The 67016-nt window shown below is 47.3% G+C and overlaps 2 protein-coding genes across 2 annotated transcripts; one reads left to right on the top strand and one right to left on the bottom strand.

Moving 5' to 3' along the window:
* Positions 1-7150: 7150 nt before the first annotated feature.
* Positions 7151-31684, top strand: EIF4EBP2 (eukaryotic translation initiation factor 4E binding protein 2). The gene is made up of 3 exons (XM_043476711.1): positions 7151-7578; positions 23983-24168; positions 25148-31684. Exons 1-3 carry the CDS (start codon positions 7434-7436, stop codon positions 25177-25179), a joined length of 363 nt encoding a protein of 120 aa, XP_043332646.1. The 5' UTR covers positions 7151-7433; the 3' UTR covers positions 25180-31684.
* A 2525-nt stretch (positions 31685-34209) lies between these two features.
* Positions 34210-41974, bottom strand: NODAL (nodal growth differentiation factor). Its single transcript, XM_043476219.1, has 3 exons — positions 41681-41974; positions 36704-37395; positions 34210-35086 (listed from the first exon to the last, which is right to left on the bottom strand). Exons 1-3 carry the CDS (start codon positions 41874-41876, stop codon positions 34934-34936), a joined length of 1041 nt encoding a protein of 346 aa, XP_043332154.1. The 5' UTR covers positions 41877-41974; the 3' UTR covers positions 34210-34933.
* Between the last annotated feature and the right edge of the window lie 25042 nt (positions 41975-67016).

The raw sequence follows: 67016 nt of genomic DNA, 5'->3' as shown, positions 1-67016 counted from the left end.
GGATGAGTAGGTGTAAACTAGGTGAATATTAGAGAATATATTGGTTTTCTGTGCTGCATATAGAAAATAGTAATGCATTTACCCAGCTTTTTCTTTTTAAACAACAAACATAACTTAAAAGAAGACCTTTGAGGGAGTTCCTCAAAGGTCCAGTGGTTAGGACTCAGTGCTCTCACTGCTGAGGGCCCAGGTTCAATCTCTGGTTGGGAAATTAAGATCCTGCAAGCTGTGCAGTATCCCTCCCCCCCAAAAAAGAATACTTTTTCTATCTCACAGTTTCTTTGGGGGTGAGGCAGGGCTGTGTTCTGACATGGAGACCTGACTAGAGAAGGGTCAGAGGCTCTAGCAAGATGGAATCTTACATAATATAATCACAAAAGTGACATTCTGTCACCTTTGCCATATTCTATTGGTTACAGGCAAGTCACAGGTCCCACCCACACTCAAAGGTGTGAACACCAGGAGTTAGGGATCATGGGGTGGGGTCGTGGGGGTCACCTTAAAGTCTGTTCATCACAGAGAATGACCCGGCATGGGGAATAGCATTTGCAAAGGCCCTGTGATGAGAGGAAATACAGTCCATTTGAGGAACAGGAGCACAGGAAGGGAGGAGAAAGACAGGAGATGATGCCAGACCATGGAGGGCCTTATTCAGGATCCTAAGAGGTATGGGAAGCCACAGGGTGGTGGTACAGATTGCTGTGAGAAATATCAATAAGCTCAGATATGCAGATGACACCACCCTTATGGCAGAAAGTGAAGAGGAGCTAAAGAGCCTCTTGAAGAAAGTGAAATAGGAGAGTGAAAAAGTTGGCTTAAAACTCAACATTCAAAAAACAAAGATCATGGCATCCGGCCCTTCAGTTCATGGCATATAGATGGGGAAACAATAGAAAGAGTGACAGACTATTTTCTTGGGCTCCAAAATCACTGAAGATGGTGACTGCAGCCATGAAATTAAAAGACACCTGCTCCTTAGAAGAAAAACTATGACCAAACTAGACAGTATACTAAAAAGCAGAGACATTACTTTGCCAACAAAGGTCTGTCCACTCAAAGCTATGATTTTTCCAATAGTCATGTATGGATGTGAGAGTTGGACCACAGAGAAAGCTGAGTGCTGAAGAATTGATGCTTTTGAACTGTGGTGTTGGAGAAGACTCTTGAGAGTCCCTTGGACTGCAAGGAGATCAAACCAGTCAATCCCAAAGGAAATCAGTCTTGAATATTCATTGGAAGGACTGATGCTGAAGCTAAAGCTGCAATACTTTGGCCACCTGATGTGAAGAACTGACTCATTTGAAAAGACCTTGATGCTGGGAAAGATTGAAGGCAGGAGGAGAAAGGGAACAACAGAGGATGAGATGGTTGGATGGCATCACTGACTTGATGCATATAAGTTTGAGCAAGCTTCAGAAGTTGGTGATGGAGAGGGAAGCCTGGCATGCTGCAGTCCATGCGGTCACAAAGTCGGACATGACTGAGCAACTGCACTGAACTGAACTGACAATAAAATACACATGCCAATCATTGCTACTTAGGGTTTCTGACCTAACTCAGTGTGGAAAGACGAATGGCCCCATTTAAATCCAGCCAGAAGACCTGGATACAAGGACTTGAATGACTCCCATGGAAGCTGCATGAGGTCTGCCCTGTTCATCCCAAACCCAGAGTTGATGGAAACATGGAAGCCAGGCAACTTGTCCAGAGCCTATAGGGAGAATCAGATCACCTAACTGAGTTAAGTCATCCACTCTGAATCCGAGAGCACCACCCAATGATTGCTAAATGATTTCCGTTGGAAACCCTAGCCTCCACCCAAGAGAGGGCAGAAGTGCCTCTTGACTCAACTTAGTGAGCACCCACTCTTAGCTCCCAGGCTCCGAACACTGTGTGCCTTGCCTTTGGGCTGTGGCTGGCACAGGGCGTGGCACACCATTCATTCTGGATGACAGTGCATTTCCATTTTACAAGTGCTCTCTCTGGTTGGAGTTCAAGTCATCCAATCCAGAACACACCACTGGATGTGATGTGGCTTTAAGTGAACTGTCCGCTTTCACCCTGCAGGCCAGAGCTGATAGAGGAAGGATTGTATTCATTGAAGAATCTTCTACCAAACTTTGAGATGGAGAGCAAATGATGAATACAGGTGCTGAATTGTAGTAAACAGGCAGATAATAAACCAGCTTCAACAGAGAACTTTATGATACCTAATAACTTTGAACAAACCCTACCTCATGACATCTACAACTGCAGACTTTTGTTGGCATCACCTGACAAAGCCTGTGAAGGAGGCAATACCCAGACTGAAACATGGACCCTGACAGTCAGACACTCTGCCTTCTAGCCTCCAGGCCCCCATCATCTTCTTGGACCGGGATTGTGCCTAATCATCATTCCCATCTGCCAAACTGGGCTGGGTTTTTGGGCCTGATATTTAATCCTCAGAAGAACACTCTGTAAATGAGGGACCCCTCCTATTTTTCAGATGAGGGAACACGTTGAGACTCATGGTCACATGGCAAGCAGGTGGGAGACCCAGCACTTGAACCAATGTACATGCGAGGTCACAGTGGAGGGTTCCAAACCACAATGAGCTGCTGCTGCTGCTAAATCGCTTCAGTCTTGTCCGATTCTGTGTGACCCCATAGATGGCAGCCCACCAGGCTCCGCTGTCTCTGGGATTTTCCAGGCAAGAACACTGGAGTGGGTTGCCATTTCCTTCTCCAATGCATGAAAGTGAAAAGTGAAAGTGAAGTTGCTCAGTTGTGTCCGACTCTTAGCGACCCCATGGACTGCAGCCTACCAGGCTTCTTCATCCATGGGATTTTCCAGGCAAGAGTACTGGAGTGGGTTGCCATTGCCTTCTCCGAACCACAGTGAGAGGCTAGAGAATTTTCAGAGACACAGGTGACGTCAGGCAAGTTAGCCTTTCTGAATGTGCCTGTGTGGGTTCAGTCCCTAAGTCGTGTCTGACTCTTTGTGACCCCATGGACTATAGCCCGCCGGGCTCATCTGTCCATTGGACTTCCCAGGCAAGAATACTGGAGTGGGTTGCCATGTCCTCCTCTGGGGGTTCTTCCCAACCCTGGGATCCAACCTGCAACTTTTGTCTCCTACATTGGCAGGTGGATTCTGAGGCTGCTTCCTTACCTGTAAAACAGGCATAATAATATCCACCTTGTACGGAAGTTTGCAGTATTAGAGATAAGATCTCTAGAAGGCCTAAAACAGCATGTGACTCAGCCTCACTGTCTATAAAAGTTATCTATGATTATTATCACCATCTGAACACATTCAGTATTTTATGTGTCAGGAGCTCAAGAATGGCTACTGCTTATTCCTCCATGAGTTCAGCAAATATGACAATAAAGAACGGGTTCCCAGGGGGCATCTTACCCTCTTTATGATGCAGGAGGCCTGTGGGCACAATAAGAAGCACATAGAATGGCCAACCAGAAGCTCAGGAAGTCATAACCTCTTTGAGTCCCAGTTTCTTTATCTGTGAAATATAAGAATAATATCAATAATAATAATGAAAAGAATAATAAGGACGCTGCCTCCATCACAGGGCTGTGGCTCAGCTTAAGTGAGATAATGGTCTTAAAGTGCTTGTTAAAGTGGAAAAGTGTTATCTAAAGATAAGGGGCTATTATCCGTATGATGATACAGATCGAGTGTGGGTGGCCTCAATACAGAGGGCGGGGGAAAGAGCCTCTCTCTGCCCCGGAGAAAGATGAAACCAGAGAGAAAGGTGATAGCAGGTAGGTACGGGGGAGTTAAAAGGAATGAATTTGGGGAAGGCCTGCTAGCTAAACACTGGAATAATAGGCTACAGAAGGAGAACCCCTAATCTGGGGACACCCAGGTCACTTCTGTTATTTGAAACCCAAGTTATATTAGTTAACATTAAAATTTCCAAGAAAGGGCTCTCCAGATGTGGTATATATTGGACATTCTATCCTGGCAGTACATCAGGTATGGATCCATAGGTCACAATTGCATCAGCAGCTTTCAAATCACCACCTATCTAGATAACCTCATTCAGAGATAAGATTCTGCCCCCAATTCCGAAATGTTTTTTTTCCCCTCACCACCAGACAATTCTCCAAGACCAACTGGGTGCCCTATACCCTTGGTTTTGTTTCATTTGTTTAGCTGCACCCCGCAGCATGTGGGATCTTAGTTCCCACAGTGATCATACCCATGCCCCTAGCATTGGGAGCATGGAGTCTTAACCACTAGACCACCAAGCAAGTCCCTATTTTTTTACACTTGTTTTTTGTTTTGGTAGGCACCCTATAATTCAACTTAATTCTAACACTACCTGGAGATAGCATCAGATGCCACAGATTAAGGGTTCAGTCCTATAAGACTGTTCCCTGCCCCCCAGCTTGAGATGCCAATCTAAAGTCCAGGTTATCACCTGTGTTTCTGACCAACCGACTATAGATGCAGTTCCAATTACCCACTCCTTGGGTTTGATTAATTTGCTAGAGTGGCTCACAGAACTCAGAAACTTGCTATTTACTAGGCCACTGGTTTATTATAAAAGGATGTAACTCAGAACAGCCAGGTGCATAACTAGTGATAAGCTGCGGTAAAACACAGGGAACCCAGCCTGGCCATCTTGGTGACCTAACGGAGTGGACTGAGGCGGGAGGGAGGCTGAACGGGGAGGGGGTGTATATAATCAGGACTGATTTGCATTGATGTACAGCAGAGACCACCACAACATTGTAAAGCAAGTATCCTCCAATAAAGAAAAAAAAAACACTACTGAAAAGAGAATAGCCAGATGGAAGAGATGTATAGGGCAAAGTACGAGGAAAGTGGGGCTTCTATGTTCTTTCTGGGCACACCAGAACTCCCCCGTACCTACACACATCCACATGTTCATCAACCTGGAAGCTCTTTGAGCCTCTCTTTGTCCATCATTTTTAGGTCCTTATGGAAGCTTCATCACACAGGCATAATTGATTAGCTCACTGGCCATTGGTGATTGAACTCACTCTCCAGCCCCTTTTCCCTCCCCAGAGGTCAGAGGGGTGACAATGAAAGTTCTAGCTCTCCAAATCACCTGGCTGGTTTCACTGGTGACCAGTTCTCCTTCTTGGGTGACCTAAGGGTGTTTCAAAACTCACCTTGACATCACAAAAGACACCTAGATCACTCTTATCCCTCAGGAAATTTTAATGGTCTTAGGAGCTCTGTGCTAGGAACAGGGACTGAGGACAAATACATATTTCCTAATATAAACCAAAATATTCTTAATATAAGAGATAATACACAGCCTGCACATTTGAGGCCGCCACCCAAGACCCTCTTGATTCCCCATGGTAGGTTCTGGGAAAGGGAACAACGGATATTTTTCCTTTAAATTCTCATCTGATAAACTGTGGTATATCCATAAATGGAATACTACTCAGCCATAAAGAGTAGATTACTGATATAGCAACACATTGTGCTATGTGAAGAAGCCAAGTGTAAAACAATATACACAGTGTGATTTCATTTCTATAAAGTTTTAGAACAGGCAAAGCTAACCTGCAATGATAGCAGATCAGTGATTATCTCAGGTTGAGGCTCGGGGTGTGATGACTGCAAAGGGTGTGAGGAAATGCTGCAGATTTTCAGTGGGGTGGTGTTTACAAGGATGTAAAATAAACATTTGTCAAAATTCGTGGACACATAAAAGAGGTACACATAACCCAGCTGATAAACACAACTTCTCAGCTGAATAGGTCCCTCCACAGCCGAACTGCCCACAGCTATGTCTAATGTTTCCTTCTCAGTCTCCACAAAGACTTCCTAAGGTCAATTCAATACCGCAGACCACAGGCTGATTCTGAGCTAGGCCCCAAACTATGACGGGAGAACGGGCCCAGCCCGTGCTGTTGAAGTGTTCAGCCTTGAAGGGAGCCAGAGGCGTAAGCAGATAACACTCATGCACATGGTCGGTACAAGTGACGTCAGTGTGAACAGGGCACTGCGGGAGCTCCCAGGGGAAGAACCACCTCTGACAGCGCAAGGAAAGTCAAGGCAGGCCAACCCACACGCATGTGTGCTAAGCTGCTTCCGTCATGTGGGACTCTTTGCAACCCCATGGACTGTAGCCCGCCAGGCTCCCCTGTCCATGGGATTCTCCAGGCAAGAATACTGGAGCGGGTTGCCATGCCCTCCTCCGGGGGATCTTCCCGACTCCGGGATCAAACCCATGTGTCTTATGTCTCCTGCATTGGCAGGCAGGTTCTCTACTACCAAGCCACCTGGAAAGCCCAGTGCCACCCACACCAAGTATTAAATAGGAGTCTGGGTTAGGTAAGGGAGGGAAGGTGGGGAGGAGAGCCCTGTTGCTCCAAGCAGAATGTTCACTCCACTGAGCGGGGGGCCTCTGTCTTGTTTACTGCTATACCTTCTCCCCTAGAAAGTTCCTGACACACACATTAGGTGCTTGTTAAAGATTTGTTGAATTCATGTATAATGTAAGCAAAGACAGGAGAATTCCCTGGTGGTCCACTGGTTAGGACTGGGTGCTTTCACTGCCTGGGTCCAAGTTCAGTCCCTGGTCGGGGAGCTAAGATCCCACTAGAGGTGCACCTGGACGAAACAAAAACAAAAACAAAGACAGGATCTGCAAACCATGGCCCACAGGACAAATCCACCTGGTCACCTGTTTTTGTCAATAAAGTCTTGTTGGATCCACGCGTATTTATTTACATGTTGTCGAAGGCTGCTTTCTCGCTAAATTTTTTATCGAAAAAATTTGCTACCCTCTGAGCACGGTGGCACCATAAACCATTCTGATCGTCTTTTAATACATGCACGCATTCCTTTTATTTAATAATGAACAATTAAAAGTAAAATAACATTTTGCCTCGATATAGGAAACAGAAGTCAACTCAATTAGTGTTGACTGACAATAATAATAACAATAATAATAATAATAAAAAACCCACACAAGTTTTCCAAGCACACCTACGTTCAGTTCACAAACACTTCGCGTAGGTTCAGTCCGGTTCGCGTCCCGCCCTCAGGGCATAAACCCCGCCCCGCCAGCAACCTAGCCACCCAGGACCCGCCCTCGTGACGTCACGTCCGGCCGACCAGCTACCCCGACCTCCCTCTGGCTCCCGCCTTCGCCCGCTTCCGGTCGTCGTCGTCGTCGCCGCTGCTGCCGCTGCTCCTGCTGCTGAGGCTGCTGGCGGAGGCCGGAGGATCGGGCGGCGGCGGCGGCGGCGGCTGAGAGGGCGGCGGCGGGAGCGGAGCGGGACGAGGGAGCAAGAGGAAGCGAGCGAGGAGCGAGCGGAGCGCGCCTAGTCCCGCCCGCCCTTCAGCCCGCCTGAGCAGCTGGAGCAGCTCGGGCCCTCAGCCGCCGCCGCCGCCCGCCTGCCCGCCCGCCGGACAAAGCCCGAGAGTCCGCGCCCAGAGCCATGTCCTCGTCCGCCGGCAGCGGCCACCAGCCCAGCCAGAGCCGCGCCATCCCCACCCGCACCGTGCCCATCAGCGACGCCGCGCAGCTACCTCATGACTATTGCACCACGCCCGGGGGGACGCTCTTCTCCACCACACCGGGAGGTGAGCGTCGGCGCCCGCGCCGCCCTCACCCGAGCCCGCGACCGGCACCCGAGCGCGCCCGCGCTAACCTCCGCGGTGTCCCCGCAGTTTCCCGCCGCGGTCCTTTAACTCAGGGCGTATGCACTCTGGGCCGCTCGGGCCACCCCGGCTCCACCAAAGCCCCTTTCCTGGGGCTTCCCCCGAAACCCCCTTGAAACGGCTTTCGAGGACATTAACTTCGCGTTCTCTCTCTCCCGCAACTCTATTCAGCGCGTGCCCGCTCTGGGAACGTGACTGGCTCTCCTCTCGTGGAAAAAAAAAGCCCCTGTTCCCGCTTCGTGGCAGGTTTACGCACTCGACCCAGTTTTCTCCTTCCCCCGCCCTCGGACTCCAGGGCAAATTCGCCTACACTTGGCTTTGCACTCGCTCCGCATTCCCTCTGCCTCTTACATATAGTGTCTTTGTGCACATTGAAGCCTGATTTTGGAGCTGTCTCCCGGCCTTTTTAGAAAGGAAGCTGGGGAGAGTAGTTTGCTCCTGGGACCCTGCGATGACTTGTTTTGCTGCTTCTAGAACTCCAGGAGGGGGGAGGCTGGAATGCGGAGTTTGGAAGCCTCGCCCAGTGTTATCCTGCTTTGACAGCATTGTTTACTTTGCTGGACGAGGCCCCACGGGTGGGGGGAGTCCCCAGGCTGGAGGAGGAGTGATAAAATCATGCTCAAGTAATAGCCCAGGGAAAGGAGCGCTGGCAGCCTTGAGGGTAGAGTTTTGGCGGCGACGCCTGTGGAGGTAGGTGGAAGACGGTACCCTCCCCGGCGGGACTGCCTCATCCGGGGGAAGGGGCCGTGCAGAGCGGGGTCCCTGGGCACTACTTTTCAGAGTGCGACCAAGACTGTTTACAAGGAAGAACACTGGGGTAGAGGTGAAGATCGTGGCATTAATTGGTCACGGGAAAAGGGAGCTCAAAGGTTGTCTGTCCCCTGACTGGGCTTTTATCCAGTGGGAGAAGACTGGAGAGCGATCTTGAGGGACCTCATGAAGGGAATGGTGCTTCATTTTTAATTTGGTTACTTAGCTTTTTGATGGTGGCCTCTGGCTAGAGGGTTGGGACTTTGCTGGCAGCCCTTGCCGTCTGCGGGATTGCTAGCTTGGTTCCTGTGGGCTGGGCTCACCAGTTGTGCTCCAACCAGTCCCTTGCCGTTAGGCCTCGGCCATTTTTTAATAGTTGCACAATATCAAGACGGTAGAGTAAGAAGATCTTGCCAACAAGGAATAAAAATCTCGGAGAGAGCTCTTCAGAGGAATCCACCCAGGCGACTCTATGGGTGGCGTGGCTGCCTTGGAATACTTTTAAATGATCCAGGCAGGAGACGTTCTTTGAAATATGTGGAGAACTGGGCTTAAGGAAGTTGTAACTGTGGAACAGTGGAGTTTCTGGTGAGGTGGCTTACCTCATTGGAGATAACCTCCCTCCTGACCTCATCTGGTCAAGGCCAGCCTCTGAGCATGCTGAACTCTTCTTGCCTTTTAATCGTGAAAGATTTGGCAAACCAGGATCTGTTCTCCATAGGTTGTCTTGAACTTGAACTGACAACTTTTAAGAAATGGATGTTGTTTTCCAAGGTGATGGAAAGAAATTTATAACTTCTTCCAGAATTCCTTGTGAATTCTGTAATGCCTGTGCTTCCAGCAGTTTAGAACCAATGTCATAGTAGCAGATAATTATTTATTTGAGGAAGGAACTAAACTTTCAGCTGTATATTAATCATTATTCCTTTGAGGGAAAAACTGCAGGGTCACCTTTAGACATATTTCAAATACCCAAGCTTATATGCTTTTAAAGTAAGGGCATAGTCTTTAAGTGTGCCTTAAAGATACAAGCCTATCTGGTAGTCTGAATTAGTTCCTACAGTGTTGGGAAAGATTCTGCCGGAAATACTAAATCATTTATCCTTCCTCCCTACATACATAGTCCTCAGCTACTTTCTCAAATGTCACTTACCCTGTCTCCAGATGGTTTCTGCTTTTTAATTGCAGATTTAAATACATCTTAGCTCATCTATTTTACAGAGCTGTTATTTATTAGTAGAGCACATTGTCATAAATTTTTAACACAAAGACTTAGCTAATATGTTTATAAGATGTAGCACTGTTGCAGTTGGATTTAAACACCATTTTATAGCAGTTACCTCAGTGCCACCGAGATATGCAGTACTTACTGATTTAATCCCCCACCTTGGAAAATTTCCAATTTTCTGATGATTTGTTCATTTCTTTTGTTACATTTCCCTCTCTTCTATGTAATTTTCTTTCCCTGAATCATGATTGTTATTTGGTCACCTTTAGGCACCTGAATTGATGTGGTTAGGTATCTTCAGTGAGTTTTGTGGGTCCAGGGCAGTGCTTTGCACAAAAGGGGACCACAGACAAAGGTAGGAAAGGCAGTCTTTACTCTCAGTGGTCTTAAAATCTTGCTGGGTAGAAAAGCTTTTTAGTTCTAAAATAAAAAACTTGTAAAGAGTCAAGTGCTAAGTTACATATTTCAGACTTGAAAACATTTAGAAAAGTGGTAGTAGGCTTGTATGAGTAATCTCTATTTAGTAGGAAGGAAGGGTATTAGAGTTTCCTGTCTCAAGTTTCTAGAGTGTCATACACAGGTCAGAGCATTCCAGATAACCGTTGATGTGCTGAATGCCCTATATGATCAGACTGGGCAGAGACATTGACAACATAATGAACTTGCCATCTCCCCACAGAGGATACAACTTACCCTTGAAAAGATTTCTCAAAATTGCCTTCTGTGGTTGGAAAATGAGAGTTGGGAAATGAAATGAAAACTTTCTGTAACCTCTTATATTTCTCATATTATTAGAAGTGTACCTTTTTCTCATTATTAAGGAAGAACAAAATTTTTGACCAAATTCAGAACAAAACACCCTTGGGTTTTTATTTTGTTTTATCTGCCTCTGGGGGAATGGGCATGACATTTGGCTCATCCTTTGAGAAGCTGCTTCTAGCCTCAGTGAAAGGTAAAGTTATTACAGTCTGCTTCACTTTTGTAACAATGGTTAGCTGGAAGGGACCTAATGCTTTGCTTCTATAACTGAGAGAAATTAAGTAACTTCTTAGTGTCATACAGCTAATTAATGTCAGTTGGTAATCTCAAACTTAGTGTCCTTATTCCTATTTCAGGTTTTTCCTCTGCTGTCTTAAGATGCATATTTTCCTAGGAAAGGACGTTTGCAAACATTTAAGAAGACTCTTCTACCTCTGGAATGCCAGATAATATGATGCCTTTTGCTACCTTATTATTTATTTATTTATTTTTTAATGAGTTTTGAACTGTCTCCTTGTTGAGAGGGTTGTGCTCTGGGGAATGAACAAAGAGACCTCTTTGAGCCTTTCTTTTTGCCTTACTTTTCCTGCGTAACGTCCTCCTCAGCTGTGGAAAAGTATGCTGTTACCGTAACAAGAGCGCCAGAGGAGAACTGTTAGTATGAAATCTTGTTCATACCCTTGTGCATCCTTTCTGCCAGCTGAAGAGTTGCTGTAATTGGTTGGTTCCCTGAAGGCCATTGGAAGGGTTTGGGGATAAAGGAGAAGACAGGAAGAAGGGAAAAGAATCCACTTAGTGTGAGCCATAATAAAGTAAGAATATTTGGGGAGAGTCCTGAGTGTTAATCTAGTTTTGTTGGGAGAAGTGAATAGAGCCCTGTAGATGTGGGGAAGAAAGGCCAATTTCTCACTGTTATAATATTTCTAATACAGTGACCTGAGTTTATTCTAGCCAAAAATTTCTGAACCAGCAAATGTACTTGTTTGGTTCTCTAGTTTCAGTTATTAACTGAAGGACTTCATGATTACATGTAAGAAGTGCACGAAAAACACGTTGAAAGTTCACTTTGCCTTGTGTTTAAGGAAGATGGCATTTACTTACCTCAGAGTAACAAAAATTAACATGTGTTGTCATTCCAAAGGAGATTTGGCTTTAGTCTCATATTCGTCAGCCACCAAAGTATGTACCAGAAGATGTAGCTCAGTTTTGCGGTGGGTGCACTTTTGTGTTGGGTCCATGTTTGCCGGTGAGAGACTGCCCGGGAAGGCAGCAGCCCTCGGCCGCGGGGCATGCGGCAGTGTATTGTGTGGCACGGAGCGCCTCTGCCTGCTCCAGGTTAGACGCAACCTGATGAGGGAAGCCGGAGCTCGTCCAGGCGGGTAGTGCGCAACTCCCTTCTACTCTCCCAAGGCCTACGGGTGAAACGTGCGTCTGTAAACTGGCACTACTAGGGTTCCGCAAGGATTTTTTGAGGACTGGTGTCTTAAAAATTATTTTATGGGAGGGGTCTTGCATGGTTTGGAGACAACTGTAGGCTTGACTACATGTGTGTGTAAAAAGTTACAGATCATGTCCTTTGAATTTTTTGATATTCTATCTTGAGTAAAATTTAGGCTTCTTGGATTTGTATGGACAAAAAATATTTTGGTATGTAGACATGTCATAACCAATAACTAAGGAATGTCAGATTTTCTATTTTTATATGGAATCAGCCAAAATAGTTTTGGGAACGCAAATAGCTACAGTAGTGAATATCGGAGATTCTTCACTGCCAGTCAGCAGTAAAGGCTGTGATGTGATGAAAAAAAAAAAGATTTGCTGATCAGACAAGGTAAAGTTAACGTGGGAAAACTAGTTCACCTGGTTGGAAGGAAGAGAGCCCCAAGCAGAATAATAGTTGTTGGTAAAGGATAGAACTTTTTCTTGACTCCCAAGTCTTTAGATGAAAGTTACTGTTTCAAAGATATTTGCTGCTCTATTTACAATAGAACAAAAGTCAGTTGAAACTTTCCATCATTTAGCTTATTGAATAAGTAAGACCTAGGCTACCATTTTCAAATTTGTTTATCACAGACTTTGTTTTGTGAAGACCCCTTAAAATCTGTGTTTTAACAACCCAGCAGCTATCTATCTGATATATGACTTTTTTTTTTTAATTGAAGGATAATTGCTTTACAGAATTTTGTTGTTTTCTGTCAAACCTCAACATGAATCAGCCATAGGTATACACGTATCCCCTCCCTTTTGAAGCTCCCTCCCATCTCCTGCCCCATCCCACCCCTCTAGGTTGATACAGAGCCCCTGTTTGAGTTTCCTGAGCCATACAGCAAATTCCCGTTGGCTATCTATTTTACATATGGTAATGTCAGTTTCCATGTTACTCTTTCCATACATCTCACCCTCTCCTCCCCTCTCCCCATGTCCATAAGTCTATTCTCTATGTCTGTTTCTCCATTGCTGCCCTGAAAATAAATTATTCAGTACCATTTTTCTAGATTCCATGTATGTGCGTTAGAATACGATATTTATCTTTCTCTTTCTGACTCACGTCACTCTGTATAATAGGTTCTAGGTTCATCCACCTCATCAGAAGTGACTCAGATGCGTTCCTTTTTATGGCTGAGTAATATTCCATTGTGTATATGTACCACAACTTTATCCATTCATCTGTCGATGGACATCTAGGTTGCTTCCATATTCTGGCTATTGTAAATAGTGCTGCAATGAACAATGGGATACATGTGTCTTTTTCAACTTTGGTTTCCTCAGGGTGTATGCCTAGGAGTGGGGTTGCTGGGTCATATGTTGGTTTTATTCCTAGTTTTTTAAGGAATCTCCATACTGTCTTCCATAGTGGCTGTATCAATTTACATTCCCACCAACAGTGCAAGAGTGTTCCCTTTTCTCCACACCCTCTCCAGCATTTGTTGTTTGTAGACTTTTTGTCGATGGCCATTCTGACCCGTGTGAGGTGATATCTCATTGTGGTTTTGATTTGCATTTCTCTAATAATGGGTGATGTTGAGCATCTTTTCATGTGTTTGTGCCATCTGTATGTCTTCTTTGGAGAAATGTCTATTTAGGTCTTTTCCCCCCTTTCTGATTGGGTTGTTTGTTTTTCTGGCATTGAATTGTATGAGCTGCTTGAATATTTTGGAAATTAATCCTTTGTCAGTTGTTTCATTTGCTTTTATTTTCTCCCATCCTGAGGGTTGTCTTTTCACCTTGCTTATAGTTTCCTTTGCTGTGCAAAAGCTTTTAATCAGGTCCCACTTGTTTACTTTTGTTTTTATTTCTGTTACCCTGTTACCCTGGAGGTGGGTCATAGAGAATCTTGCTTTGATTTATGTGATATAGGACTAGTTTTTAAAGGCCCTTTTCACCTGGTTCTCAGGCCACAGTTTGAAGCCAAAAGCTCAGAAATTTGTGAGTATTTGTTTCTAAATAAATTGTCTTTTAGATCTTGAGGACAAATGCCCTGATGAACTAAAGCTGTTCATGCCATTGAGTTGTTTTAAAAAGTAAAACGCTTAGTAAACAAGAATCAGTAGCTGGAAAATACAATTTTTATAGATTCCTTGGTATTGTCTATATACAAGACCACAAGACCACATATGCATAAAGATAGTTTTACTTCTTCCTTATTGATCTAGGTACCTTTTTTGTTTGTTTTCTTGCCTAATGGCCCTGGCTGGAACTGGAACCTTTAGTACAGTGTTGAACAAACATGGCAAGAGAATGAGAACAGATACCGTTGGCCTGTGCTCAGTATTTGGGGAAAACCTCCAGTCTTTTATCATTAGGTAAAATGGTAGCTGTGGTTTTTCATAGATGCTCTTTATCAGATTCAGGAAGTTTCCTATTATTCCTAGTCTGTTGATTATTTTTATTATGAAAGGGTGTTGGATTTTATCAAAGGCAGTTTTTTCTTTTGTATCTTTTGGAATGATCCTATGATTTTTGTTTTTTATGCTGTTCTTATGATGTATCGTGTTAATTATTTTCGGATGTTGAACCAGCCTCTCATTCCTGGAGTAAGTACCCTTGATTGTGGTATATAATCCTTTTTATATGTTGCTGAATTCTGTTTGCTAATACTTGGTTGAGGATTTTTGCATCTATATTCCTAAGAGATACTTGTCTATTCTTCCTGTGGTATCTTTGGTTTTAGTATCAGTGTAATACCTCATTCAGTTTTAATTTTTTTAAGAAATGGTCTGATGTTTATAGCAGGTGAGGATTGGTGAAGATAGACCATTGATTACTGTCTAGGTTCTAAGGCCAGGCTCCTATCCATGGGATTTTCCAGGCAAGAAGACTGTACTGGGTTGCCATTTCCTACTCCACGGGATTGTCCTGACCCGGGGATCAAACCCATGTCTCCTGCATGGCAGGCAGATGCCTTTCCACTGCGCCACCTGCAGAGTCCATTCTAAGAGGTACCTATCAAAAGTTTGCCAGACCTGTGATTCATTTTTAAGATGTTGTAATTCATTCTTTGGGCCTCAGAGAGGTGCTCATCTCATCATCAGAGAATGTTTATGTTAGAGTCGGGCTGCTTTTACGTTGAAATGAAACCACTCTCTGGTCTGATAAGTTCTTGAACCGTAATGAAGAGGCAGCACATAAATAAAGTGACCTAGAACAGTGATGTTCAGTAGGCTTTTGCCTCTGAAGTTTATTGATGAGTTCAAGTTCCTTCCTGTAAGTAGAAGATATTGGTAGATATGTATTATGCATTGTTTTTATTTTTATTTTTTAAGTGCCCAAGAGGAATCAACGGGGAGGAAAACAAGAAGTGGGAATGACGGTCAGGCTTGACTCTGAGTGCTTTCCCCGTGCCAGAGCAGTGAGCCTTCATTAATCATTAGCATTACAGAGGCTGAACCACAGCATGTGTGGAATCTAATCCAAAGAATTGATCCAGGATGCTGTCAACAATCTGGCGCATCCAACCAGCATTTTCCTGGAACCAGAACCAGGTAGTTCTTGTGAAGAAAATTTACTTCAAGACGAGTGTTCAAATCCAGACAGACATGGACATTTGACGTACTTAATTTTGATAGTCTTAAAATCAGTTGGCATTTATTTGAGATTAGTTTGTGGTTTGTATACTACTTTGTACCTGGTACTAACTAAAAAAGTCATTTGTTTCCAACCATTTTTTGGCCAGACTCAAGAAAGGCAGATTTGCTCAGACTGCCTTGCTTATTTGTGTTGGTCTCCTGACTCCTGGGGCACTCACTGTGTGATCTTTCTTTGGATGTTGTTTTCTCCATCTGTAAAATGACCAGCTTCCACCAGATGCTGTCTGAGGCCTCTTCTAACAGAACCTTGTGAATAGGAGCATAGTCATTATCAACTTCCCTTTCAGCCTGGGTGTGTGTTCTACTCTGGCAGAGTCCTGTGTGATTGGGTAGGGAGCCTTCCTTTGACATTAATGTCTTGGAAATCTTTGCTCCTGGTTATGAGAATTGGAGTTAATCAAAGGACAGTAGAATTGACTTTTCACAAACCTTGGATGTCTTCCGTTTGCCATAATTATTTAGCCATACTAAGTTATAATATCCTCTGGCTCTGGTTGTGCCTTTTGCTGATGTAAAAATTGTCCCTTTCTTGGTTTTATTAGCACTTTAGAGATTTGATGATTGTACACACTGAACGTGATTTGGCCACCGTCAGCCTCCCTGGAGGATACTGGGTCAAGCAACTTTTAGCCTCTCTGGGATATCTGGCATAGAGCTTTCAGGAGTCTGTCTGTTCCATCCAGAGCCTCCATGAAGAACAGATGTTTAAAACTGAAATGCATTTAAAATGTTCTCTAACATAGTGAAACACAGACCTTGTTAATCACCCCCCTACGCTGATAGAATAAAAAACAGAGAAAACCACTTTCTTTATAAGACCTTTCTGTATTTTTCACTTCTTATGTTCTCTTCTTACTATTGGGATGGAGCTGGGGGGAGAGGGAAAGAGGCAGACTACCTTTCTGAGTGTATTGGAAACACTTGTTGCTTGTTCGGAGAAGGAAATGGCAATCCACTTCAGTATTATTGTCTGGAGAATCCCATGGACAGGGAAGTCTGGCAGGCTACAGTCCATGAATGGGGTTGTGGGGAGTCTGACACGGCTGAGAAACTTAGCACATACACACTTACGCTGCTTGTTCATCTTGTGTCTGTTTCTGATCTTGGCAAGCATAATTTTGGATCTCATTTATTTGCCTCTTTTTTCTTGCCATTTGAAAATCACTAATTTCTAGAACGAAAAGTAGAAGCTTTTTCTCCTTACTCTGTTCTCCATCAGAAGGACTCAGTTTTACTCTCATGTTTTCCTAGTAATGTCAGCATTTAGAAAGTGCTAGGTCAGGGTACTAGATTTATCCAAATAACTGGTCACCAAGGAATGAAGAATGTGTGTAGATATCTAATGTTAACCTAGATCTAAAGATTCCTTTTTGTTTTGAAATCCAAACATGAAGACTAAGATATGCATATTTTTTTTGATATGCATATTTTTAAAACAAAATAGAAAAAGGAAAACTGAACAGAAACACCTAAAATGTAAAGTAAAATGACAATAGACTGCTGCTTTTAACAGTTTGTTTGTAGTGATTTTACTGGTTAGCTACTGTTGCTATAAATAATATATATTTATACCACAATTTCTTGATTTCTTAACATTAGTGTTGACTCCCTGTTATGAAAATGAGGGATACGGGACACTTTGATTACTTTCTGTACTTCTTATTTCCGCTCGCCTCTCTCCATTTACCAGTTTCTGTAAATTGTTTTATTGTTTTTGGTACTTCTGAGTAGTTACCTTTATGCATTTATTTTTAGTGTTTGTGTATTTATTTCTTGCTGTGCTGGGTCTCCATTACTGTGCAGGCTTTCCTCTAGTTGCAGCAAGTGGGGGCTACTCTCTAGCTGCAGTGCGTGGGCTTCTCCTTGCAATGGTTTCTCTTATTGTGGCGCATGGGCTCTGGGGCGCTCAGGCTTCAGTAGTTGAGGCATGAGGGCTCAGTTGTGGTTCCTGGGCTCTAGAGCACAGGCTCAATACTTGTGGCACATGAGATTAGTTGGTCTGCAGCATGTGGGGTCTTTCCAGATTGGAGATCGAACCCATGTTTCCTGCATTGGCAGGTGGATTCTTTACCACTGAGCCACCAGGGAAGCCCTGGGTAGTTACCTTTAAAACTCTAAATAAATCTAGTTAAACCTCTGTGTCTCAGTCTGTCAGTTTTAGCTCTCCACCACATGAGATTATGGGGCTTCCCTGGTGGCTCGGCAGTAAAGAATCTGCCTGCAATGCAGGAGACCGGGTTCGATCCTTGGGTGGGGAAGATCCTCTGGAGGAGGGCATGACAACCCACTCCAGTATTCTTCCCTGAAGAATCCCAAGGATGGAGGAGCCTGGCAGGCTGCAGTGCAGTCCATAGGATCACACAGAGTCGGACTCGACTGAAGCAACTAAGCCGCAGCAGCATGTGAGATGATACTCTTTGCCTGTCTGCCTCTGCTTCCCGGTATGTCTGCCTTTCCCTTAGAGATGTACGGTTAACTTTTCTCTAGTTATGCATGCGTTGGTTGACATTGAATTGGGCTAACATAAATGTGACTGGCAGTTGAAATTGAATTACTGGAAGTTCTTGCTTCATAAGATGTGTCTATACATGCACATTTTTAAGAGACCCTGAATATTTTAGGTTTTTAAATTGTCTTGGAATTTATATAATTTCACAGTATACACAATATCAAAAAAGGAAAAAAAGGGTTTTTTCCTGGCATTTTATTTATAGTCAAGTCTTAATGTTTTCTTTCGATAGTTTTGGTTTTTTGAATATTAAATGCTTTTGAATTACACCATAGAATCCTTAGTCACTGACAGGTTAATACCTTCTTTTTGCCATATATCTGCAACAATTATTTTAGCTTCCAGTGATCTAAAATTCGAACACATGAAATACTGTGGTTTTGTATCCGTATTTTCCCTGGCCATGTTTGAGAACAGTAACAGCATCATTAAAGTTGTAATTCTTCAGGATGGCTTCTCTTCTGAATTGTTTACTTTGTGTCCATTTAAAACCAAATGTAACTTAAAAATTCACTAAAAAACTATTAAAATTAATTAATAAGTGAGTTTAGTAAAGCTTCAGAATACAAGATTGGTATACAAGACCCAATTGTGTTTGTATTTTTCAATAAACAATCCAAAAATGAAATAAAATAATTCCACTTACAATAGCATAAAAATAATAAAATACATAGGTATAAATTTAACCAAAAAAAGCATGAAACTTATACTATGGAAACTGTATAACATTCTTGAAATACAGACAGACATTTATCTATAAATGTCTATATAAATAGACGGTCCATGTTCATGGATTGGAAGACTCAATATTGTTAAGATGGTACTACTCCCCAAATTTATCTATTCAGAGCACAGTCCCCATCAAAATCCCCACTGGCTTCTTTGCAGAAGTTTACAGGCTGACCCTAAAATGCATATATGAAACTTTAAGAGACCTAAAATAACCTCAAGCAATCTTGAAGAAGAAAAACAATGTTAGACTCACCTGGTTTCAAAAGTTGTTACAGATCTAGAGAGTGTGTTACTGTCATAAGGATACACATCGATCAATGGAAGCCCAGAAATAAACCCTCACAATTATAGCCAATTGATCTTTGACAGGGATACTAAGAATTAAATGGGGAAATATTCAATAATAGTCTTTTCAACAAATCATGCTGGTGCAACTGGATGTCCACACACAAAAACCAGAGTTGGACCCCATGACTCCAGGACCTAAATGTGAGAACTGATGCTGTAACACTCTTAGATGAAAACCTTGGTTAGGCAAGTTTCTTAGATATGACGCCAAAATCACAAGCAACCAAAGAAAAAGACATAAATTGGACTTTATTAAAATTTAAAACTTTGAAAAAAATTGAAAAGGCACCCCACAGGAGAAAATATTTCCGAATCATCTATGAATATGAAGCTTTTATACATGTATATATATATAACTGAATAATTTTGTTGTACACCCAAAACTAACACAACATTATTAATCAGCTATACTCCAATATAAAATAAAATTTTTTTAAAAAAGCTTGTATTCATAATATATAAAGAACTCGTACAGTGCAGTCATAAAAAGTCCATTAAAAGATGGACTAAAGACATTTCTCCAAAGAGGATATTTGTTGGAATGGCCAATAGGCATATATGAAAAGATGCTCAGCACCTTTAGCTATCAGGGAAATACAAATTGAAACACCATGAGATACCAGTTCACACCCCCTAGGATGGCTGTAATAAAAAAGATGAAAAGGGAATTCCCTGACAGACCAGTGCTTAGGACTCCATGCTCTCACTGCTGAGGGCTGGAGTTTCACACCTGTTTGGGGAACTAAGATGCATGCCCTGGGGAACCGCCAAAAGGAAAAGTGAAAAATAAAAAAGGAAAGTGTTGGCTACAGTGTATATAAACTGGAACCCTCATATACTGCTGATGGGAATGGAAAATGGTGCCAACACTTTGGAAAACAAGTCTGGTAGTTCCTCAAAAGGTAAGCCATATAATCCAGCAGGTCTCTCTTATATACCCAGGAGTTCACACAAAAACTTGTACATGAATGTTTACAGAAGCATTATTCAAAATGGAAAAAAACCAGATGTCCATCAATGGACAGATGGATAAAATGTGATATACATTAATACATACAGAACATTATTTGTCAATAATAATAAATTAAGTGCAATTGATCCTTGGAAAACATGGGGGTTAATCCACATGTTACTTATCATTGGCCCTTGGCATCCATGGATTCAGCCAACACTGACTGTATAGTACTGTAGTACTTACAATTGAAAAAGTGCTAACTTGGATTGTTCAAGGATCAGCTGTACTGATAAATGCCAAACATGAATGAATCTTAAAAACCTGCAAGTGAAAGGAGCAGTCACGAAAGGTCACATATTACATAATCACACCTATATGAAATGCCTAGAATAGGCAGATCTATAGAGACAGAAAACAGATTCGTGGTTGCCTAGGCTGGCGAGGGTGGAGTAAAGTGGGGAGGGACTGCTAAATGTTTAAGTGTTATCTTCTGGAGATGATGACAGTGTTCTAAGGTAGATTGTGGTGGGAATTCCCTAGTGGTCCAGTGATTAGATTTGGCTTTTTCATTGCTGTGGTCTGGGTTCAGTTCCTGCTTGAGGAACTAAGATCCCACAAGTCATGTGGTGCATTCAAAAGCAAAAGAGAAAAAGACTGGTGATGGTTGCACAATTCCAGGAGTATACTAAAAACTACTGAATTACACACTTTGAATTGTACATGAATTATATCTTAAGGCAGTAAAAAATATTTTTTATTGCCTCTGCACAGTAATAGGAGTTTTTCAAACTTTGTTATACCTGACATGTTTAGGTTGAATCTCTACTACTAATTTTCTACTTGGTTCATTTATAACGCTGTCATGTTTATGTTGTTGTTGATATACAACTTAGAAATAGAAAGCTTGCTTTTACCCTGTGCTCTTTTTTCACCACCTCACCCCAAGAGTTTCTGAGTTTAGTATACTACAGAAGTAAAAATAATCTTGTTCTGACTTGCAACATGAATGTTAGTAAGAACATCTCACAGTAAAAATCTCACCCTTCTGAAACTTAGCCATGAATAAAAGGTTGGGGGCGCTGGTGACAGAACAAAATTCATCCACTGAAGCTCCTTCCCTTAGATCATTGGAAAACCATCAGGCTCCTTCCCAGCCTGTTTGCTCTTATTTTCAGTTCAGTTCAGTCGCTCAGTCATGTCCGACTCTTTGCGACCCCATGAACCGCAGCACGCCAGGCCTCCCTGTCCATCACCAAATCCTGGAGTCCATCCATACCCATGTCCATCGCGTTGGTGATGCCATCCAACCATCTCATCCTCTGTCGTCCCCTTCTTCTCCTGCCCTCAATCTTTCCCAGCGTCAGGGTCTTTTCCAATGAGTCAGCTCTTCACATCAGGTGGCCAAAGTATTGGAGTTTCAGCTTCAACATCAGTCCTTCTAATGAACACCCAGTACTGATCTCCTTAGGATGAACTGGTTGGATCTCTCGAGGGACTCTCAAGAGTCTTCTCCAACACTACAGTTCAAAAGCATCAATTCTTTGGCACTTAGCTTTCTTTATAGTCCAGCTCTCACATCCATACATGACCACTGGAAAAACCATAGCCTTGACTAGATGGACCTTTGTTGGCAAAGTAATGTCTCTGCTTTTTAATAGGCTGTCTAGGTTGATCATAACTTTCCTTCCAAGGAGTAGATGTCTCTTAATTTCATTGCTGCAATCACAATCTGCAGTGATTTTGCAGCCCAGAAAAATAAAGTCAGCCACTGTTTCCACTGTTTCCCCATCTGCCATGAAGTGATGAGACTGGATGCCATGATCTTAGTTTTCTGATTGTTGAGCTTTAAGCCAGGTTTTTCTCTCTCCTCTTTGACTTTCATCAAGAGGCTCTTTAGTTCTTCCTCACTTTCTGCCATAAGGGTGGTGTCATCTGCATATCTGAGGTTATTGATATTTCTCCCAGCAATCTTGATTTCAGCTTGTGCTTCCTCCAGCCCAGCGTTTCTCATGATGTACTCTGCATATAAGTTAAATAAGCAGGGTGACAGTATAGAGCCTTGACGTACTCATTTTCCTATTTGGAACCAGTCTGTTGTTCCATGTCCAGTTCTAACTTGCTTCCTGACCTGCATACAGGTTTCTCAAGAGGCAGGTCAGGTGGTCTGGTATGCCCATCTCTTGAAGAATTTTCCACAGTTTATTGTGATCCACACAGTTAAAGGCTTTGGCATAGTCAATAAAGCAGAAATAGATGTTTTTCTGAAACTCTTGCTTTTTCGATGATCCAGTGGATGTCAGCAATTTGATCTCTGTTTCCTCTGCCTTTTCTAAAACCAGCTTGAACATCTCAAAGTTCATGGTTCACGTATTGCTGAAGCCTGGTTTGGAGAATTTTCAGCATTACTTTACTAACGTGTGAGATGAGTGCAATAGTGCGGTAGTTTGAGCATTCTTTGGCATTGCCTTTCTTTGGGATTGGAATGAAAACTGACCTGTGGCCACTGGTGAGTTTTCCAGATTTGCTGGCATATTGAGTGCAGCGCTTTCACAACGTCATCTTCCAGGATTTGAAATAGCTCAGCTGGAATTCCATCACCTCCACTAGCTTTGTTTGTAGTGATGCTTCCTAAGGCCCACTTGACTTCACAATCCAAGATGTCTGACTCTAGGTGAGTGATCACACCATCGTGATTATCTGGGTTGTGAAGAACTTTTTTGTACAGTTCTTCTATGTATTCTTGCAACCTCTTCTTAATATCTTCTGCTTCTGTTAGGTCCCTACCATTTCTGTCCTTTATTGAGCCCATCTTTGCATGAAATATTCCCTTGGTATCTCTGATTTTTCTTGAAGAGATCTCTAGTCTTTCCCATTCTATTGTTTTCCTCTATTTCTTTGCTCTTATTTTACATAGTGTTGAAATCAGATCACCAGTTTTCAAACCCAGCAGATTAGACACATTAAGTTAGAATGAGTGTAAAGCATGTACTATAGATTGACTTGCACTCTCCCCATTCATACATTGACACGCTGACAATGTGATTGACACCCACAATGTGATATTTAGAAGTGGGGCTTGCTTGCTAAGTCATTTCAGTCATGTCCGACTCTTTGCAATCCCATGGACTGTAGCCCGCCAGGCTTCTCTGTCTATAGGATTCTCCAGGCAGCAACACCAGAGTGGGTTGCCATTTCCTTCTCCAGGAAATGGGGCCTTGGGAGGTAATTAGGTTCAGGTGAAATCCTGAGGGTGGGGCTCTCACTGTGGGATTAATGCCCCACCAGAAGAGACAGTTGCTTCCCTCTCCCTCATGAAAGGACACAGTGGGAAGGTGTCTACATGTCTGGAAGAGAGCACTCAGCAGAAACACACGAAACTGGTGTCTTTGTCTTGGAAATCTCAGGAACTGTGAGGAAATAAATTTCTGTGTAAGACACCCAGTCCAATATGTGGTATTTGATTATGGCAGCCAAACTGACTTAAGACATGGAAAAAAGATGGTTCTTAGCCAAACAGTGAAGGAGGAGACAAGGAAACTGTGGTGGGGAGGGCCACAAGCACAGCCTTGACTACCTGAATCCTGTTTGGTCTAAGGAGAATATAGATCATCAACTGAATAGGCCCTGAGTCTTCCTAGGTCACAACATAGTATAATAAATGAATTTCGTAATCACCCTGATTCATCAAGAAAGGGTTGGATTGTTTTCTGTTTAAGGTAGTAAAAAGTTTTAAAATTTGTATTAGAAAACTTTCCATCCTAAATAATTCCACCTTGATCTAAGTTTTCTGCTCTCCAGAATGATTCATTCTTCATAATTTCAGCTGCCTTTTTGAACTGTTACTAGTTCTTATTTTTCAAAGCAAAGAAAGTGAAGGTAACTTTCTACTTTCATTGGTGTAAAATTATATTTGAGACAGAATATAAAACTTCCGTCTTCTTTAAACCCTGTTTTCCAGGAACTCGAATCATTTATGATCGAAAGTTTTTGTTGGATCGTCGCAACTCTCCTATGGCTCAGACCCCGCCCTGCCATCTGCCCAATATCCCAGGAGTCACCAGCCCTGGCACCTTAATTGAAGACTCCAAAGTAGAAGTAAACAATTTGAACAACTTGAACAATCATGACAGGAAGCATGCAGTTGGTAAGAGATGCTGGTGTTAGGGACCAAGAGATAGCCCTGTGATTCAAGTAGTCTGAAGAAACGTTGATGCTTCAGTTATAACTGATGTTCAGTTATACATCTCTGAGGTTCCCCCCCTGCCCTCACCAAGACTTATTGAGATGTTCTGGAAACTCCAGTTCTAAACCATAGCCAACTCTAATCTAGGAGAGGGGTGGGAGTGAGGAAGAATCCAAAATCAGGGAATGGTAAATCCCAAAGATGACTTCTTGAATCTGGACTTTGTTGGACTAGGGATAACACACACACACAAAGCAGAATTTAATAACTCCCATTTCCATCACCCTCGGGAAATAGACCTTAATTCTTATAAAGAGAATGTCTTTTTTATGGTGTAGGGAAAAGCAGTATTGTTTTTCACCCTATTTTCAGGATAGCCTATTTCAGTAAACACACCCCCCTCCCACTCCCCGCACACTCACTCACATGTTTACCATTAATAATAAGTCCTATCCATGTCTGTGGAAATGGCCAGCTCCTGAAGTACACCTTGGGTTGCACTCCATGACCCCTGTACATGAGCCAACTTTCTACTTTCTCAAATTCCAAAGGAGTTTTTGATGGACCGTGTGTCATTCTGAGCAGGGCTAAAAGTTCAGAGCTTCCAGAAGAGTGTGCTGACTCGATAAATGGCCAAGAGTTCTCTAGAAGCTCCTGTTTGGTCAACCTCGGACAAAGGAGAGTGAAACTTGGAAAGTTTTCACTTGTATTCTTTCCCATAATTGTTCCTGCCTGTGGGTGATATGACTGCCACTCTTTTGTTGGCCTCCCCCACCCCCAGATTAAAAAGACCAGCCAAGGCAGAGAATAGTTGTTTCGAGGCTATAGGAAATGGGACAGTTTGAATTCTTTTTTGACTCTTGTGCAGAGGGAATGTTGGTTAAAATTGTTTTGCTTTTCCTTTTTGTGCCCAACTTTTCCTTTTCTTCATTCTAACCAGGGGATGATGCTCAGTTTGAGATGGACATCTGATTGTCCTTCGAGGATCAGAAGAAAAGCAGCAACACTGATATATGTGTGTCCCTGATTTGGCTGATAGGATCATCGATGCAAAGACAGAAGAGGCAGTACCAGCAATCCCCGTTGCTGTCTCCTCCCTCTCCTCCTCCCCCTTGTGCCAAAGGATGCAAAGATGAGCTGCATCTGACCATTTCTTCTCCCTGTTTCCTGTTCCCCTTCCCAGTTAGACAGTTAGATTGAAGACTCTTGACATATTTCTGTAGAACTAAGCAGCCCATAGAGGAAAACAGTTAAACTCTGGTCCCCCCCCCCCCATTTTTTTTTTAATCCCAAATCCATATCAACCTACTAATAACTCATTGGCTGGGAAGTCTGGGGAAGTGATACAGAGGTTTGATGGATTTGGCATCATTCCTGTTCTTACTCTGTCTCCTCACTGTCCTGCCCAGGTTTCAGTCTTGCAAGAGCCTAGGTGTGGGGGTCTTGAAAACCATTGGAGGGAAATGGTAAACAGGAAGAGAGCTGCTTTCCCTTTTACCTGGTGGTGTTTGTCCCTGGGGATAGTACACACTTTGTACAACTCTAGTAGCATTACCCTGGGGCACTGTTTTGAGGTCCACTTCCCCTGCTTCCTCTGGGAGGAATGCACTCTGTCTTTAGTGTGATAGTTCATCTTCCCATTCCTTTACTTCACACAGTTGTGCAGACCTTTTGTAATTCTGCGTCAGAAGGGAGTGCCCTGTCACCAGTTGTTCTCTGCTCCCCTTCTCCCATCCCTCCCTGCTTGCATCTTGTTGCCTGTGGTCCTTTTGTTCCCTGAGCTGTCCAGGTGATTTCTCCTGCTCCCGAGCAGGTCCCTTCCCCGGGACAGATGCACTTTGGATAAGGCCTGACAGTACATTCTGCGGGATGATGCCCGAGAACGACCTCGGCAGACGCTGAACCGTTTGAGTACCCTACCCAGGCTCAGTCGTCATTGCTTCTCAGTCCAGTGAGCATTGCGATATTTATTGTCTCCGATTTTTGAATTTAAAGTTGACTTTGAGAGTGCTCTTAGCAAAGAACTACTCTTTTTTCCTTTGTGGACCTGCTTTCTTTGGCTGCTGAGATAGATAAGCATGGGCTTAAAAATATGTGTTCCTTCCGTTTTCTTACCTTTCCCATGGTACACTGAATTCCCCTGTCTTTCCCTTCCTCCTTCCTTTTTCTCTGCCAGGCCATTTTTCAAATGTACATCCAGGATACCTCACCTGTTGGTATCTGATAAGATCTGTCACTCCTCTTATCTGAGGAGTGACCTTTTATTTTTAAGATGAGTACAGACCTATTTTTAGATATGTTTTCAGTACAATTTTGAACAGCAACTTTTTAATTGTACATCTTCCGGTGTTAGGAAGGTGAGAACTGTTCCTTGGCGAGTCTGCTGCTCCATGTCACTAGCCCTTGCCTCCCCCAGTCCCGTGTGAGCTTGTTCCTCTCGCTCTAGCGTTGGCTGTGCTCCTCTGGAGTTTGTAATGGATGGACTGTGAGACTGGGCCATTCTGCCTTCCCTGGGTTGTCCATGGTCGCCTCATTCTCTCCCTTTACCCTCTGCTGCTTCGTTCCCCACCCCATAGTCCTGACTGTTGACTGGCATGGGAGTCCTGGGAGAGTGACTCCCCTCACCGAAAGACAAGTAAAATAGCCACTGGTGTCCTGGGAATTTCTGATTGGATTTGGTGCTCCGAACCCTCTTTTTAAGAGATCAGATCCCAGGGTGAGAGTACCAGGCCAATTCACTAAGACGGAAAGCTGTTTTTCTTTTGAACTCTTGAAAAGACCCTGTTTGTGCAAACATTTTAGAAGAGAGGGAGGATGTCTGAGGAACTTTGTTCTCTTTTCTGCTACAAAATGTGAATAGTTCAAAGAGTGAAACCTTTTGTGATGGTTGATGTCTCAGGAATAAGCTGGATCTCCACGGTTTTGGAGATGCTTTCAGTCTCAAGAATTGATGATCAGAAAAAGATTTCTTACTTGCTTTTTTAATGTATCTCTGTTCTAATTTTTATTAAACTCCAAATTTCACTTTACTTACTCTTGAAGAACTTAAGGTGTGTTGGTAATTTCCATGACAAGCTTGCACAGGATTTCATTGTCCCCTGGGAGCTTGATTCTTTGGGAACGAAGCTTGCTTTCTCCACATCCTCTGGAACGTGACTCCACTACAGTGAGTAGTCAGTCTGTCAGTGAGCAGAGTGCGTGCCCTGCTGGGTCTTTACTGCTGCATGTGAAAACTCGGCTCCCTCATTGAAGAGTGGGTAATTAAAACACCAGCTTGAGTAGTCTCACGACACCACGATCCCCTTTTCACTATCTTGAGGAGTCTGCACGTGGCCTCCTAGTCAGAGGCTGTGTCTCCAGTATGTCTTGGGAGCATCAGCTGCATAACATAGCAGCTGCCCATCCTGTACCCGTCTCTGTAAGGATCTCCACAGTGCTTGGCGCAGCTCTTTCCTGGAGGCCACTAGATTTACCTTGGCCTTCATAAATTGGCGTTTTAAAGATAATCTCACAAGGTAATAGATAAACTTTCAACAGATGAAACCTTTGTGCCATGCCTCATAGAATCATTTTTCAGGGCAAGCCAGAATCCAGTAGGTGGTTTACTGCTGGGTGTGTTTGTATGCTCAATAGCTCAGTTATGTCTGACTCTTTGTGACCCCACCAGACTCCGCTATCCATGGGATTTCCTAGGCAAGAGTACTGGAGTGGGTTGCCATTTCCCACTCCAGGGGATCTTCCCGACCCAGGGATTGAACCCACATCACTTGCGTCTCCTGCATTAGCAGGTGAATTCTTTACTACTGAGCCACCTGGGAAGCCTCCTGAGTATTTGGAAGGAATCATTTAAGAGTTGAAGCCCTAAATGAATAATCTATCTGGGCCTTTTCCTGGAGAGGGAACACCCTTAGGGTATCATTTAAGTGAGATGGTTCTTAAAATCTTACTAATTATTTTTACTTTTCTCCTTAGGAGAAAACCATGTTTCTGTACTTCTGGGGACAATCCATCTTAATGAGAAATGACCTCCTCCCTCCAAATTCCAGCAGGAGATGTGCATTGTCATGGTTCTACCTCCTTCTTAGTGTGGTGACTTGAGTTCACCACTCTCTCGTATCCTGTGTAAATAGCTACTGTGTTCTCTAAAGCACAGTGTAGAGAAGCCAGCTTCTACCTATTAAGCTTCCAAGCCAAGAGTTTTATCCTTTATCTTTGTTATCTATTGCTATTTAACAGGTTATCCCCAAACTTAAAATCTCTTTTAGAGCAGACATTATCTGTCAGTTTCTGTGGTTAGGACCTGGGAAGCAGCTTAGCATGGTGATACTGGCACCATAGGAAGTTGCAGTCAAGACTTCAACAGGGTCTGCAGTCACTTGGGCCTTGAGAATCCACTTCCAGGCTCTCTTTGTGAGCAAGATGCCTCAGTTTCTCCCTGTGTGGGTCTCTTTAAGGCAGCTCGAGTGTCCTCACAGCATGGCAGTTGTCTTCCCCTGAGCACACAATCCCAGCGTGGGCAAGGAGGAATCTGTAGTGCCTTTTATGTCAGTCTTCGAAATCAAATCATTATACCTTCCTATCCTGTTCCTTAGAAGCAAGCCACTAAGCCCAGCTACACTCAAGGGAACTGGGGTTACACCCCACCTAGGGAATGGAGCAGTGTCAGAGAATTTGTGGATATACCTTAACACGACCCCTCCCCCAACAGAGGGTGAAACTCGGTCAGCAAGAAGGACTAGGTTTAAACTAGATGCTATACTGAGAGAGGTGGTGTTGCTGAGAATAGTTCTCTAAGATGTACATCAACAAACAGATGAAAAATGGACTGTCCATAACCACCTGCCAGTTTTCAGAGGGTTGGCAAGAAATGGAAATTTACAGGGTCATATTTGTACATTTTCCTGTTGTATACTACCAGTGGCCCAAGGATGCTTAAGTCCTTGACTTGAACCTCTAAAAGACAATACTGCTTGCTCATTTTCTCCTTTAGCCAGGGATTGACAAAGGGCATTGGATCCTTCTCATTGAGTCACTCAAATGGATCAGTCGGGGTTGTCAAACAAAGGCAGCAAACGTGAATTAGAAGGTGGGTTACTGGGCTGAAGAATAGCTGACCATTCAGATTCAGAGTAACATAGCTGATAGTATCCAGAAGCCAGGTCCCCACCAGCTGATGCTTGGCACCTGCTCTCTCAAACCACGCTGACTAAAGCAGACTGGGGTCAGGTCTCCCACCCAAAAAGCCACCTCAGTAAATGGGGGGACATCTGGGAATAAGAGATATCTGTCTGTGCTTGATCTTTACATCCAGTAAAAGTTAACTCTGCACACTTGCCTCACCCTGGGCTTCCTGATGGAAACAGGTTCTTAGAACTAATCGTGTCTTCACCCTTGAGAGAAGCTTCGATGAAGCTTGTCAGTTTAGCACATTTTTAGTGAATGTCCTGTGTCCCTGGCACCGATGCCAAGTTTTTGGGGATTTCAGACATCTTAAGGATGCAAATTCTTTAGATTTACGCTCTGACATTTCCCAGCATTTTCTTATCTATAGCCCTGCTTGCTTTAGAGTATACTTGAATAAAAAGCAATGCTGCTAAGGCAGCTATTTAAAAAAAAGAAGAAAAGGTACTTCTAGAATAAGGAACTTGTCTTTAAAGCACCTTCAAACGAAATTTTTTTACTTCTGATTTTAAGGTGGAGTCAAAATAGATGGTCTTTATTTTTGCTGTCTGGGTTACCAGCTCTTTGCATCTCTCAGACCTCAACTTCCCAGTTCAGACATTTCCTGCTAGATATGTGGGCTTTACCCCAGAGGCTGTTGCTTAGCCAGTGCCTGCTTTGCATCAAGGCACCTGGTGTAAGGTGCTCATTGAATTGGCAGCAATATTCCAGAAACAATCCTTTTCTGTTACCTTGGAGACTTGATGGGGTGTCAGTATCCTGGCTGTTTGAAGCCAGGGCCCTCAGCCCCTTACATTCCCCTGCAGACAGGAGACCCAGTCCTTGTCTTTCTGGGTCAGAACTTACTCTTCTTAGCATGTCTCTGGACTATATGCACATGGGCAGCTATTTATTAATCTGCGAAACCCAATCTCTTACCTATGCATGGCATCTAGGAGGGGTTAGTGTCTGTTTTAAAGAAGCAGTGTTTATTTGGGAGGGCAGTTTCTGTCTGGACTTCACAGGGGGCATAGTTACAATACAGTGGTACCCCTACCATCACCAACTTCTTTACCTCCCAGCTTTAAATAAAAGATGACATCAGATCTTGAGGCAGCTGGATCACAATTATTTAGAATGCTTACACCCCGGGCACATTTCTTGTTCTAGTTATGTTTTCCCAGTTGAGAATTGGAGTTTCCTTGAGCCTAGCTCATGACATTTCTGATTGCAGTCTAAGGAATGATACAGTCAGTACATGTCACCTTTTCCACCCTGTGGAATTGACATTTCTTTCTCTGGATGGGCCTGGAAGTTGATACCTTTTGGCAAAGCTTAGATTTAGGAGAAGTCTTTCAAGTTCCTTTTCAGATGATGTGTGGTCTCTCTGCTTCTGCAGCCTGAAGCCCTGGCAGACCATACTGCCTGGATCCTGAATGGAAAATAGTACTGAGATGAAACACATTCTTGGGGTATTTAAACTTTCACTCTGCCACCTTTCAACGAGTGGGAGGCTGGCAGAGAGATGCTGCAATGCTTGAAATTTGGCCACATTGAAATTTCCAAAGGGAGCTCTTGCTGGTACTTAAAACCAAAATTTCTGGACATCTGAGATTGCGTGAATCTAGCGGAGTTTCTCTTCTTGCCCGCAATGTACCCTCTTCCTCTCCCATCTTAATCTTTAAAAAAAAACCAAGGCCAGGCCAAGGGTCATTTTTACTTGAAACCAGGAGAGACGGGGAGGAACAGTAGCACTGAGGGGTGAGCTGTGTGGTGAGGCGTCCTGCTCCTGGTGTCTGCCTCAGTCCCTGAAGACTGCGAGCCAGTGCCTTTCCTTCACCTGGAGATGGAACCCATCTCTTCTCACCTGGGTGAGGAGACCCTCTGCTGCCCAGGGGTAAACCTTAAAGAGGGTGTCTTAGAGAGCCCAGAGGACACCCACATGTTCAGGTGTCCATTTTAAGCATCTTTGAAATACTTTATATATTAAAGTGAAATGCCCTTCCCTGTCCTTGTACACCAGTGGCCCAGCTCCATCCATTCTGAGTGGAAGAGTGGAGACTGCCAGTGCTTTCCTTGGTCTTCCCTTCGTCCCCCTCGATGTGGGTGTCCCTCCCCCGCCCATCTCGCTGTCGTGGATGGCGAGCAGAGGGCGCTGTGTGGTCCCGAGGCAGCCCTGTGTGACTCCACGGTCAGGTGTTTCTGACTTTCCCAACTGTCCTTACAAACCAGCACATGTTTGGAAATTACAGAAAAAAATTAAATTTTCACCAACGGTTGCTGTTATAGTTGAATCAATAAAGATCTTGAGTATCAACTTGGCGTTTTGTTTGTTTTTTAAATTTCAGGTGAAAAAGAAAAAAAAATAAAATTAAATAAAAAGTAAATTTCAGGTGAAATCCTGTTGACACATTTTGGGCATCTTGGCCTGATAAGGAAGATGGGCAAAGGCAATTGGCCACTTCATATGTCAGTTCTCATCATTTACAAAGCACTTCCTTTGTCCGTCTGGCCCTGTATGTGCCAGGAGGTGATGTGTCCCTTCCCCAAGGAGCTTGGAAGTGAACACGTACATGCTGGGGCCAGAGGTACCTGAGAAAGCCCTTCACCAGGCCTGCAGGGAGCCCAGGCCACAGCTTTCCTGGTGAGGGCTGCCTCTGCCCCTCAGGAACACTTGTTAGAAGTCCATCGTAGCTGATGTCTTAAACTAAACTACACTGTGCTGGGTAAGCATCACATTCCTTGCTATTATTAATCCAGTGAGGCCCACATGTTAATATTGGGAGCAAGAATCCTGTCCTTTCATGTCTCAGATGTCAACAGGAGCAGGGAAGTTCAGGGCTCAGGCTTTGGAGTGCGGTAGGCTTGCAGTCCTGCTCTGCTACTTAATAGCAGCCAAACTCTCTCCAACAGGATTCTCAGTCTCGAAGCTTTGGTTTCCTTCTCTAAAATAGGGTTAAGATAAGTAGGTCTTACCGAGGTGGTTGTGGAGCTCAGGTGTAACTATGGAAAGCAGTTAACCCAGTGGCCGGTAGGTCTAAAGCTCAGTAACAGCTCAGTTGGTGTGACAAGCAGAGGTGGGTCTGTATTCCCCAGGATGTGCAAGTTTGGGGTGGAGCATGTTCGTGCAGCCCCTAGGACTAAGTAATCTTCATGGGAAGTTGGGGCAAATAATTTGGAAAGCGCTTTCATACAGCCTTTACTTTGCGCCAGAGGCAAATAGGATATCAACTTAAAAAGGCAGCTTAGGCTGCAGGGATAAGGCTTTGCTGCTAGTAAAGGAGAGGCTGGACAGAATGGAGACTAACCCAACTGCTGCTGTGAGTCACAACTGCTCCCCAGTTTCTGCTTTTATCTTTTCTCCACTCTTTCCTGGGCCAGACCCCCCACTTCCCAGGCCAAGGAATAATGCATCCAATTTCCGCCAATTGGCTACTGACTTGGCACTGCTACAGGAACAGTAGGAGGAGACCTCTGCCTGGAAACCAAGTTAAAACACATCTGACTGGCCTCTGAAAGCCCCTTCCTGACCCTCAGCATAGGGCAGGATTTGGTGCCCAAAGGCAGCATTTCCCCATACTTAAACTTGCACCAGCGTGCAGAGTCCAGAACACAGCCCTGCTGCCAGGCTGGGCCCCAAACACCTCTGCCCAGGCGGCAGATCGCCATGCTGGCGCACAGCTTTCATCAGAGGTCAGCAAAGTGTCCTTTCACGCCTTTGTGCCTGCACCTTCTGCTTGATACGAGGTACTGTCCTCCTGCCAGTGGGGTTTGTTCTGTGAGTTGGTGGAGCTGCTAACTGTAAACACTCCCACAGGCTGTAGCCACAAATAGCTTGACCTTTCACTTTCCTGGCCCCAGTCACAGAAGAACAGTTAGGCGCCCACTTGGTAAAGGGGATGCCCTAAAGCCCTGGTGTGGGATTTTCACTCCCAAGAATGTAAGTTGGGTAGTGGAACCAGGATTTCACACATCCTGTTCTAAAGGCTAAGGCCTTGACCCAAAGCTCAGGGAGTAAAGACCCCTAGACACTATGAAGGACGGTGCCTCTGGGGCTCCAGAGACCAGAGCTCAGCTCTCAGCCCCGCCACTCCTAGCTGTGGCACCAGGCCACTGGGCCTCACTGGGTTCTCATTTAGGAAAGAGGATGGGACAAAAGTTGACCTTGCGAGGACTCCCACCTCTACTGTTTTCTAAGTAGAGACCAATGCAAAATCCTATTGTGATTCTGAATTGTGGGGAGAGTGGGCTATTTCCACTTCAGGGAATGAGCAACCAGATCAGTTTTGTTGTTGAATCAGGGCATTGAGGTTTCTCAAGCCCAGGCCTGGCTCAAGCCTAGACAACCCTGCCTGGACCAGGATGACTACCTTGACTCTTACCAAGTCAAATCTGAGTCACCTCTGAACCCAACAAGTATTCCCACATGATGGGAATCATTCTCCTAAGGTTGAAGCATTAGTCAATCAGCTTCTTTGGAAAGCAGGCTAGGTTTACTGTGGACTGATATTTCCGAAAAAATGGCCCCTTCACCCTGCCAACAAAAGAAAAAAACAGCCCCTGTTTTGGCAGTGCTCAGTGAGGCCAACTGGTAAGGGAAAAGTAGAATCACAGGGACGCACTAGGATCCACCTGCTTTCATGTCACAAGACGAGGCTGAGCAGTGAATTACTCACCTGAGGTCACAGCTGCTCAGCAGCTAAGCTGCGACCATAACTCACGACTTTGCCACCCAGGGCAGGGTCCTCACCTCTATGGATAGGAAACTCAGGGCTCTCATTAATAACACGCACTGACCAAACTGAGGTGAACTGTCACCAACTTTAATAGACTTGGATTGTGCCTGCCGAAGCAGACTAACTTGGGAACATCCCAGGGCTCCAGCTTCTGTAGTCCAACGGGGCCAGTTCTCTTGGACGAGTTCCTGCCTCGCCCTTCAAAGGCACCAGCTGGCCTAGGAAGACTATACAATGGCTTTATTGTTTGTATAACTCATTAGCAGAGATCCACTCCAGAGAGCCTCTGGACAAGATTGCTACAGGCCAGCCAGAAAGCTGCAGGGGTTCCCTGACCCAGCCTGAGGCAACCAGAGCCAATGGACTCTTTTTAATTTTACATAGTGATACTTAATATTTGGGTGGTGAGGGTGGGTGTATGTCAAAGGCTATGTTTGAGAATACACAAAAGTTACAAACAACTTGTTCCACCTCAAAAATACATGCATATATGCTTCAACTCTTGCATACAATTTCTGAGGGTTCAGAGGTTGAAAAAAATCCGCTAAAGGACTCCTGCACTAGTGCCCTCACGCGTCACTATCTGTTCAGCAGAGAGAAAGCCCAGCAAGGCTGCTGCACAGGCTTCCTCCTCCCTCTCCTCTGTGCTCACCCGGACTCCACAGAGACTTCATGGACACAGCGGCAGCCATCCCTCCTCCGGTCTGGTGGACAGAGCAACTTTTCCCCCCTCTGTGTCTCTCCTCATTAGATTAGATGGTTGCTAGGTCTTCCAGGAGCTTCCCAACCTTCCAGGGTACAGGCAACTACAACACACCTGCAGGAGCTCCTCAAAGGCACCCACATTCCTCCACAATCATGTCTTTATGATGGTCTAGAAGCACTCTGCCATTGTCCACATACAGCATACTCAAGGGCTTGGTCTTCACTGGGGCACAGCAGGTGGAAGGGACTCTGTGGGGTTGGTACCGCTTCAGGAGACTCTGAAAGGGAGGAGAGGAAGGTCAATTCACATCCCAATGGTCAAGTCAGCATAGTCTCATTTCTGGGTAAAGCGTGAAGTTACAGAGTTAAAATCAGTTTCTATGTGCAAAAATAGAAAACTCTTTTTCATAAAGAAATCAGAATGCCACTACATTATCAGCTCTAATATTTTTTTTCTTTTTTGCTAAAATAATTCCTTTAAAACAGGCTTTAAACAGAAGACTTTGAAAGCTGTGTCTGGGTGAAGCAGTAGCTAACTTACATGTTTTCCTATTGTTCTAGTCCAGATGAATACCATCTTTAAAAATATTCCAAGAAACTCCTGGTTTAGTTCCAGAAATATGAAGCAGAAGACAGTCATGCGGAAATTCACATAGGAGTTGCTTTGTTGCCCAGAGAAGGGCAAACAGAGTCAACAGGAGAAAAGGTAATAAGTTCTTGGCATTCTGGAACTGGGCCCTGTCTCGGGTTCAGTGGTGGCTTTTCAGATCAGCATTAAGATTTGGTGGCTTGGCGGTTATCTGAGTCTCTAGTTTCCTCTGATCTTGCTGCAGGTAGACTGGCGGACTGCAGGGGGCTCTGAGAGAGGCTTGGGAGGGCCTGTGCCCAGGACAGGTCCTCTAGGGCAGTGGCCCCTACCACTGCCTCCCTCGAATGAACTCAGCTCACATGCTGCGCAGAGCCTCTGAACTCTGCCTGAGGCTTGGCATGGAGGATGTATTACAGGTCCAAGAGAGTCTCAGTCTAGGCTTCATAGAGTAAAATAAAAACACTTTGGTCCCGTATGACCTTAGAGAGTGGGTCAGGACCACCATATTAGGCTCTGCCCTGCTTTTTCCATCTCATTTTCCTTCCATTCCTCCCCCTCCACCACCTTCTAGACCATATAGGCTGATTAGTGGCACCTGGTGGCAGCCTCCAGCTTTACTAGTCCTGCAAAAGAAGTGGTCAGCTCCTGTTTTTAGGCAGCAAAGTACAGTGGCTGGAACAGTATTATCTCTAATGTGGACTCATAACCATGGCCCCATTGCATCAATGAATTACAGTCTTCTAGTAATGATCATATAACATCATACCTGTTACCTACTAGCTTAACGTGCGGTATACATAGCATCTCGTGTGACCCCACAACAGCCCTACAGAATATAGCATTGCTATCCCCATTTTACAGGTGAGAAAACAGGCTCAGACAGAGTAAGCAACTTGACCAACATCACATAGCCAGTGAGTAGGATTCAAACCTATCTATACCCAAACGCCAAATCCTAAACTTCCTTTCCTGGAATGTCAGGGCAGGGGAAGGAGCTGAGACACTCCAATCTACCTGCCCCACCCGTAATTTTATGAAAGAAGGAGAAAGCCCCAGAAAAGCTAGGTGTTCAAGGTCACCCAACGGGGCATGACTCCTCGTAGGCTCTCTGAGGATGTTGTCGCTGATCATCTCTCTGTCCTTAAAACCTAGCACAGAACCTTACAGGTGCTCGAATAACTGTGAATGAAAGAACATGGGAATTTGACAGCAATTTAAAGCTGGAGTCCTGTCCCCTTGATGTTGAAGAAAGGACACTTCACCCCCACAGCTTACTGCCTCCCCTGCCCAGGCCTTGGTTGTGCACCTGGATGTAGGCATGGTTGGTCGGGTGGAACTCTTCCCCCACGGGGTTAGGACACTCGCCCTCGCAGCGATAGGCATTGTACTGCTTGGGGTAGATGATCCAGGAGCCCCATCCGATCAGGTTGAAGTCCACCTGGAACTTGACCTTCCGACACAGTTGGCTTCTGTCCTGCACGTGATACCGGCGGTGCCTCGTGCCCCTCTCCCGGGAGAGCTGTCCTTCCTGGGCCCGCCAGGAGCTCTCCGCTTCCCACAGCAGGGTGGAGCCACCCAGCCGCCTCTGCTCCGGGGAGAGGTTGGAATGGAGCAGGAGGAGCACGTCGGTGACAGGTGGGGTGGGAGGCCGCCGCCAGCACTCTCCAGCCAAGCTGGACATCTTCTCCCTCAGTCCCCCCGGGTGCTTCAGCCACTTGGAGAGTGGCCCGGTCACCTCTAGGACCATGCTGCCCGAGGAGAAGGTAACCTGGGACAGAGTGACAGTGAACAGGTCCATCCGAAAACGTTCCAGGCAGTCAGGTGGGTTCTTATCCAGCTTCTGCTGGTGGAAAATCTCGATGGAGAGTGGGATGTTGGGAGGAAGGGCCGCGGGGCTGGACAGCTGCAGCCGGAGTTCGGCCCACTCCAGATCTTCTCCTTGGCTCAGGAAGGAGAAGTCAAAAGCAAAGGTCCAGTTCCGCCCATCCACCTGCATATCTGGGTGAGAAGAAACCAGAAGGAAGCTGGTGAGCGGGGGCCTCCTGCTGCCTCAGTTGGTGTAACAACCATCATAGCTCATGATTGAGCCCTTACCTTATATGTATTGTCTCTCTTAATTCTCACCCCAACCCTATGAGCTGGGAATAGTATTGAATCCATTTTTAAGATGAGCAAGATTGAGGCTCAGAGAGATTAAATCACCTGCCCAAGGTGTCAATTGTTGGAAGGTCGCAAAGCCAAGAATAAGCCCAACTGCAAAGCCTAATCTCCAAATCACAGTTCTGCCACTCCCGCTTCAGACACTCCAGAGAACAATTGGTAAAAACTGCATGAGTTTGCCTCCTCCTTTCTCCCCTCACACATGCAGTCTAAGGCCAAACCTTGAGCCTTCTGACAGAAACGCGGGGCTTCCGCCCACCCTGTGACCCTGGAGCAAGTCAGCTTTCCTGACTCTGTCTTCTCACTGGAAAGGGTGGCCTATTTCACAGGCACAATGAGGTTGCTACACAGATCATGGAAAGGACTGGAACCTGCAGGAAGGCACAGGCAACAGAAGCCAAAGACTGGCTACCCTTTCCCCCACCAATTCCTAAAGACAGAGGCAGACACTCTAAGAGTTCTTGGCAACCTTACAAATAGATTTCTAAAGACACTCTAAGCTTGACTGTGCACTAATCTTGTACTTTTCCACCCAGTGGTCTCTCCTACCTAGCAGGGCGCTCATGCCTTCCCGCTCCAGGTCATCTATGCATCTGGGACAGACAGCAATCACACATCCAGCACAGTGAAACCCCAAATGAATGAAAAGGAATGGAATGGGGAAGCACATTCCATTCATTTTGGTCCTGGATCAATTTGGTCTGATGTCTGGGAATAGCACACATGATGGATCTTTCAGGTCACCTAAAAGTCATCTTTGACTTCTTTCAAACCCAGTTTCCTTTTTGCAATGGGAACAGTAATGTCCTATCCTTCCCTGCATGACATGCGGACCCAGGGAAATGAAGATGTTTCAAGGTCTATTGTTAAATAAAAGGCAAAGGTTATTCATTAGATATAAAAACAGACACCCTTTTGTGAATCCATCCTGAAGGTAGTGATCTCTGATTTAGGTCCACTCTGGGCAGACCACATAACAGTTGTTTCTTTTTTTTTTTTAATTGTCTCATAGGACATCTTTGGTCAGTAAGTGGATTTCTCTGGTTAGTCCAGCCTGTCTTAGAGGGAGGTTAATTCCCAGCTTCAGCCTCCTGAAGCTTCTCCCAGCCCATCCCTAGCTGTTCTTTTTCACTTAATCTCCACTTCCCTTCTCATTAGCACCTGCAGGGGACAATAACCAGCCCCTGACTAGCAACTCCCCAGAGGTGTGGCCGGAGGCTGACATTACCCACTGCCCATCTCAGCACCACCTGGCCACCTGGGGATTAGGTGGGACATGTAGCAACTCCTCTACAACTCCACCTACACCAGGACTTAAAACTTATTATCTCAAGTACCCACAAATGGCTTTCTAGAGGAAGGTATTCCAGCTCAGTGTTTAAGAGCAGGGGCCTGGTGTCTTCCATGATGGATTAAACCCTGCCACTTGCTGTTTAAGACTGGGCTGCAATCTCTGGGCCTCAGTTTCCCTCTGGGTAAAAGGGAGATAGATGGTGACAGTATCCACCTCACAGGAGTGTTGAGATTTACTGAGATAATGTGTGTAAAGTGCTCTGCCCAGTGCAACCACCAAAGTGCAATAAATGGCCATCATCAACTGTCTCATTACTCAGGTCCAAGTTACAAATGAAGATGTCCAGGCAGTGAGGGGCCTGGGCAGAGGAAAAAAATCATCTGCTGCTGGGATGGTAGTGCAGATGCAGGGGTGGGGAGGAGCATACGCCTTCCTGCTGGAAGTGTCTGCAACCCCACAACCCTACCTGCAGCCAAGGGCTCCCCAGGACACAATGCTAGCAAGTTCTCTTAGATCTAGCTCTGGTTCATCTTAGAAGAATAGGGTGTCTAATCTTTGAGGATCACCAATGGCTGATAAAAGCTAAGAATGCTGTCCCCAGAACAAACTGTATTTCCTACTTACACAATAAATGTGATTGGAGGGTGATTATAAAGAAGGGGTTCATGGACACCCTGAAATTGAATGCAGACTTGGCCACATGGGCTCCAATTCCTTGGAATTGGAAATCTTGACCCATTTCCAATTCTAAAGAAAGGAGTGTTGGGTTCATAACCTTGCGTTTTGAGTTAGACTTAGGGGCTCTGTAGAAAAAGAGGGTGGGTGTGACACCGGGTTCCCACCCTACATTATTATAAATTGTGAGGCCAATTACTATTAACTGCTTCCCTCACGCCAAGTATTTTACAAGCATTGTCTCCTTAAATCCTCCCCACCATTATCACCGTTTTGCAGAAGAAGAAATTAAGGTCCAAGGTGAAGATGGTTAAACAGTGAAAGACCTAATTTAGTTAGACTCCAACACCCATTTCCCCTTATCCTGTGCAGCTTACAAATAAACCCAAGATGGAAAGGAGACAATGTGGGACATCCCTTTCCATCAGGCTCCCTCCAGGCAGGCTCTTGCAGCTTTTGAAAAACAAACCAATTCACAACAGTGTGTATATACTTAAGGTCACTGTACACATAACAAAATTTGCGATTTTACTCTTTTTATGTATTTTACACCACACTCACACAAATGAGGTAGAAAGAAAGCCAGGCCCTTTATTTCTAAAAAAAAGGCTAAACTAGAAAAGTCAACTGATAGGCCAGCGACACAGGGGTAAGTGGGGAAGCAGGGTTTGTGGGACCAGACTCTAGTTTTCTAGACTCCCAGACTGTCACGTTACTACAAATCTTCTGGAACTCTGGAAGGAGGGAGAGAAAGAGAAAAGTGCACCTCTCACTCTGCGGCCACCAACCCCACCCCCACCCCACCCCCACCTTTCTGGCGGGGCGGAACACGCCAGTAATTTTCAAACTGCTCCACCCCTGGGGTGTCCCCAGTCTGGCTGGTCCCCAGACGACCCTTCTAGAGAGGGTCACTGGCCGTCTGACCCCAGACGCGGCAGGCCAGAGAACTAGGAGCCCCCATCCTCGGATCACAGGGGGCCGGCGGGTGGCCGTCAAATCAGATTATCGGATGTGGATTTCGCCGGAACTCTGGGGAGGGCCGTCTGGCCCCAGCAGGCAGAGCGAGGTGCAGGGAGGCAGGGGCCACCCCCCGCGCTAGGATGTGGATTGCCCAGGGTAGAGAGCCCCGCGGGAAGGGCTCCCCTTTCTCAATGTCGACCTGCATCCAGTGCGCAGAAGGCACACTGCCCCATCCCCGACGGCCATACTCCCGAAGCACCGTGGGAGTCACTCAATCCCTCCAAATCTAGGCCCTGAGCCCTGCGTCACCTGGGATACTGACACCTACCAAGCCTGCCTCGATTCTCGATTTCGGGGCACCTCATCTCTAATCCCTAACTTCTGAAACCTAATCCCTGATGTTCATGCTTGACACCCTGTTTCCAAGCTCGGTCTCAGCCTGAGAAACTCTCCATGGCATTCACCTTCACTAGTGAAAAGAAAGAAAAAAAAATCCAACAAAATAATTGTAGCAATAATCAGGACGATTTGTTACTGTGCCTGACTATGTGTTAAGCATTTCATGTGCATTGTCAGTAGCCCTCGCCAGTCCTACAAAGGAGGCACTATTATTCCTATTACGTGTTGTTGCTAATCCCCTCAGTGGTGTTCAATGCTTTAGCGACCTGTCAGACGCCTCTGTCCATGGGATTTCCCAAGCAAGGATACTGGAGAGGGTTGCCATTTCCTCCTCCAGGGGATCTTCCCCATCCAAGGAAGTCTCCTGCCTTGGCGGGCGGATTATTTATCTCTGAGCCACCTGGGAAGCCCCATCCCTGTTCTACAGATGTGCAAGCTGAGGTGCCCGGAGATTACAGTAGTGGAAGACCGCACAGATAAGAAGTGGCACAATCAGGTTCCCACCCTATAGTCCGCACTCCACCCGCCCCAAACAAGACCGGAACGCTGAGCTCCCGGTCCGGGACACACCCCGGATACCGCCAACCCTGTGCCTCGAGACAACTTGGACGCTGAGAGACCATCAAGCCCAGCCCCTGGACGTGCCCTTCAGGCGTGCGGGTACGTCCTCAAATGGCAAGTCCCCGGCACCGAGCCGCAGCCCCCGCTGCTCAAGCGCCCTCCGGGAGTCTGGGGGAGGGAGCGCCCGAGGCGCCCCGGGTGTTGAAGGAAGCAGGGCGGGGCGGGGCTGCCTACCTTGCGCCTGCAGGCTACGGATGATGTCCGCCCGGGGCCGGGGTTCGCGGTATAGGCTCAGCATATAAGCGAGGGGGGATGGCGACGAGGGCTGTCCCCACGGCCGAAGGGGCACCGGGGCCACCATCGCGGCGCCCGCCTGGAGGAGAGCCCACCTGGCGTGCAAGAGGAATAACCACAGGCGGTGGGCGTGCATGGTGGGCTGGCTGGTCCCCAAAGGCAGCCTCCGCCTCTTATATCCTGGGCCTTCGCGGCCGCCCCGCCCCTGCCCTTCCTCCCTGGGGGGAAGCTTTGAGATCGTATAACACCCCTACCCCACCCCGCCCCCACACCGTCACCCGGGGTGGCCCCCCGCAGGGACCACCTGCTGAGGGCGGGTGAGACCTGAGCCTGGTAGGGAGGAGACTCCAAAACTGTAGAGCTGTTAGGTTCGGGACCGTCTAGTTTGCCTAGGCTGGGCACCCTGGCACGGGGCTACTCTCGGTTTTGTTTCCCAGATGCAGCCGGCTTGTCCACACTCCCAGGTCAGAATTATGGCTTCCTTACTCTGCCCCACCTGGGATCCCTGCCCTTTCCTCTTCCTCCAGGTTCCAGATAGACATCTAGGTCAACCAGGAGCAGGTGGAGAAAGGAAGCTGTGGATACCAGCGGCTCTCAGGCAGGGTGTGGCCCCACACTGGCCCAGGAGGCTTCAGCTCCCCTGGCCCTGCGCAGGCTTCCAGGATACATCCAGATGGCCTCTGGGAGCACCCCTGGCCTTGTCTGGCAGGGCCTGTCTGGAGAGTTAGCCTCTGAAAAGGTACTGGGAATTGCTGGAACAAAAAGGATGAGTGCCAATGGAAGTCTATGGGGACCTGCTTCAAATACTGAAGCTCCCTCCTGGAGAAGACAGAGGACAGGAGTGACCAGGATGAAGGACGGAATTCTCCATTGGAAAAGGAAGTGTTCGGAAGCTGGAGCCCGGGGCACAGCTGACAGGGTGATCCTGGCCCACTCTAGGGGAGTGTCTGTGATGGCATCAGGATCTTCCTTCACAGATGCACTTGACCCCAGGGATTTCAGGAAAAAGGTGTTGCCTGTGTTGTCAACGTCCTGCAGTCCCTGCCTCCCCTGGGGACTCAGTTACCCCAGAGACCTCGATTTCAGCTCAGGGACCCTCACTTTTTTCTCTCTGGGCCCTGCTTTCCTCCTCTACACTAGAGTAGTCCTCGTCTGGCCTCTGTTCAGCTGGAATTCCCTGCAAAGAAATGTAAATCTCTGCACCCAGCTGTTCTCCACACCGGAAGCCTTCCCCGCCCTCCCCTCCCCCCTCTGCCCTGGGCCCCTGGTCTTTTCCTAGCCCTGATATGCGGTTATTAAAACTACGTGTGGGCTTCCTGGTGACTCAGACAGTAAGGATCCGCTTGCAATGCGGGAGACCTGGGTTCCATCCCTGGGTTGGGAAGATCCCCTGGAGGAGGGCGTGGTGACCCACTCCAGTGTTCTTGCCTAGAGAATCCCCATGGACAGAGGAGCCTGGGGGGCTCCCTGGGGTTGCAAAGAGTTGGACATGACTGAGCAACTAAGCACATGCCAGGTACACGTGGGCTTCTTTCACAAGATGCCTTCAGTTCCAAAGAGCCGCAGGCTCTGCCCTGAGCAGGTCTGAGACAGTGGAAGGAGGCCCAGCAGGCTCAGCTAGGAGTTCTAAACCCAAGTCTGGTGGAAGCCGGCCTAGCCAGCAGGAAAGGGTCTCACCTAGGAGAGACGTGGGTTGTAGACCCTTGCTGACTTTGGGACCAGGACAATCTCCTTAACCAGATGCCTGTTAGTGCCTTTCAAAGCTAGAGAATGTCTTGTTCATCATGATCTCATCATGATGTCATATTTGAGATTTTAAAGAATCTTAGCTGAGTAAATTAATCAGTGAATGGCACTGTGCCCAGACTTTCCTAAAGATAAGTATCACCTGGGGTGTGTGTAAACTACCGACTCCTGAGTCCCAGCTAGGCCTTCAGAATTAGAACTTGGAGAGAGACCTTGGTAATCTACATATTTAACAAACACCCCCTTGATTCTTCCCAGACAACTTTGAGAACCTGGATGAGTCTAAAATCTTGTTGCAGTTTGGAACTGACCTCTCTGCAATCAGTTTCCTCATCTATAAACTATGGCTAGAGATACCTCCTTCCATGCAGATTCAATAAAGCAAATGGTAAAATCCTTTGCTAGCCCTTGTTTTTGTAAAGCCTTAAGCATACAGATATTATTATGGGTGCTCTGTGGTTGTCATTCAACTTCCCCAACCTGGGGGCTTGCAGGATGGGGATTGTCTGCCCTGTCCCTCTGCATCAGACCTGTCCCCAGAGGCAAAAGATGCCCTCACCCAAGTGATGAATACATAAAAAGCAATAAGGGACTTTCTGGTGCAGAGGGCACAGGTTCTATCCCTGGTCGGGGAACTAAGATCCCGCATGGCTGGAGAAAAAAAGAGAGAGATTGTGGTTACACAGAGGTATAATGGTCAGCCTGCCTCAAAACCCACATGTCCTAGAATCCAGGTGGTCCCTGTTTAAACAGGGGCATTCAGCACCAGGACTGGGAAGGAACAAAACAGATAATCTCTTTCCCATACTGGACCAGGAGCAAGAAATTAAGCTTTATTCATTCCGTGTCCCCTCATACTATGTGGTACCTAGTAGGTGCTCAGTAAATATTTCAGTTAAAATAAATGATAATAATAATAGCTAACACTTACTGAGCACCAAATACAGTAGGCATCCTGACAAACACTGCATTGATTTTATTCTCATCCTCACTTCAGAAATGAGAAAATGGAGGCTCAGAGGGAACCAGGTGACTTGCTCAAGGCCACACATTTACAAATGAAAACAGTCAGTCTGTGAAGGGCAGCTCTGCTGGTTACCCAAACCCATGCTTTTAGCCCTCTGGCTTTCCCAAAGATGACAAGGTGGACATGGGCTTGTGAGTGTGTGTGTGAGCGCTCAGTCACTTCAGTCTTGTCTGACTCTTTGCGACATCATGAACTGTAACCTGCCAGGCTCCTCTGTCCATGGGGATTCTCCAGGCAAGAATACTGGAATGGGTTGCCATGCCCTCCTCGGGCCTTGTACTAAGACTTAAGAAGAAAGAAAACCTCTCAAAGTTTTGTTTTTTCTAGAGTCTGGGAGCTGCAGACAGAGCTCATTTCTGATGTGTATTGGCCCAAAGCCGTGTGGGGACCTGCAAGAGGGATTCTGTCAAAGCCCGTTCATCACTGGATTTTTCCAGCTGGGGCACTCTTCAGGACAGAGGTTAACAGTCATTCTCATTTGTAAGAGGTATTTGTTCATCCAGAACCAGTTTCCTGCAAGAAGGACCAGAAGTGCCTTCTTCCCAGGAGGGGAATGACACCTCCTTGCTTCCACTGCCCCAGACGAACTGACCGGCAGATCACCTGACCTGGGAGATAACCTTTGAGGGTCAGCCCAGCTAGCTGGAGGGTGAGGAGCCAAGACCCTCGAAGTTCTCAAATGCTTTCCATCGGACTTTCTGGACCCTTCCTCCCTGTGAGCAACAGTGTGCTGGGTTAAGTGCTGGAGCTTTGAGGTCAGGCCACCAGAGGCAAAATCTTGGACATATTAGATCAGTTACCATCTTGAAGATTTTGCTTGTCAGCTGTAAAATGGAAACAAAGAATAGTATTTACTTGACAGGAATGCTGTCAGCAGTAAATGTGTGTAAAGTGGCAGATTGGTCATTTGTTTATTCATTCATTGAACAAACCTACTTATCTAGGAGTCTCAGCAAGATAACTGCAGGTGTTAGGTTCTCAGGAAGTCAAGACAGGAAGACATTTCAGTCTGCACATATTTTTCCCCCTATTTATTTATTTTTGCCTGCGCTGGGTCTTCATTGCCGCACGTGGGCTTTCTCTAGTTGCCGTGAGTAGGGACTACTCTTGTTGCAGAGCACGGGCTCTAGGGTGCTGGCTTCAGTAGTTGTGGCACATGGGCTTAGTGGTTCTGCAGCATGTGGGATCTTCCTAGACTAGAGATTGAACCCATGTCCCCTGCACTAGAAGGCAGATTCTTATTCACTGCGCCACCAGGGGAGTCCCTCTGCACATATTTAATGAGCATTTCCTATATGTCAGTGTGACCCTGACTGTCTTGGCATATATGTAGCCTATAGAAGCCCATGTAATCCTAGTCACCCCTCCCTGAAGCTTTAAGGCATATAAGGTATTTCAGAGGTGGGGAAACTGAAGTACATAGGAATTAAATAGCATCATCATTTTGAAGGTGGAGGGTGTCTGCTTTATGATGCACCTCCCATGCCAGGCGCAGTCCCTGGTACACAGAAATCAGTAAGGATTTGTCATATGATTGAAGGAGGTCCAGATTCCCAAAACAGGTTCCCAAATCACACTTCTGCCTTTCATGTGTTCCTTCTCCATGCAACCTCCTGCTGTTTCCACTGTTATCTCTGATAAACTCCTTCTCACCTATCAAGACAGGGCTTAAACATTGTCACCTCATCTACAAACCTGTCACTAGCTCCCCAGGTTTTGGCAGAGTCCTCTTCTAACTTCATGGAGCAGTTGTCCAAGCTCTCGTGAATAGCTGCCACCAGACTGTGAGCTTCTGTGAGCAGGATGACTCCTGACTCTCTGAAGCTCCGGTTCCTGGTTCCGAATTGACCGTTGCTTGCTGTGATCCTCAGCTTAAATGAATGGATGGAGTCCTGCAGATGTGGAGGTGGGAGTAAGCACAGGTGTCTGGCATCCACCTCTAGTACTTGTCTCCAGTACTTTCTGGACCCCACACTGCTGGTCTTGGAGGGACTGTCTAGGTGCCTCTGTGGGCACACTTGGCTGTCTCTCTGTGATCTGAAGACCTCAGCTCTCTGCTACAATTCCCTTGTACCCCAAGTGCACCCTGGCCCCATGGAAATGCCTACCCTTCCCCTAAGTTCAAAGCGGTTCTTTCTCTGCCCAGGATGCTTCTACCTCCTCTTCCTTCACACAAGCTACACCTAGTTATCCCAGAAAATCCAGCTCAAGGGTCTCCTCTTCTATGTGGTCTCCTTCCCCCTTTAGGCTCTGGTCCCTGGAGCCCCTAGGAGTTTTCCACCAGGAACCTGCTGTCAGCTGGCTCTGTATTCTGCTCAGCCAAGGGCCTGGCCTCGGTAGATGGAGCTTGAAAACCTGCCACCAAACTACCTTGGCTGATTTGCAGTGTTTTGCCTGCTCATAACAGTGTTTTGAAAGGTTTTTATTTAGTTTTTGGCTGTGGTGGATCTTCATCACTACATGTGGGCTTTCTCTAGTTGTGGCAAGCGGGGGCTACTCTTCATTGCAATGTGCAGGCTCCTCACTGTGGTGGCATCTCTTGTTGCAGAGCACAGGCTGTAGGTGTGAGGGCCTCAGTAGTTGTGGCATAATGGGCTTAGTTGCTCTAGGCATGTGGGATCTTCCCGGCCCAGGGATTGAACCGGTGTTCCTTCCATTGCAAGGTGGATTCTTAACCACTGGACCACCAGGGAAGCCCTGAAAGGTTTTTCATTTAAATCACCAATGCTGAAAGTTCATAAGATTTCGCAAAAAATATTGAGTTAGCCAAAAAGTTTGTTCGAGTTTGTCCATTACATCTTAGGGAAAAACCCAAACATTTTCGACCAACCCAATAGTTTGTTTCCATCATTTAAAAAATGGAAAGGTCTAGGCCCTCATTTTATCAAGGCAAGTATTCCCTTAAGTTGAATAGGAACTACTTCATTTAGGCAGGGTCTCTTCTCTAAAGAGCACCACAGTCCCCACCACGCCTTTTTTCTTTTTTTTTTTTCGTTTAATAATTTCATTTATTTATTTAGGCTGTGCTGGGTCTTCATTGTGGTGTGAGAGAGCAGTAGTTGTGGCACACGGGCTTAGTTGCCCCATGGCATGTGGATCAAACCCATGTCCCCTGCATTGGCAGGCGGATTCTTAACCACTGGACCACCAGGGAAGTCCCCCCGCCATTCCTTAACATACTGCACCCATGTGCCTGGCCTAAAGACAAATTACTTTGAGACCCCTGCTGTATGTTGGATGAGAGAAAGACAGTCCAGAATCAGTTTGGAACTGTAGACTCGGGAGTAGTCCACCTCATTGTCCTTTTCCACAGGGACTAACCCATGGATTGTGGGTACCTGGCCCAAGCTGGATGAAATAGAAATAATCTATTATTTAATAAGTACTTTCCATAATTGCTTGAATTATCTAATTTACCCTTCCTATCACTCCCACTAAAGAGATTGGATATTTACTCCCATTTTACAGATGTGAAAACTGAGGCTCTGAGGAGTTCGTCACTTTGCCCAGGATGGAGTGCCTTGCAAATGGTAAGGCTGTGATGGAAACTAAGTCATTCTGACTTTGGAAGCCAGACCAGATATTACCATGTCCCAGTACGGTCATTTATCACCTCCCTCACACGATGAGGCCTTTCCCCTGTCTAAATGGACCTCCTGCCCTCTGTCACGTCACCCTGCTCATTTCCTTCACAGCACTTCCATGGCTGGAAATTACATTGTTTACTTTGATACTGTTTGTTGATTTTTTGTCTGTTCCCCTCCCCCAGCACTGGGCTTTCAGCCAGACTCCTGTCTATTCAGTTCAACACTGAACTCCCAATGCTTAGCTCAGTTCTCAATAAAAGAACTCGGTATGTATTTGTTGAATGAATACTTTTAACCCAGTCCCTGGACTGGGGGACATGGAGGTGCGAAAGAGAGTTCTTTCTCCATCCAGTGGCCATCAAGACAATGGGAGCCCCGAGGGTTACCAGCTTTCTCTGGTTTCAAGTTCTTCACTCTCCTGTACGCATGTGGGGTACATAGTAGGTGCTCAATAAGTGCTCAGTACACCTGCTCTGGCATGCAAATGTCTTGACATCAGCGAGAGAACGCTTCCCTAGCGCTCCGGACTCCTTATGAACACAACTCACATCATTACACCTTCTGTGTGCGTTGCTCATGCCGCCCTTTGGCCTCCATCCTTTCCCCTGATCCTTGCAGGCTGGTCTAACCCTCTGAGAGAGTGCTGGCTGTAGATGGTGGAGCTGGTAGGGGCCAGGCCTGAAGCTCCTGCTCCCTTCAGCTCCCGTGACCAGACTCTCATCCCTGGCCCCTTCCTGTGGGCCCCTTCCTGGGTGGAGCCCAGGCCCAACTTGTGCTTCCCACAGGGTTAGGAGGTGAAGGCTCAGCCTGCCCTGGGAAGCAAACAGGGAGACCACCAGGAGCTTCTCAGAGATTCCCACAGCACAGTCCGCTTCCCCTGCCTCTGCCTTCCCACCGCCCGACTGCCCTTCCGTGGACACTCAAGGCTCCTGACTTTGCTGACTCAGCTGAGCCTGTGCTGGGAGAAGGCTCTGTGCCTGTGTGCGTGTGTGTGCGTGTGTGTGTGTGTGTAGAGGGCAAGGAAAAGAATCACAACTAAGAACACTTAGGGGAGTGCTTACTGTGGGAGTAAGGCGCTCTTGGGGAGTACTTAGAGCAGGCCAAGTACTGATTCTGCTCAAGCATTTATGTGCACTATGAGCTCAGTCTCTCTCCAAATCGCTTGACCATAATAATCTCCTGGGGCACTTATTGAAAGGAAAGGGAGTCCAAAAGGCATCGTGTACTATTTTTAATGCTCTTTTAAGCTGTAATAGCCTCAAAAGTCTAAATGATAGAAACTTACAAAAACCATCCGTTGATAGTTTAATTAAAAAAATTCCTTTTACACTTATTTAGTTTTGTGAATTTAGTGATATATTTTTAATTAGAACGATTCCAATCATATCATCATCATCTTGATTAGAGTGGAGGTTGTATATACGACTGGGTATAAGGAATCATTTAGCCACTAACCTCAGGGTTGGAGGGACCCAAGGCTGGTCCATCCCCCATTCACATCAAAGAACCCCCGACTTCAAAGGCAGCTTGAAGGGAGATGCACATACCTGGCTGGGCATGCAGGGGAGCCCCAGAGAGCTAATACAATTAACCAGAGACCCAATGGGGCAGATAATTCAATGGAAGCAGTTTGAATCCATTCTCACCCTCAAGCCTTTCATTCTGTGGCTACTGACAGAACCTCCAGACACCTGGGAATTGGGGGTGAGTTGGGGACTGTGCCAGATATGTGTCCATTTCATAGAGGGAAAACCACGTAGAAAGTCAGCTGTTACCTTTGTTCCTGGCATAGTGCTAAGTGCTGTGGACCCATGCTTTATGCACAACTCTAAGGAATTCCTTTCACACTGTGTTCTATAGGAATGGTGGTGGTTTAGTCGCTAAGTCGTATCCAACTCTTGCAACCCCATGGACTGTAGCCTGCCAGGCTCCTCTGTCCATGGAATTCTCCAGGCAAGAATACTGGAGTGGGTTGCCATTTCCTTCTCCAGGGGATCTTCCCGACCCAGGGTCGGGACCCCTGAGCTTGGGTCTCTTGCGTTGTAGATGGATTCTGTAGGTTTATTGATTCCTATTTTACTGATGAGAAAACTGAGGCCTGAATTGCTTAAACACTTGTGTGCATTCCAAGTTGCTTCGGTCATGTCCTACTTTTTGACCCTAAGGACTGCAGCCTGCCAGGCTCCTCTGTCCATGGGAATCTTCAGGCAAGAACACTGGGGTGGACTGCCATGCTCTTCTCCAGGGGATCTCCCTGACCCAGGGATCAAACCCAAGTCTCTTATGTCTCCTGCCTTGGCAGGCAGGTTCTTTACCACCAGTGCCACCTGGGAAGCCCAGGGTCAAGCTGGTGCCAAGCAGCTGAGCTGGAATTGGAGTCCAGATCTGTTTTGACTTTAACCTTCACTATCCTCCCTGTCACTCAGAGGAGAACAAATAGCTGCGGCCCCGGGTGTCCTCATCTTTCCTCCACTCTAGTGTGAGGGCAGGAGGTGTAGAGTGCTTTGGTTTGCCCACTTACCACACTCACATCTTGAGAACAGGGACTGACTGGGCAATCCAGTGCTGAGAGAGTGTGCCCATGATTCGAGATGTTATGTGCACAAGCTCCCCAATTCCCTCCATGCCCCTACCTTATCCTGTGGCTCTTCTCTCCATCCTCTATCCCCCAATCACCCTCGACAGGGAGCTGACAATCCCCTCTGCTGTTTCAGAGCCTGAGGGCCAGGGTCATGTGGCTTGAGGGAGGCTGTGACTCCCCAGATCCAGTCTTGGCCACGCTGATTCCCCTCCCAGGGAGACCCTGGCCCGATGCCCCTTCCCGGCCTACTCCTGGCTTCCAGCACTTTGCCCTCCCCACTCCCACCCCAGCCCTCAGCTCCCCTTTTCCATCCTCCCTGTGGAGTATACCCCTCAGAACCGTGTTCCTCCCCACTGGTAAGAGGGCCCTGCTCAGCCTGGGAGATCAGTCAAGAAAACTCCCAGAGAGCAGGGTGGGAGGGGGAGAGGGTGTTGAACTAAGTCAGTACCATTTAGACTTGACAGGGGTGTGTGAGTGTGTGTGTGTGTGTGTGTGTGTGTGTGGAGGGCGGGGACTAGGCCCTCCTCTCAGCTCAAGCCGGACCAGCATGTGACCTTGGCCACGCCGAATGGCCAGGTGGCCTCACTGAGCTTCAGTTTCTACATCTGGGATGGCCCCTGACTCTGTTCCCCACTTGGCCATCTTGGACTTGGTGGAGCTCTGAGCCCAGTGGGTGAAAGAGTTTCCTGACATTCAGGTCCTGCCCTGGGGGCTTTGCAGCATCTTCCTCCTCCCCTCATCCTAATCAGCTGATGAAATGTTAACAGAAATTTCCCCCTTAGTTCTTATATATTGTACCTGTAATATACATTAACTAATGTATAGTCACTGAAGAAAATTTACTACATAACAGTACACAGAGAAAAAGAAAATTCCTCTCTTATCCTGCAATCCTCATGTAACCCTGGTTAGTATTCTGGGTATGTCCTTCCGGTCCTCCTCCACCCTACCCCCACCTCAGGCATTTATGTACACATATATCTTTCACTTAGAACAATCCACTGTGTGAACTGTTCTGTTCTGTAAACAGCTTCTTTCATGTAATCTGAACATCTTTTCAGGCCAACAGGCATCCTTCACCACTATCTAGAAGTAAATATTGCTTACTTTAAAAGACTGCCTCCACTGGGAAGCCAGCTGAGATTTCTCAAGTCCCATCAGCCCTCTCTCAGGACCCTCATATCATGCCACCTATTACCCACCTCCTCTTAGATTATGAGCTTCTAGGGGACAGAAGTCTTCTCTGGACCCCTGCGTTCAGTGCCCGGTGTACAACAGGCGCTAATAGAGTACTTTTCTTAACAGAGCTTGCTTTCCCAGACAGGTTGCTTGCCGTCACTGGGAGGCGGCTGAGGCAAAGGAAAGGAGTACTGGACTTGGCTTCGAAGCCGCGCCCTTTACCGTGGGTGCCTGCCTCTGGTTTTGCTCTCTTGTTCGTGGAGGACAGTCCTAAAGGGATGTGTGCGGGGCGGTGCCCAAGTCTTGCCGGCGAGCCTGGCCGCTGCGCCCGCCCTCGTGGGAAAGCCGGCGGAGGCGACCCGGAGAAGGGCTAGGCAGCCAGTGAGCAGAGCGGCTGAGAGAGGAGCGAGAAAGGAGCGAAGAGAAAGGCCGCGGTGAGTGAGCGGAGGTGAGCCGAGCAGCGGGGCGCCCCCTCCCTAGGCCCGGTTCTGAGCGCCTCGGGTCCACCACTTGGCGCCGCTTCCGGCAGGTCCCTGGCTCTGCGCATCCTGGGGTCCCGGACGGGGACGGGAGCCCCACGAAAGAGGGACCCTCCGGAGTGAGCCCCCACCTGGGCCGAGTGGTCGAGGCTCTGGGGTCAGCGGGATGTGTCCTCTTCCCATCTATCCCGTCCTCTCTCTGGGCCCAATTCTCCTGCTTTGGGGGTGGGGGGTGGGGGGCCGGCATGTGCCCACTCTCCAAGCTGGGGGCCCTGGAAGGAAGTGACGGCTGGGCGACGTCTGCACAGCCCCTACTTGGTGCCAGGCTGGCTCTGGGGTGGGGGCGAGACCAGTGGGGTGGGTCATCTGAGACTCCCGACCCCAGGGGAGCCCGGTTGACATTAGCTACCACCACGGTTTGTCAGAGCTCACCTGGAGACCCACCAAGAGAACACTTTGCACAGTTATCTCCTTTAGTGCAGGGCAGGTACTGAGTACTGACAGGTGAAGGCAGCTGGAGGTAAGTTACCTTGAAGCTAAGGAAGAGTAAGTTGCACACCCTTCCAAGGGTGTACCCTCAGTTGTATTTGTATTTTTGTGTGTTCTTTCCTTCAAACCCCCTCCCCTGACCGTTTAAGGTTCAGGCCCCATAACAAGTGGTCTGTCTGCTTCCTCTGCCACACTGCCCAGGGCGGTGGGGGTGGAGGATTGTTGGAGCTGGGCTCATCTCTCGCCCGGGCCTCCTGGCTGGTTCCTACAGTCCAGTCCTCCCAGGAGCGGCAGAGGTGCGCACAGGACTGCAGCACTTCCCTCAGTAAAACCCCCAGAGCTCCCGCTGCCTTGGGATCAGATACAAGCTCCCGAAGCCTGGGTCTCAGGCCCCCTTGCCCTCAACCTGAGCTGCCTTCAGCCCTCTTTGAGTTCCTGGAATCTGATGAGCCTTTGCCCTCACCTTCCCCTCTGCCCCAATGCCCTTTCTCCCACTCTGCCTAGCAAACACCAAATAGCTTTCAAGTCTTTGCTTAAATATGACCTCCTTGGAGAAACCTTCCCCTGCCACCCTATCTAAAGGTGACCTCCTCACACTCCCTCAGGGTGCCTTGTATTTTTCCTTCAGGGCACTATGGTCAGCTATGGTTACACCTTTCCTCGGGGGGCTCTTGGTTCATGTCTGCCTCTCCCGGAAGACTGAAAGCGCCACCAAGGGTGTTGGGTTTAACATCTGAGTTATTCTGTACCCCTGCACTTGGCGTGATGCTAGAACACCCGGGAAATAACTGTCGTGAAGAGAAGAGGCCAGCCGCCGAGGCCGCCCTGCTGCCATTTGTCCAGCAGGTGGCGTTCCAGGGCCGAACTTCATCAGTCCCCTGCCTCCAGGAGCTCCCAACTCCATTCTCCAATCTCACCCGCCCCGGCCTCGCCAGAGCCCTCTGAACTCCGCTCACTTCTCTGAGTCTTGGGGTTGCGAATCGTGGTTAAGTTTACCCTCGTCTCCTGCAGGGGGCTAGTGGCAACTCTCCTGCTAGAGGCCTTTCCTGCAGAGGCCAGATCAAACCCCTTTCTTTTCCCTTGATGCCTGCGCAGAACTCAGAAAACTGAATGACCAGTGGGAAAAGCAAATGACTCAATCCCATGGAGAGAGGGTGCCCCTGGAGGTGAACATTACGGTTTGGAGCCTGACTGCCGTTCCAAGTTGCTTCAGTCGACCCTGTGGGCTGTAGCCTGCCAGGCTCCTCTGTCCATGGGATTCTCCAGGCAAGAAAAATGGGGTGGGCTGCCATGCTTTCCTCCAGGGGATCTTCCCGACTTAGGAAAGGAACCCACGTGTCTTATGCCTCCTGCAAAGGCAGGCTGGTTCTTTACCACTAGTGCCACATAGGAAGTTAAGGTTTTGGCACCTGATTTCTGGGTTCCAATGCTTGCTCTACTGCTGACTAGTGTGAGACTTTGGGTGGATTACTTAACCACTTTGTGCCTTCTTTTCTTCCTCTGTAAAAATGGGAATAGTTCCTGCCTCATAGGGTGTTTTGAGACTAGAATGAGGAAATACACAGCAAGTATTTAGGATGGTACCTGTGTGTAGTAAATGCTCAGTGAGTGACAGTTTTTACTATTGAACAATTCTTTATCCACTATGGAATCCCCATTCCAGATGTGGGAGAGACTGCCCGTGCTTGTGCATAGCGCATGCACACACACACACACACACACACACACACACACACACACACACACACACACACACGCAGAGAAAAACACAGCAACAACACACACCTCTTCCAGCTGTGGGCTCAGGCAGGCCATGGTGCCTCCTTTGCCGGGACAGGGGAACCCAGCAGATACCCTGTCGTCTTCCTGGCACTCTGCCTCCCGCATTCAGCGCCAGTGGCTTGGCAGGACAGTTGCCATGGCAGCAAGTGACCAGGCCTGCAGGCAGGGACAGTGGCTGGGCTTTGGCTGAGCTCTCTGGCTCTTTAAGGGGGTGGCTTCCTGCCAAAGCACAGGCTCTCCTGCTGCTCAGGCGTCCAGCTGGCATGAGCAGCCATGGCCACACCCAGAGCCCACCAGTCTCCTTGCCCTGGGAACTGGGAGGCTGAGCCAGCCGCTCACCCTGGGTCTTCCCTCAGAAGACCTGGAGGGTCGTGCCGGCTCCTCTCTGGCTTCTGTCTGTTTGTGGGGTGAATGAAAATGCACAGAAATGAATGCCCTCTCACCACCTTGAAGGGTAAATTTTTGAGACATAATCTGACCTTCTCTGAAAATGGCCTGGTCATCCCACAAATTTTCATATCTACTGTGTGCCAGCTGTTGCTCTGGATGGAACCAAGATTTGAACCCAGATAGACACGTTCTTGCTGTCAGGTGCTGCCATCCTAGTAGGGACAGAAAGTCAGTAAACAAACAAACAGCCAGAACAAGGAAAGTATCAGTGATGGGTACTGGGCTGAGAATTTTAACAGGGGTACGAAATAGCAAGAGAATGAGAGGTTGCTCTAGGTGCAGACAACAGGAGCGGCCTTTCCAAAGAGATGACAGGTGAGCAAAGACCTACGTGGAAGGAAGGAAGATCGGGACGAAGAGCATCCTAGGAAGAGGGATCAGTGAGTGCAAAGACCCAAAGGAGGGACCACAGCTGGCCAGTTTGAGGAACTGAAAGAAGTTAGGCTGGAACTTAGTGGATGAAGGGGATGATGAAACATAACACATAAAGTGCACTGATGTGAAGTCATAACTGGATGAGTTTTCACAGATGTATACATCTGTGTAACCCCTATCTAGAGCAAGACATAGAACATTCCCAGCACCCCAGAAGGTGCCCGCAGGCCCCCGCCCAGTCACTGTTGACATTTACCCAGAGGTGGCTACCCTTCTGCCCTCGATCATCATAGGCTAGTTTTGCCTGTCCAGGAGTTTGTTCAAACAATGGAGTCTTATGCTACCTTTTTCATTTGATCTAGCTTTTTTCACTCTCAAGTCTGATGTTCGTCCATGATGCTGGTGTATCAGTAGGTCATTCATTTTATTTGTTAGGAAGTCTTCCTTATGCCATCACACCACAATTCATCCACTGTTCTCTTGATGGACATTGGAGTTGTTTACATATGAATATTTGGGGCTATCCTGAATAATGCTGCTAGGAACATTCTTGTAAATGGCATGCCCAACCAGGTATTATATACATCCTTTCGGGATGTTATATACACTGGTGAAGGGTCAGTGAACTCTTTCATTTTGCAGGTGGAGAAACAGGCCCAGAGAAGGGAATGGACTCACCAGGCAATCAGTGGGAGGGTGGGTGAGTGGGGAATGCTGCTGACCACTTTTTTTTTTAAAGGATAGCTTTATTTATTTTTAAAATATTTATTTGGCTGCACTGGATCTTTTTTTTTTTTTTTTTGCACTGGATCTTAGTTGCAGCAAGTAAACTCTTAGTTGCAGCATGTGGAATCTAGTTCCTTAACCAGGGATTGAACTCAGGCTCCCTGCAGTGACAGCACAGAGTCTTAGCCACTGGACCACCAGGGAAGTCCTCCTGCTGACCATTCAGCACTCATGCTAGACAGAAGGCTCTGGGCCCCTGGTGGGGAAGAGGAGAGAAAAAATATTTTTAAAGCACCCACTATGTTTTAGGCCCTTCAAATGTATTATATCATCTATGCTAATCCTCAAAAGAACCTTACAAATTAGACATTATTGTGCCCGTTTTACAGATGAGGGGCCTAGTCTAGAAGCATATATATAGAGGCAGAATCAGGACTCAGGCAGGCTTGTCTGATGCTGAAGCCCTATTCCTCCATGGCATGCCACCACCCAGGGTGGTGAAAGCTCCATGTGCCAGGCAGGGCTGCAAAGGCCAAGTGCAGAACCTGCAGAAATGAGAAACTCGGGGGAGCTCCTCACATCAGCAGGATGTGCCAGGCAGGATGGGAAGCAGTGGGGAGAAATAGCCCAGGGCCTTCTGTTTTAAGCCCCCTGCAGACCCCAGCTGGCCTGCACTTCCCTGCTGAGGACAGCTCAGGGTTAGGTCAGATCACCAGACCTCAAGCCCCAACTCCATGGTTATCTTCCCTGTGATCTTGGGCCAGGCACTGCCTCTTGGTGCTTCTGGTAACTTCCTACCCTGCCCAGGGATTGGGACTCAGGATTTCCAGGCTTTCACTGGCCTGACAGGTGCCCTTTTTTCCAGGGGTCTCTGTCTCCCACACAGTGGTCTTCCTACTCAGATCATGACCTCGAGCTTCTTGGGAAGCCCTTTTGTGTGTGTGGCGGGGGAAGGGGTGGGATGGGGCAATTATTTTCCGCATTCTGTGTTTATTATTATTGTGGTAAAATATACATAACATAAAATTAACCATTTTAGCCACTGTTTTTTGGCCATGCTGCATGTGGGATCTTAGTTCCCTAACCAGGGTGGAACACAACATTTCTTGTATATTGATATGGCAGGAGAAATGTTCATTTCACAGAAGCATGGAGTCTGATGGGCTATAGTTCATGGAGTCGCAAAGAATCAGACATAACAGATCGACTAATACCTCACTTTCAAGTGAAATTCCATACTCGTTAAACACTAACATTTTGAATAGTGGTTTTTGGAGGGAAGTTGGGAGGTCGGCGTCTCTGAGTGACCAGGGAGGAGCTGTGAGAGGAAGAAAGAGAATGTGGAACAAACGAGTGAGGAAGGCAGGGATTTGTGGCAGAAACTGGGGCGCCTAAGCAGACCCTGCCCTGTCCTGATCCTGCTGTCCTGATCTCCTGTCCTGGGAGCAGGGGGGTGGTGCTTTATTTCTTTCCCACCAGCCTCTAGCTGCCTGCACCACCCCCATCCTGGCCTCTCCCTCTCTCTCTACAGATAGTGGGCATTTTTAACTGCTTCACTGCCTCCTGCCAGCAGCAGCTCAGGCTGCACCCCCTTCAGAGAGTTGAAGGAGGGGGCGGTCACAGGCTGGAAAGTGTGGGGAAGGGGAGGCTCCAGAAGGAGACCTGTCTGCAGGTTTCTGACCTCAGATATCAGCTAGGTGTGAAGTCAGAGCCAGGAGACCAGCTTGGGGGTGGGGGAGTGGGAGGTGCTGAGTGATGAGAGAGAGAGAGAGAGAGAAGGGTTTCATTCTCTTCTGGACTCCCTTGGGAAAAAGCCCTGGGGTGGGGGTTGGAGGTAGAATAATAGTCAAGGCCTTTTTGGGTCTTGGAAGTTCCCACGGACCTCTGAAAGCCCTGGAGTTGTTTAGCTGGAGAAGTCTGTGGTCAGGGTCTGAGATGGCATTTCTTAAACATTTGAAAGGAAGAGCTATGTACCTGTGTACTGGTGTCCCAGGGTTGGGGAGACAGGACCAGTTGGGGACTGGCCGGGAGGTGGAGGTCAGATTCATGTTAGGAGGAGGAGGAGGGATGCTCTTAAGGCCAGCATAGCTCTGCAGAGAAGTCTCCCTAGAGAATGGGCTCCCGTCCCTGGGACAGTTAAAGTCAGGAAGTACTCAGGAGGCTGAATTCAAGGGCTCTGGAGTCAAAGATGGCTGGGGGACACTGGGCAAGTTCCTCAGCCTCTCTGTGCCTCAGTTGCTACATTCAAAAAATGAGGATGATGGTGGAATATGCTTTTCCACAATGAGGCGTGGGATTGTGGATCTGAAGTCCAATATAGTACATAGCTCTTATCACCCAGTGAAGGACTGGAGTATTGTGGGGAGCACTTGTGGGTGAGGTGGGGAGTTGGGTTAATCCCTACGAAGAGCCCATTAGCCCTGTTTTTCTGTGGAAGGAGAATCATGTCAGTGCCCTAGAGCTGTCTGAAGTTTGTCACTTGCTACTAAATGGGCAATTTGTCTCACCACAGATGGGGTCTGAGAAGAGTACCTGTGTTTATGTGCAAGGAAGAATTATTTATCTCACTTTACAGATGAGGAGACTGAGGCTCAGAGAGGCTCCTTGACTTGCCCAGTAGAGACTTGGTAAGGCAGTATCTCGATGAGGGCTCGAATCTCCAGAAGCCTGGTCAGGGGCCCTGTCCACCCTACCTGCCTGGTCACAGCCCTTACCAAGCCTGGCCTCTAGGCATTCCGCTCAGTTGGAGGGGTTGCTTGCCTGTCTTGCTGGAAAGAAGGTGGGGTGAGGGGTACCAGGCAAGGTTAAGGAACTTCTTTTCCCCAAGACCCAAGTGTGGACCCCTGCTTCCTGCTCTTGCCCCCAGAGAGGTCCCTGCCCAGGGCGTCTTGTGGACTTGTTACAGGGGACGGGGCACAGCAGGCTTTGGGGTCAGGAGAGCCACCCTGGGAGGGCGTGACATCACCACTCTGAGCTTCAGTGTCTGGGGAGATGGGAGGGACATCTACCTCTCAGGGTGGCTGAAAATGGCCAGCACCGTGATTCTGAGCATGCCGTTTGTAACCCAGAGCAGACTTGAGTCCAAGCGTGGTGTGGTGCAGAGGACTGGACTTTCTTGCTTCCTCTGCCCAAGGCCACCTCTCACAGTGGAAGCAGCTGTCCTGAAGTGTTTGGAGGGTTGGCCTGGCCAATTATACAAGCACTTATTAAGCTCCCAGCATATGCCGTGCCCTGGGCTGGGACGCAGTGATGAACAGTAGGCGTTCCTCTGCCTTCTGGAAGCTCACTGCCTAGTGGTGGAGGGGACAGGCAGGCTGACGGGCCACACAGGGGTGGCAGCCTCGAGGTGCGTTGCTCTGAGCTCCTTGCAGAGAACTTCCTGCAGGATGCAGTTAACTGACTGCCCTCAGCTCACTCCCCGACCCCCCACCCTTGGGATCCACTGCGGCACTCACACGGAGGCCGCCACCTCCCTGGGATCCTGGTCAGTGGCTGAACCCAGTGGGGTCCCTGAGCTTTTGTTGGGGATAGGAAAGGGGAACTTCATTTTTTAAAAATTTTTATGGGAGTGTATGTGTGTGTGTGTCAGTCACTCAGTCATGTCCAACTCTTTGCAACCCCGTGGACTGTGTGACGCTAGTGGTAGAGAACTTGCCTGCCAGTTCAGGAGACACAGGAGATGCGGGTTCAGTCCCTGGGTCAGGAAGATCTCCTGGAGGAGGAAATGACAACCCACCCCAGTATTCTTGCTTGGAGAATTCCATGGACAGAGGAGCCTAGCGGGCTACAGTCCATTGGATCGCAAGGAGTCGGACACGACTAAAGGGATTTAGCAATAGCTGATGTACAATGTTGCATTAGTTTCTGTTGCTGCTGCTGCTGCTGCTAAATTGTATCAGTCGTGGCTGACTCTGTGCGACCGCATAGATGGCAGCCCCCCAGGCTCCCCCGTCCCTGGGATTCTCCAGGCAAGAACACTGGAGTGGGTTGCCATTTCCTTCTCCAGCGTTAGTTTCTGCTATGCAGAAAAGTAGATCAGTTGGTCATAGACACATCTCCACTTGGAAAGGGGAGCTTTGAAGTTGGGTTGCCTGTTGTGAATCCCAACTCGGTCCCTTACTGGCCATGTACCCTGGGGCAGATCATTGCCCCTCCCGAGCCTCCATTTCCTTACCTGCTAAGGAGGAGGTAAGGAAGGAGGAGGAGAAGACGCCTCCTGCCTCATGGGGCGGGGTGAGGCTGCAGTGGGTTCGCGCATGTGAACTGTGGCACGAAGGGACACTCAGCGTCTCCCTTCCCCTGTAGGGGAAAGACCATGCGGGGACGGTGGCCAACTGCCATCTCTGAATCTGTGCTCCTGGCTTCAGAAAACACCCTGGATTGGGGGGATTGTCTATGCCCCTCTGAGCCTTGGTCAGCACACTCTTGAGAATGGATGGCATCACCTGTTCCCCTGCCGTATGCAAGTGGGAACACTACATCCTGGCTTGGTCAGGGGGCAGGCCAGAATCTCAGCACAAAGGCAGGCTGCTGAGAGTTGGATTGGCCCATGGAAGTGGAAGAAGGCCTAGGAGTCATTTGCCCCAGTGGTTCCCAGACGCCAGACAGTTGACTGTTGCCTTAGAACCACCTGGGGGGCTTTCCCAGGCCCCAGGCCTGGACGCACTGGCTTAGGAGGGCGGGAGTGGTGCCTGGGAATCTGTGGTCAAGCCCCTCCCGCGGGTGATTCAAACGCACACATAGGCTGGCTGGGAACACCTGCCTAGTTCTGGTCCCAGCTTTACCCCTGACTGCCCAGACAGTGAATGTCTGTCTCGGATGGCCTGGAGGGGGCGGTTGTGGGGGGCGGGGGGTGTCCGGAGAGGCCTTCTAAACCAGCAGGTCTTCAGTGGCCTCCAGTTAACGGAACTGTGTGTAGCGTGCCATTATGCTTCTGAGTTTGTTTTGGAAAGGAAGGGACTCTAATGAGCTGGGCTATTACTCTGTGGCTTCGAGTTGCTCCTGCTCATGGCTGGTTGCCTCCAAGACAACAGAGGGAGTGTGGAGGGGGGCGGTGTCTGCCACTTCTGAGAAGCCTAACTCTAGGCCGTTAGGACAAAGAAGGAAACTGGGTCAGGAGTGAGCTCCTCGTCTCTGGGGACAGTCAAGCAGAGACAGGGACCACTAGCCCTCAGAGATCTTGTATTGGGGGGGGTCCCTCTAGGTCTGGTCTCGGAGACTTCATGTCTTTAAGATGTGTTTATTACATCCATCATATTCTGATGGAGGACGGAGTGAAATTGTATGATATCTGGGGGTTGCTTTAAAATACTCCAGAAAGAAAACCAAAAGAGAAAAAAAAAAAAAAAAAAGATAATGGTAAATGAAGCAAGTGTGGCAAAATCTTGATAACTGTCATATGTGATAGTGGGTATATAGTCGATTATGCTGTTTTCTACTTTTGTGCATATATAAAGTGTTCAAAATGAAAATTTAAAGTGACATTTATGAGGAAATTCTCTGGTGATCTAGTGGTTAGAACTCTGCACTCTCCCTGCCAAGGTCCCAGGTTTGATCCCTGGTCTTGGAACTAAGATCCCACTAGCTGCATGGTACATACAAAAAAAATTTATGAAAATGACAATTACTAGACTTTATCATAGATGCCCAGGGTTAAGAAAAAAACAAAACAACTGTACCAAAGAATAGTGAGTGGAGGGCAGGGCTGCTTCCCCTCCCCAAGCCTCCTCCTTACCTTCCCCAGGCCTCGACTATCCTACGAGGGCTGAGCCCTCTTCCCAGCATCTTTGGTAGCCTTCCAGAGATTAACCCCATGTGTACAACCCCATGTGTACAATGACTCTTCGCCATGAAATTCTCCAGGCCAAAATATTGGAGTGAGTAGCCTTTCCCTTCTTCAGGGGATCTTCCCAACCCAGGGATTGAACCCAGGTTTCCTGCATTGCAGGCAGATTCTTTACCAGCTGAGCCACAAGGGAAGCCCTGCAATACTGGAGTAGGTAGCCTATCCCTTCTCCAGTGGATCTTCCCGACCCAGGAATTGAACTGGGGTCTCCTGCATTGCAGGCTGATTCTTTAGCAACTGTGCTATCTGGGAAGCCCCAGGATCCCTGGAGGTGACTAAAATCACCAGTTTCTTATTTGTCCTTCAGAGACATTTAAAGTACAGTTGACTCTTGAGCATTGCAGAGGTTAGGAGTGCCCACCTACATGCAGTCAAAAATCATAGTGTCATTTAATTTATAGCCGGCCCCTAGCGGTATCCCCTGTTCTCCATCTCCAGATTCAATCAACCATGAATCTTGTGGTATGTATTCATGGAAAAAAAAATCCGCATATAAGTGGTGCCCTGCAGTTCAGACCCCTGTTTCAGTGGTCAACTGTAGTTTATGTGTGTATGTATATATAGGCTGCTGCTGCTAAATCACTTCAGTGGTGTCCGACTCTGTGCGACCCCAGAGACAGCAGCCCACCAGGCTCCCCCTTCCCTGAGATTCTCCAGGCGAGAATACTGGAGTGGGTTGCCATTTCCTTCTCCAATGCATGAAAGTGAAAAGTGAAAGTGAAGTCGCTCAGTTGTGTCTGACTTTTAGCGACCCCATGGACTGCAGCCCACCAGGCTCCTCCGTCCATGGGATTTTCCAGGCAAGAGTACCGGAGTGGGTTGCCATTGCCTTCTCCGGTACATATAGGCAACCCTCCATATCCACATGAGCTGATACTACTGTATATACAGCTGATATGTCTGTTACTATATAAGGGACTTGAGCATCTGCAGATTTTGATACCCAATGGGTCCTGGAACCAATCCCCTTGAAGGACAGTATCTCTGCAGCTCCTTAAGTGCTAGAATATGAGAGACTCTGTCCTGCAAGTTTCTCTCCTCCCTCCCCCCATCTCTCCTTCCTTCTCACCTCAACTGCAGAGTTGAGTAAATAATTTTCCTTAAAATATCATCATCAGTACATACAAGGCCTTTCTCTTACATTGTCCTCTTTGTTTCATTTCCCCTTCATCGCATTCCTTTTTCTCATAGGCACCCGCGGTAGCATGTCTGGTAAATGTTTTTGCATAATGCACACATTCTCATTTTAAAAAAACAAACTGTGGTGATTTTTCTGTGTATGACTGTGGTTACTTTACATCAATGGGTATTGCATGGCTAATCCAGCTCTATTATTTTATCACAGGATACTGTGTTTTCAAGCTTGTTCCACATTTCTCTGTGTGCACCTGGATTGTTGGGTGTTTCTCTTGAAGGGGATTCTGTGGTTGGAATCCACATGACTTATCTATTCCCCTAGAGATGGATGCCAGGGCTGGCTCCAGCACCTGTCCAGACCACAGCGCCCCCACTGGCTCTGTCAATGTCCACTCCTGAACTTCGCTCCCAGCTCTAGAGATCACTTTCTGTCAGCCCACATACATCTGCCTCGTGTTTTCAAATATCCGTATGGCATTTCCAGTTTCCTGGATGTTCTAGAGTTTTTCTAGCCTGTCATCTCTCTGTCCACAGACTTTTTGCTTGTTTCCAATCTTGCACCATCTCAAACGAGGAATAACCCTCTGTGGTTGTTAATCTGCCAGTTGTGTGGGCACATCTCTAGGCTAAATTCCTAGAAATGGAACTGCTGAGGTGAAGAGTCTGTGCATGTGACATGTGGACAGACGCTATCAGAAAATGTGAGTACATCCCTTTCCTATCCTCTTTTGGCGTGAAGATTTCTTTGAGGCTCAGAGAGGGTGGGTGACTTGGTTGGAAAAACACAGCCTGTGAATTTTGGCACCAAGACTAGACCTCAGAAGGCTGGTTCTGGGCCAATTATCTTGCCAAGGCACTTCACTGGTTCCCATGTGTCCCAGGCTTTGGGGAGACTGGGATCTTCCCTGTAAGTCTGGGAGGTCTTGGCCTCTTATGGAATGTTTCTGGTAAGCAAGACACCTCCCTGCCCACCGATCTGGTGAGGGGTCAGCCCAGGAGCTCTGTTCCTGGGGACCAGGTCTCGTCACCATACGAAGGCCTTGGGAAGACGCTGTCTGGCTGCTGTGACTCCCTTGACCCATGCCCCGCCTGCCCTCCCCTGCAGCATCTTCATAAATGGCTCTGTCAGAGTGAGACATCCTTGGGAGCCTGAGTGGTGTTGCTTGGATACAACTGGGCAACAGATCTGGGTTATTTAAGGGAGAGGGAGAGTGGGAGGGAAGGGGTGACAGCCTGTTTATTCAGGGATGGATGGTCTTCCTGCTGCAAGGTTTGGCAGACCCCCTCGCGCCCCCCCATCCCACCCCACCTCATTAGTTTCAGTGTCCAGGGCCTGGGATTCTGCAGTGAGACCCAGCAGAAGGCCACTGGGCACTTCTTACTGATAGCAGTGGGGGAGGGGCTTCTCTGGTTTGGGAGGCACTAGCAGCAGCAGCAGCATGCAAGTAGGGGAGGGGGAGAAGGGAGGAGGTGAAGGCAGAGGGAGACACCTCGGAGGGGTCTTCTTTTCTCCCTCTCTTTTTTTTAATATTTTTTATTTACTTGGCTACGCTAGGTTTTAGTTGCAGCATATGAGATCTAGTTCCCTGACCAGGGATCAAACCTGGGCTGCCTGCCTTGGGAGCTTGGAGTCTTAACCACTGGACCATCAGGGAAGTCCTTGGAGGGGATCTTCTGATGATGCTAGCAGCCATAACTACTGTTATGTTACTGAGCTTCTTCTTGGACAGCTAGGAAGGGCTTTAAATTTGTTAGTTCACCTAATCTTCTCTCTCTTTCTTTTTTTTCAGTTCTACTACTTTATTGCTACCAACCCATCTCCCTCCACCCTCATGCACACATGCTCAGTCATGTATCCCCATGGACTGCAGCCCACCAGGCTCCTCTGTCCATGGACTTTTCCAGGCAAGAATACTGGAGTGGGTTGCCATTTCCTTCTCCATAGTTCACCTAATCTTAAGTGAAGTTGCTTAGTCGTGTCTGACTCTTTGTGACCCCATGGACTATAATCTGCCAGAGGAACCTGGTGTGGGATTTTCCAGGCGAGAGTACTGGAGTGGGTTGCCATTTCCTTCTCTAGGGGATCTTCCTAACCGAGGGATCTAACCCGAGTCTCCTGTGGTGGATGTGCGGAGTCTCAACCATTGGACTGCCAGGGAAGTCCCAATCCTCATTTTCTAGATATGGAAACAGAGGCTCAGAAAAGCTCAGAAACTTTCCTGAGTTCATATAGCTCAGAAGTGGCAGAACTGGAATTCAAACTCAAGTCTGATGCCAAAGTCAAAACAGAGCTCTTTACATCAATGAACTGGTAGGACATCCACTTCCACTCTGAACTAACTTGATCCCCCAGTACCCCAGTTCCCACTCCACCCTGCAGGAAACACATCATTTTGAAATATCAGTTTACTGGTCTGCCTGCCCTACAGACCTGTGAGCACCTCTGGCAAAGTGGGGTCTTCTCCCTGAGCCCAGGTTCAGGCACATAGTAGGTACTCAACATTGCTGCTTGGAGCTCAGATGCTTGAGCAGCTTACCTGGGGCAAATCCTCACTCTCTCCCTGATAGCCTTGCGGGGACCAGGAGACAGTGTCCTGCCACTGAGCCTTCTCTACTCCCACTGAACAGACCCAGAGCCTTCAGCATTTCCTGGGGCTGGGCTCCAGATCTCTACTCCTGTGCAGTCTTCCTGGGAGTCAGCACACATGTTCCCCGGGCAGGTGTGACCTGATCAGCAGGCATCTACAGAGGTGTAGGGTAGGGTGGTGAAGGCTGCTAGGTATCTGTCCCTGTGTGGCTTGGGAAGGAAAGAAGCTAACTCTTTTAGTGCCCCAACTTTTCGAGGTTACAGCTCCAACTGGGCTGGGCTGAACTGTGCGGGGAGGTGGAAGTAGGGAGCTGTGGCTTGGGAAACGGGGAGAGACAAGCTAGCTGAGCTGTGCAGAGGGACAGGTCAACACATGCGTGGGTCCTGGGCTTATGCGGTAGTCAGCACTGTCCCCTCATCCTCCTCTGAACCCCAGTGCAACCTTACACTTTGTGGAACATTATCACAGCCTGCCTTCAACCACGGTTATCCATCTAATAACGATGAGTACAAAAGCTACTCTGTGCCAGGACAGTGCCAAGTACTTTGAAGTCATCATCCCATTTAGGTCCCTCAACCAACCACCAGCTCAGGTGAGCGAGGAATACATCATGGGCTACCTGAGGGTTAGAGACGCCCATCATTTCCAAAGCGGCCCCACCAGTACACTTTTCTTTACTATTCTATTGTATTTTCTTCCTAGCTAAGTCACTTAGGAATGATCTTGCTTCTGTTGTTATTAATATTTGCTTCTTTATTGTATCCCCTGCCCCCACTCTGCTAAAATGTCAGCCTCATGAAGGCAGGACCTTGTCTGCCTCATTCACTGCTCAAGGCCAAGGTTTTGGAATATAGAAGGGGCTCTGTGTATGTTCGTTGATTGACAGTGAATGAATGGGATATCTGTTGAATGGATGAACCAGGATTCTTTCTCCCTTTTCTCTCTTTTTCTTCTGATGGAGCACTCTCCTTGTAGTACTTGAGGAATGTTCTGGAGATAGAATCACCCTCCTTTCACCTGTTCTGGGCTCTCTTTAGTCAGGCTCTGAGTGGTGCTGAGGTAAGCCTCCAGGTTCTCTTGCCCTTGGGACCTCATTGTTCTCTGAAGCATTTTTGAACTGCAGGTCACAGATAAAATCAGTTTTGTACACTGTAATCAGTAAAAACAAAAAGAAATAGGATAGAATAGATTACAAAGTATCAGCGTGCATCACACGTAGTAAAGCTAAGCATTTTTAATATATTTATGTCTCTGTGTAGCTGGTGGTCCCAAAGTAAAAAAAAAA

Source organism: Cervus canadensis, chromosome 8 (assembly GCF_019320065.1).
Source record: "Cervus canadensis isolate Bull #8, Minnesota chromosome 8, ASM1932006v1, whole genome shotgun sequence".
NCBI lineage: Eukaryota > Metazoa > Chordata > Mammalia > Artiodactyla > Cervidae > Cervus > Cervus canadensis.
Note: the sequence above shows the minus strand (reverse complement) of the source record. Positions and strands in the feature narration are given on the sequence as shown.

Excerpts from the sequence above, each read along its gene's own strand:
- EIF4EBP2 (XM_043476711.1), top strand. The coding sequence starts at position 7,434 with ATGTCCTCGTCCGCCGGCAGCGGCCACCAGCCCAGCCAGAGCCGCGCC. Across the intron at positions 7,579-23,982 it reads CTTCTCCACCACACCGGGAG|GAACTCGAATCATTTATGAT; the intron begins GTGAGCGTCGGC and ends CCTGTTTTCCAG. Across the intron at positions 24,169-25,147 it reads TGACAGGAAGCATGCAGTTG|GGGATGATGCTCAGTTTGAG; the intron begins GTAAGAGATGCT and ends CATTCTAACCAG.
- NODAL (XM_043476219.1), bottom strand. The coding sequence starts at position 41,876 with ATGCACGCCCACCGCCTGTGGTTATTCCTCTTGCACGCCAGGTGGGCT. Across the intron at positions 37,396-41,680 it reads CCGTAGCCTGCAGGCGCAAG|ATATGCAGGTGGATGGGCGG; the intron begins GTAGGCAGCCCC and ends CTTCTCACCCAG. Across the intron at positions 35,087-36,703 it reads CCAACCATGCCTACATCCAG|AGTCTCCTGAAGCGGTACCA; the intron begins GTGCACAACCAA and ends CCTCCCTTTCAG.